General features: G+C 42.2%; 2 protein-coding genes and 1 pseudogene across 2 annotated transcripts in view; all 3 read left to right on the top strand.

Moving 5' to 3' along the window:
* Positions 1–2,700, top strand: part of LOC140724501 (extracellular calcium-sensing receptor-like) — an 8,558-nt gene extending 5,858 nt beyond the window's left edge. Inside the window, exons 4-5 of the mRNA XM_073038946.1 lie at positions 1,561–1,684; positions 1,787–2,700. Of these exons, the coding sequence (XP_072895047.1) occupies positions 1,561–1,684; positions 1,787–2,700 (1,038 nt within the window). The remainder of the gene's footprint in view (positions 1–1,560; positions 1,685–1,786) is intronic.
* An 18,936-nt stretch (positions 2,701–21,636) lies between these two features.
* LOC140724608 (extracellular calcium-sensing receptor-like) lies at positions 21,637–43,366 on the top strand (annotated as a pseudogene).
* A 25,097-nt stretch (positions 43,367–68,463) lies between these two features.
* LOC140724500 (extracellular calcium-sensing receptor-like) overlaps positions 68,464–72,089 on the top strand; it is a 9,384-nt gene continuing 5,758 nt past the window's right edge. Inside the window, exons 1-3 of the mRNA XM_073038945.1 lie at positions 68,464–68,736; positions 69,532–70,368; positions 71,196–71,420. Coding sequence (XP_072895046.1) covers positions 68,485–68,736; positions 69,532–70,368; positions 71,196–71,420 — 1,314 coding nt within the window. The 5' untranslated portion in view covers positions 68,464–68,484. The remainder of the gene's footprint in view (positions 68,737–69,531; positions 70,369–71,195; positions 71,421–72,089) is intronic.

Raw genomic sequence — 72,089 nt, 5'->3', positions numbered from 1 at the left:
GGTCAATCGGTCACTGTAAATAGCCCCCGAAGTATTGGAGAGCATGAAATCTGTACGGAGCTCAAGAAAATATGGGGAAAATGAAAATGGATGATTTTCTCATTGTGTACATGAATAACTGCAAGTCGGCACAGACTGGGTGGATTGAAATGTATGTTTCCCTGCTGTATATTTCATCGACTGCCATAGCAACTGGACGTTTAGTCCTACTTACTGGAACCGAATCGTCTACAGGGGGTAAAGGTATATGGAAAAAAATACTCCGTGCCTATGGACACTATTAAAAGTATTCCAGAAACGGATAAGTTATTAAAAACACATTTCCAAGATCTTCCTTAATCTTAACTCAGTATGGGATGGTACCCCGGTAAAAGCCTAAAAAAATCACAACGACTTTCAAGTTCACATATGACTCACAGCAGTATAACCCTCTCATTCTGTTTAACATTGTCAAGCAGAGCTCTTGTATTTCATCAACTATGCCTACAACTTCCACCCTGCCCTTAAATTCACTTGATCCACTTCTGATACCTCGGAACACTTTCTCGATCTCTGTGTCGCCGTTTCTAGAGACAACGTGCCGACCGACAGCTTTTCTAAACCTCCTGATTCCCACGATTACCTTCAACCATATTCAACTGGATTCTACCCCCAAATGCATCGTTACCTCCACAACACTCTCCAGTTTCTGCAGTGATCTCTCCCATTGTGAGCCCCTTGTCCATTCGTCATTCCTCACCAACCTTCTTCAAGCAGCAGATCTGCTACACTTACCTATTTATCTCCTCCCGTAACTCTATTCCGGACCACGAACAACCGTTCCAGCTGGGGCAACACTTCACCTGGAAATCAGCTGGTGTAGTCTGTTGCATGCAGTGCTCCCAAAGCATCCTCCACTACAACAGTAAGGCCTGGCGTAATTTTTTCCCATCTTTCAGATATGCAATTGCCCGGTGACCAACGATTTTAGACCATCCCCAGTCCCATTCCGATATGTTGGTCCATGTCCTCCACTTTTGCAACGATGAGGCCACTCTCAGGATTGAGGAGCAACAAGCAAACTTAATTGTGTAAAAGTAACCTGCAAACCGATGGCACGAACATCGATTTTCCTCCTGGTATTTTTATTTTTCCATGCCCCATTCTCTCTTCTTCTATTCCCATACCCTGCCTCTTACCCTTTCTTCCCACATACCTAGCAACTCCCCTGGTGTCCTTTCTCTTTCCTTTATCCCTATGGTCCAGTCACCTCTCCTACAATGTTCTCCAGTCCTTTACCTTTCCCACTCACCTGGTTTTACCTGCAACCTTTTTAGCTGGTTCTTTCCCTACCCTTCCCCCTCCTTTTTATTCTGGCGTCTCCCCCTTCCTTTCCCGTTCTAAAGAGGCGTTGCGACATAAATCGCTGGCTGTTCATATATATTCTCATACCTGCCGCCTGGGCTGTTGAGTTCCTCTATCAGTCCATAGGTTGTGGAATGAGTTTACATTTGGGGTGAGTGAAGCACTTCATCCCGTTTCTACTTAAAATGGCCAAATCCTTGTTTAAACTTTCCATAGGTTCCCCGAGCGGTCTGTTCTGAAAGCTGTGATCCCGGAACTCGAAAGGCTCCGAAAAAAGGACAACCCAAGTGCTGCTATGATTGCGTACAATGTCCCAAAGGAGAAATTAGCAATACCACCGGTGAGACATCTCTGTGAGCTTCTATTAATTAAATGCCAGTGCAGAAGCATTTTGAAATATAAACTTTCCCTCCCTCTCCAAAACTGATCTGTTTCGTTTTAGATTCAACCGGTTGCCTTAAGTGCCCAGCAGAATACAAGTCCAATGAGAAACGTGTTGAGTGCATTCCAAAGGTGATCGAATTTCTATCATTTAGTGAAATCATGGGGATTATCCTGGTGACGCTCGCATTGGTGGGATTGTGCATGACAATGCTGGTATTTGCAACGTTCTACAATCATAGAGAGACGCCGATTGTTAAAGCTAATAACTCAGAACTAAGTTTCCTTCTTCTTTTGTCTTTAATGTTCTGCTTTCTCTGTTCAGTTACGTTCATCGGAGAACCGTCAACATGGTCTTGCATGCTTCGCCACACGTCATTCGGTATTATATTTGTTCTCTGTGTGTCTTGTGTTTTGGGTAAAACGATAGTTGTTGTCTTGGCGTTCAAAGCGACTCTGCCGAACAATAACATAATGAAGTGGTTTGGCCCAAGCCAGCAGCGATTAACCGTCTTAACCCTTACTTCGCTGCAGTGCTTAATGTGTACTGTCTGGCTCGCAACATCGCCGCCATACCCTCGGAAGAGTACAGAATATTTTACCGAGATAATAGTTTTTGAATGCAACGTTGGGTCTGACCTTGCCTTTTATTGTGTGCTGGGTTACATTGGATTCCTGTCCTGTGTGTGTTTTGTAGTCGCCTTTCTAGTTCGACAACTTCCTGACAACTTCAACGAAGCTAAACACATCACATTTAGTATGCTTATCTTTTGTGCAGTTTGGATTACCTTCATCCCAGCCTACGTGAGTTCTCCTGGGAAGTACACGGTGGCAGTGGAAGTGTTTGCCATTTTAGCGTCCAGTTATGCGATGTTGTTCTGTATTTTTGCTCCCAAATGTTATATTATACTCTTTAAGCGAGAACAGAACACAAAGAGACATGTCATGGGTAAAATGCCATCCAGCAAGCTTTAATAATGAATAACTTTGTAACTATGTTGTGTGACTGTGTATCACTATCTTAATATTTCAGTGTCCATTGTTTGCTTCAATTTTGTAATTCTCCCGCTGTAACAAATAATGTTCATTGCATTCATCATATAGAACGTAGAACTGTATAACACAGTTGGGGTTGTTATGGGTGCTCTGGAGCGTTGTCTGAGTTTACATTTACAGCGGGAGGCTAATAGGATGCCTAACTGTGCTGAAAATCGACAAATAGAGTTCAACCCAGAAAAGTGTGAAGTGGTTCATTTCTGGAGGCACAATATAATATTAATTGTACGACTGTGGACAGTTTGGAGGATCAGCGATATCTTAGGTTCTATGTCCATAGGTCACTCAAAGCTGCTGCACAGGTTAACTGTTGTTAAGACGTTGTATAGTGTGATGGCCTTCTTCAAACATGGGATGGAGTTCAAAAACCGTGAGATAATGTTAAACATATAAAAGACCTTTGTTAGACCACACTTGGATTACTGTTTTCAGTTCTGGTTACTTCACCACAGAAAGGGTGTGGGTTATATAGAGAGTACAAAAAAAATCATCAGATACAATAGTGTCTTTTATGAGATTCTTGGGTTCATGGAGTTAAGAAAAAATAAAGGGCAATACGGTAGGGAAATTCTAAGCAGTTTCTAGAATAGGTTACATGATCTGCATAACGTTGTGGGCCGAAGGACCTGTAATGTGCCGTAGATTTCTATGTTCTATGTTATATATTCTAGCACAGGAATGGACCCTTCGACCAACACCTCTTCTCCCTTAATATCAACAAGCTCCAGAACATCAACCTCACTCATATTGCCCTCACTATCAACAAGTTCCCTCTCATTGTTGAATACCGGAGAGAAGTATTCATTGAGGACCTCGCTCACTTCCAGAGCCTCCAAGCACATCTTCCCCCCTTTATCTCTAATCCGTCCTATCTTCACTCCTGTCAACTTTCTGTTCTTCACATAATTGAAGAATACACTGGGGTTTTCCTTTTCCCTACTCGCCAAGGCCTTCTCATGCCCCCCTATTCTTGTTCTCCTCAGCTCCTTCTTATGCTCCTTTTTGCTACCCTATATTCCACAATAGACTCATCTGATCCTTGCTTCCAAAACCTCACTTATGCTGCCTTCTTCCATCTGAATAGATTCTTCACCTCATTTGTTACCCACGGTTCCTTCACCCTACCACTCTTGATCTTCATCACAGGGACAAATTTATCCCTAGCATCCTGCAAGAGATCCCTAAACATCGATCACATGTACATAGTACATTTCACTGCAAAAACATCATCCCAATTCACACCCACAAGTTCTAGCCTATTAGCCTCATAATTTGCCCTTCCCCAATTAAAAATGTTCCTGTCCTCTCTGATTCCATCCTTTTCCATGATAATGTTAAAGGCCGGGGAACGGTGGTCACAGTCCCCCAGATGCTCACCCACTGACAGATCTCTGACCTGACCCTGTTCGTTACCTAATACTAGATCTATTATGGCATTTTCATTAGTCGGCCTGTCAATATACTGGGACAGGAACCCGTCCTAGACACACTGAACAAACTCCGCCCCTTCTAAACCATTGGAAATAATCAGTTGCCAGTCAATATTAGGGAAGTTAATGTCATCCATGATAACAAACGTGTTATTTTTGCACTTTTCCAAAATATGCCTCCCAATCTCTCGGCATCGCTGCTGCTACCAGGGGGCCTATAGAAAACTCCCAATAGAGTAACTGCTCCCTTCCTGTTCTTGACTTCTAACCATACTGACTCAAAGGAGAATCCTGCTAATTTACCCACCCTTTCTGTAGCTGTAATTGTATCCCTGACTAGTATTGTCACGCCTCCTCCCCTCCCCCTCCCCTTTTAAAGCACGGAAATCCAGGAATATTGAGAATCAGTTCCTGCCCTGGTGCCAGCCAAGTCTCTGTAATGGCCACTACATCATAATTGCATGTATGTATCCAAGCTCTCAGTTCATCACCTTTGTTCCTGATGTTTTTTGCATTGAAGTACACGCACTTTAGCCCTTCTGCCTTATTATCCTTACGCCCTTTATTCTGTTTCTCTTTCCTCAAACCCTCTTTATATGTTAGATTAGTCTTTACTCCATTCACTATACTTGCATTTCTCGCAAGACCTTTGCCCTCCTCCACCTCACTAGCTGCTCTAACACTCAGGTTCCCCTCACCCTGCAAAATCTATTGTAAACCCCCCTCCCCCGGAGCAGCACTAGTAAACCTTCCCGCAAGGATGTTAGTCCCCCTGCAACTCAGGTGCAACTCGTCCCGTCCGAAGAGGTCCCATCTTCCCCAGAACAAGGCCCAATTGTGCAGAAACATGAAGCCCACTCTCTTGCACCAACTCTTTAGCCACGTATGTAGTTGCATTTTCTTCCTATTTCTAGCCTCACTAGCACGTGGGACGGATAGCAATCCTAAGATTGCAACCCTGGAGGTCCTGTCCTTCAACTTTGCTCCTAACGCCCTAAATTCTATTTGAAGGATCTCCTCCTTCTTCCTATCCACGTCATTGCTCCTTGCATGGACCACGACATCTGGTTGTTCACCCTCCCTCTTGAGAATACTGAGAACTCGATCCGAGATATTTCGGACCCTAGCACCAGGGAGGCAATAGACCACCCGGGATTCTCGATCACTTCAACAGAACATCTTATCTGTCCTCAGAACTATCGAATCCCCTATCACTACTGCTCTCCTTTCTCCTCCTTCGCTTCTGAAATGAGGGTCCAGTCTCAGTGCCAGAGACGCAACCACTGCAACTTGCACACATTGCAACTTGTATACTTATTATTGATGGGAACGGCCACAGGGCTGCTCTGCTCATTCTGTCTATTCCCCTGCCCTCTCCTGACAGTCACCCAGCTGTCTGTCTCCTGACTCTTAGGGGTGACTATCTCCCTTCAACTCCTGTTTATTTCTGCCTCTGCCTCCCAAATGATCCGAAGTTCATCCAGCTCCAGCTCCAGTTCCCTAATTCAGTTAGTCAGGGGTTGCAGCTTTATGCAGCTTTCGCAGGTGTAGTCCTCAGTGACAACTGTGCCCGCCCTGACTTCCGACATATTACAAACGGAGCACTCGACTGCCCTAACGATTACCTCCATTACCTACTCCTAGGTTAATTGGATTAATAAAAGGAGCTTACCCGGCCTTATCTGACTGGGAGAAAGCTCCTACTCAGCCTCTGCTGGCCAAAGCCTCTTGAGCCAAAGCCTTTCTACTCTTCCTGACACGACTTCGTCGACCGCTACTATGCCCTCAGAAACTTCAACCCTTGGAAAAAAGATACTGTTTGCCTACTCGATCTATTATCTCATAAGCTTCGAAACTTCTAAATCATCTGCACTCAGCCTACGCAGCTCCGGAGAAATAACCCAAGCCTGCCCAACCTTTCATTATAGCACATGACCTCTAATCCGGCAACATCCTGGTAAACCTCTTCTGTACATTCTCCAAAGTTTCCACATATTTCCTATCATGGGGTAACCAGAAAGGTTTGTAATACTTCTAATTGTAGTTTTGTAAAACTCCAAGTGATTGGCACATTTAGCAGTTCTTTTAGTATTTTGATTGTATGCTTAACTTTCGCATGAAAACCGATTCATAGAACAGTACAGCTTAACGTCATTACAAAATAAACTAATTAAACGAATCTATCTCCCTACATATGATCCATACCCCTGAATTTCACGCATGTTTGTGTGCCTGTCTAAATGCCTCTTCAACAACACTATCACGACTGCTGCCATCACTGCCTCTACTGGCACATTTTAGTGATCACCTCACCCCACTTGAGAGAATACTGTCCCAAATAACTGATTTAACTCTCCCGTTTCACCATGAAGCAATGCCCTTTAAACTTTCTCGTTTCTACTCTGGTGGTTTGGGGACGGGTTGGAATCCGTCAGCGGGCGACACACCATAGACAGCAATTCAAATTGTTTTCCAACTTCACAGTCTGCGTTAACTCCTAATGAGTAACAGTTCTGATGAACCGAGTTGAGATACCTCTTCCGTCATGTCTATTCCATGTTGCGCATAGCGAGAAGAGTTCCTGCTTTACCGTGAACGTTAATTTTAACACAAATTGTCTTCAAAGACTTGTTAACTTTCAGAAGTGATTTTGCTAAACCAAGTTCAGTATAACTAAATATCCGTGAGAAGGCGGCACTGAAGACCTGTGTGGCAGAAGTGTGCGGTAACTATCCTAAACATTCGATTATTATCATCTGTTCCTGCCTCAAGCTGATTTGATGAATCTCATAGAAATGCTTGGTTCAAAACTGCTAATAAAAGGTTCATATTATCAGTAAGGTTTGCATTATAACCATAGAACACTACAGGCTAATCAGCCCTTCTAGTATGTGCTGAAATTGGCAGCAATGACATAGGCAGACAGCGTGAAGAGGACCTGACGAAAGATTTTAGGGTGCAATTAGAAAGCTGACAACAGGACTTCCAGGGTAGCAATCGCTGGATTTCAGCCTGTGCCACGTGCCAGCGAGTATAAGAATAAATGACGGATTAACACTTGGCTGAGGAGCAATTATGTCAGCGCTAGTCTGAGCAAAACATTGTCTTTGCCTGGCATAATATCAAACCTCCGACGCACAATCGTAACTTTTCATACAGCTTTAACTGTACTTAAAATTGGAATTAACAATTCATCAGGTATCATGAATGTTTACCCCACTCAACACGCACGGTTTCGTTACGAGTAACCCAACGGATTCGCACCAACCCTCATACAAAACCACGGATCGTAATCACTTTAACGTAAATTAGTTTAGCAAAGGCTTAACCACACAACCCACTGCTTCAATGCTCAGAACAATCACACAGCATCGAATTCCGGACGAGCCCTCGCAAATGAAGCACCCCAGTTCCATCCAGGGAAGACAATCTCGGGCCCCGCCAAAAGTGAGAGGTTGAAGCGCAAACCCAGCAGAACCACTTGTTTATGTGGATGCTGCGCGATTCGTTACCCTGCTACAAATAAAGACCACGAAATAACAAAGGGAACAGAGATTTATCTTTCCAATTCCTAATTTGACTAAAGCAAAAAAAAGAGAAAAAGGAAAGTGTCCAATTTAATGAAACAGTCTAATGTGCACAGGTTGGAGCTTGCAGTTTCCCCTTTGTTGATCCTCCTTAGATCTCCTCGTGCTTGTCGAACCATGGACACGCTCCGAGTCGAGTCCTCCAACCTCTTCTCTCCTACGCTATCTCCCTCCATCTTCTACAGAAAAGAAGACCTCTCTAACACTGCTATCAGACACACAACACGAAAAACGCTCTCCCTTAATTAGAGGGCTTACATTCCAAAGAACCCGTTATTTGTAGCCATAATCCAAACACGCTTCTGCAGAAGTACAATTATGTTAGCAGTAAAACTTTTCCCAGGGTGTCACTGAATATTATAGGTGGGAGATTTACGTCTATGCAATTTTATGTCCATAGAAGTGCCAGAAAGGTAGACAGAAGGGATGGCACGGCTCTGTTGATAAGAAAAAGGGAAATAAAAACATTAGAAAGATGTGACATAAGGTCGGAAGGAACTAAACCGTAGTGGGTAGAGCTAAAGAGCTGCAAGGGTAAAATGATCCAGAATAGATAACCTAAATCATTAGAGGTATGTAGTCTATAATTAACAATGAGAGAGATAGAAAATGCATGCAAAACGGACAATGTTACAATAGTCATGGGGATTCCGGTATGTAGGTAGACTGGGAAACTCAGGTTTTGTGGTGAATGATAAGAGGAAACATTTAGAGAATGACTGCTAGCTGCCTTTTTCGTGCAACTCCTGGCTGAGCCGTGTCGAAGAACAGCTGTTCTAGATTGGGTGTTTTGCAATGAACTGTTATTGATTAGACAGGTTAGGGTTAAAGAACCACTTCGGGTAGGTGACCATAATGTAATCGAATTCACACTGAAATTTGAGAAGGGTTTCAATGTATGCTGCTTCAATATCATAATCAATTGCTTGCCTAGCAGTTAAAGCTGCATAAACTTGTTGTGCCTAACCTTTAATTACACTCTGTAACATCACTGGTCTTTTCTCTCTCGGCCACTCTAAAATCAGAGCAACATTTTCAAAATGTTGAAAATATTTATCCGCTTCTGCTTCATTAAATGGAGGAACCAATTTAATTTCCTGACTAACAACAAAAGTTTTTCTAGAACCAGAGGGTACATAACTGGATGTCGATGGTGTGATGAGTAAGAGGAAAAAGGAGAAGTAAGCGAATTTTTGGAAGTTATAATCAAAAAGAGCACTTGGGGATTGTAAAGATTTCAGAAAAGAACTCAAGAAGGGACTTAGCAAAGTTATAAAATGTTATTTGCACGTACGATTAAAGGGAATCCTAATTTATCACATTTATCCACAATTCAGAAGAAAAAGGATAACGATTGAGAAGGTAAGAAACCCTCGATGATAACGTTAGAGGGTGCAGGGCATTTGATTGGATGCAGAGGATGTTGGTCACGATTACGGTCCCTGATCCTGGAATAGTTGCATTCTGCGCATCCAGGAACATCACATATGATGGCGTTAGCCAGGAATTACGTGACGGAAGTTGATTAAATCATTGAGCACATTGTTCGTGCATACAAACCATACCAGCAGTTTCGAGCTTTATACGCTCCTGTACCTATGGTTCCATGATATTGGCCAAACAAGCTCTGGAGACGTTGACATGTAGACTACACAGGACAATTAGACAGTCACATCCTATTGAAAGTTGTCGATGTGTACTCTATCGGGATTGAGGTCAAAGCGGTGAGGAGTTCGACTAGCCAGACGACGAGTATCATTTTACGCAAACGATTCTGTACGCGTGGGATCCCCGATACTGCGTTCTGTGATAACGGCCTGCTGAATTCCACCAGTGTTTTGAGTGTTTTCCTTTGGATTACCAGCATCTGCAGATTTTCTTGTCTATGCGATATGGCCCCTTATCAATCATCATTAAGCGGCATGGCTGACAGTGGTGTTCAGGATGTCAAGCAGGGGACAGCAAGTTGAAAGGGGACATACACACCAAGATAAACCGGTATTTGTTGGAGTACCGTATAACCGTATAACCCAACAAAGTACCACAGGTTCCTCTCCATTAAAGCTATTGATGGGCTTCAGGTTGTGTTCCCGATTGGATTTCTTGCGTCCAGAAACGACAGACTGATTATACGATTGACAACAGATAATGAAAGTGCGGTACGTTTCAATATGCAGAATGTCGGAACTTTGATGTTTGAGATCCACGTTATTTTCGTCCGAGCCCTGAAAGCCAAAAGTGAATGAAAGGAGAAGTTGTAGTGAAAGATTATGAATAAATTTACTTCGGCACTTGAGGATGGTAGTGTATGCCTCGGACAGATAGTCCACATCAGGAGATGGCCAATTGAAAATTCGACCCAGACCGACCTAGTGAACAATTCAGCAAACTACTGAAGAAGAATCTGCAGTTGAAAGCATAGAATCCGGGCAAACACTCGATCCTGGATCTTCTGGTCCGTGCCGACCTGAACCGACCAGAAAACCGGCAGGAAATTATCAAGCTGGTTTTACCTGATAACTTAGGGGTGGAGAGTTTTCCTATCAATATTGTACGGTTTTTTTCTTGGTCTGTCATGGGTCATCACGGGATTGTTTGGTTTCGCGGGCTTTTCCATCTATCATTTAACATTTGACCTACTGATTCTGTGTGGGAACGTATTAGTTGTTTCCGGGTGACTACAAGTCAAGGACCCGATTCGGCTGCACTGGACAGGGAATTTCCAACCTTTGGATCTTTCCCTTAATTGTAACAATTTAATAACTAACTTATTTGTTTCGGCACAATATTGTGGTCCGAAGAGCTTGTCACCGTCCCGTACAGTTCTTTGTTCTGTGTTCTACGAATGTGCAGGCAGGTAGATTGCGTTAGTCTGGGCATCATGGGTTGAAAGGTCTGTTGCTGTTCTACAGTGAAACAACTTGAATATTATTCTCGTAAGAGGGTAGAGAAGGAAGGAGAAGGTCATCCTGAAAGTAATTCAATGTACTGAACTACATGTAAAGGCGCTGCCCCGATGGAAGCTACAATTATTACTAAGCAACGCAGTGGTTTAATTATTGAAATGCATACGTTTCTTAAGTGTTTTATATGCATAGAAAGGTAAAATAAATAATATATACTAAGACAAAGGTTTGACAAACTGACGCTAAATAATACCGGATTTACCTGTTCCGACTTAGAGAACTTCCGTTATATTTCGATTCCCGATACGCGGTAACTTACGCACATCCTCCCGTCATATCCCCCCATATATTTTAAATGATCTCTAGATTACTTATAATACGTAATACAATGTAAATGTTATGTAAATAGTTGTTGTACTGTATTGTTTAGGGAATAAAGACAAAAAAATTATGTATATAATCAAGCAACAAGGTCTGGAGAGAAAACTTCCGGGTTTTTGCCGATCCGCCGTTGGTTGAATCGGCGCATGCGGAACCCGCGGATAAAAAGGGCGGACTATACATAATTCTGTTGATTGTACGATCCCATGATCTTCAATGGCTGCTCAGCGCACGAGGGAGCTGCAGGAAAAACAACTATTCTGTGTGTTGCTTTCCCCGCGACTGAAGTGATTATCGACAAATAGAAACGTATAAAATAGAATCTTGTTTTTTTTTGCAATCTATGATTTCAGACAAAATTCTAAATATTATCTATTTAGTTTTATTTTGCAGTACTGCAAGGAACAGAGTTCTCCGGCCCACCGCGCCGCATCACTAGCAACCCACCAATTAATGCTAGCCTAATCACAGGACTATTTACAAATTAGAACCATAGAACATTAAAGCACAGAAAGGGGCCGTTTGGCCCTTCTTGGCTGTGCCGAGCCATTTTTCGGCCTAGTCCCACTGACCTGCACCTAGACCATATCCCTCCATACCCCTCTCATCCATGTACCAGTCCAAGTTTTTCTTAAATGTTAAAAGTGACCCTGCATTTACTACTTCTACTGGCAGCTTATTACACACTCCCACTACTCTGTGTGAAGAAGCTACCCGTAATGTACCCTTTAAACTTTTCCCTTTTCACCCTTAGCCTATGTCCTCTGTTTTATTTTTTCTTCCTTAGCCTCAGTAGAACAAGCCTACTTGCGTTCACTCTATCTATACCCACCATAATTTTATACGCCACAATCAAGTCTCCATTCATCTACGCTTCAGGGAATAAAGCCCTAACCTATTCAACCTTTTTCTGTAACTCAGTTTCTCAAGGCCCGGCAAAATCCTTGTAAAACTTCTCTGCCCTCGTTCAACTTATTAATATCCTTCCTGTAATTATGTGACCAAAGCTGCACAGAATACTCCAAATTCGGCCTCCAGAAAGTCTTACACAACCTCATCATAATATTCCAACTCTTATACTTAATACTTTGATATAGTAAGGCCAATGTGCCAAAAGCTCTCTTTACGACCCTATCTACTGGTGACGCCAGTTTAGGGAATTACGTATCTGTATTCCCAGATCACTTTGTTTTACTGCACTCCTCAGTGTCCTATCATTTACCGTGTATGTTCTACCTTAGTTTGTCCTACCAAAGTGCTGTACCTAACACTTGTCTGCATTAAACTGCATCTGCTATTTGTCAGCCCATTTTTCCAACTGGTCCAAAATCGTCTGGAAGCACTGAAAACCTTCTGCACTGCCCACTAGACCTCCAATCTTTGTATCACTAGCAAATTTGCTGAACCAATTTACCACATTATCATCCAGATCATCGATATAGATGACAAATAATAATGCACCCAGCACTGATCCCTGTGGTAGACCACTAGTCACAGGCCTACTTGTGGATCTATGAACTGGTCTGTCTCAGAAGGCCGTGGAGGCCAATTCTCTGGATGCTTTCAAGAAAGGGTTAGATAGAGCTCTTAAAGATAGCGGAGTCAAGGGACATGGGGAGAAGTCAGGAACAGGGTACTGATTGTGGATGACCAGCCATGATCACATTGAATGGCAGTGCTGGATCGAAGAGCCGAATGGCCTACTCCTGTACCTGTCTACAATCTATTGCCTACATTCAGAGAAGCAATCCTCCACTACCACTCTCTGGCATCTCCCATTGAACCAATGTGTAATCCAATTTACTCCCACAAGATGTATACCTAGTGACTGAATCTTCCTAACTAACCTCCCATGCGGGACCTTGTCAAAGGCCTTATTGAAGTCCATGTATACAACATGCACTGCCTTCCCTTCATACACTTTCCTGGTAACCACCTCGAAAAACTCTAATAGATTGGTTAAATATGACCTTCCACGAACAAAACCGTGTTGACTTTCCCTAATAGTTCCCCATATATCCAAATACTTATAGGTCCCGTCTCTTAGTACTCCTTCCAATAATTTGCCTAATACTGACGTCAAACCTATTGGCCTAAAATTTCCCCGATTACTTTTAGACTTTTTTAAACAATGGAACAACATGAGCTATCCTTACAATGCCCATTTAACCCACTAACCTGTATGCCTTTAGACCGCAGGAAGAAACTTCTGCATCTGAAGAAAACCAGGAGGAAAGACACACAGTTAGGAGTAGGATGTAAACTTCTCACAAGGATGGAATAGAACTCCGAACTCTGGAATGTTCTGATCTGTAATCGCGGGACAATAACTGCAATGCCACCGTGGCGCCCATATGCATATTAAAACTGGAACTGATCTTTGTAAATAGTTGTATAAAACTAAAATAGTTTCATGAAGTGCGTAAGTTATAAAGGCATTAATTGAGTAATGAAATAGTTATTAAATTAAGTCATTAAATGTTAAAAATGCACACAGCGGTCACTTTATTCAGTACATCTTGTTGCTCTTCTGTATATCACTGTATCAACGTGGAGGTATTTGAGTTATGTTACCATCGTGAACCAGTCTGACCATTCTCTTTAGACCTATCTCATCAAGAAGGATTTTTTCATGCACTGAACTGTGCCTCGCAGGATATTTTTTTCGACCCAATTCACTGTAAACTCCAGAAACATCTGAACGTGAAAATCCCAAAAAGATTAGCAGTTCCTGAGATACTCAAACTCACCCGTCTGGCATCAACAATTATTTCAGGGTCCAAGTCACTTCTCAGTGCAGGGCTTAAAAGTAAATAGAAAGGGGGTAGGACCAGTAATGATTATGCTGATAATGCGATAGTTGCTTTGCAGACAGAGGCCATGTGCACTCAGACTCCTTGAATGTAGAGACAGATGACATGGGCAAAATTGCAGTGAACAGAATCAGTGGCAACGGAAAAGGCGGACAAAATCGAAAAAGGTTAATTTTGAATGCAGGTGGTATGCCGATAAAGGGAGATAAACGTGTAGCACATGACTGATTGGCATGCAGGATATTATAGGCATCGCTAAATAATGGCTGAAAGAGGATTATAGCTACGACCTTAATGTCCAACGATAGACATTGTATCGAAAGGACAGGCATGGGGGCATAGGGTATGATGTTGCTCTGTTGCTAAGATATAAATCAAATCATTAGAAAGAGGTGACATCAGGACAGAAGGTGTAGAATCTTTGTGAATGATGCTATGGAACTGATGGGAGTGTTATGTAGACCCGCAAACAGTAGTAAGGAGGTGGTCTACAAATTTGAACGGAGAGAGAAAATGCATGCCAAAAGGACAGTGTTAAAATAGACATTCAGGATTTCAATATGCAGGTAGATTTGGAGATCAAGTTGGTGCTAGATTCATTGAGAAGGAATTTCGAGAATGCCTACGAGAAGCCTTACCTATCTATTTATCTATCTATCTATTCATTTGTTTGCTTGCTTGTTAGTTTGATTATTTATTTATATTTAAACCATCTTGTGGTTGAGGCCTCTAGACCTCTTGAGCTACCTCTCTTTGCACAGACAGTCAGTGGTAGGGGGTGCAAACACAATGTTTGCATTAATATCAAGAGGACTAGAATGTAAAAACAAGCATGTAATGTTCAATCCCATTCCCACTCTGATATGCCTATTTATGGCCTCCTCTACTGTCAAGATGAAGCCACACTCAGGTTGGAGGAACAACACTTTATATACCGGCTGGGTAGACTCCAACCTGATGGCATGAACATTGACTTCTCTAACTTCCGTTAATGCCGCTCCCCCCTTCTTACCCCATCCCTGATATATTTAGCTTCCCTCCCTCCTATTTTCTCTCTTTCTGCCCATCACTCTGCCTGTTCTCAATCTCCCTCTAGTGCACCCCTCCCCCTTTATTTCTCCCTAGGCCTCCCGTCCCATGATCCTTTCCCTTCTCCAGCTCTGTATCCCTTTTGCCAATCACCTTTCCGGCTCTAAGTTTCACCCCACCCCCTCCGGTCTTCTCCTGTCCTTTCGGATTTTCTCCTCCCTCTCCTACTTCCAAATTTCTTACTATCTTTCCTTTCAGTTAGTCCCGACGAAGGGTCTCGGCCCGAAACGTCGAATGCACTTCTCCCTATAGATGCTGCCTGACCTGCTGCGTTCCACCTGCATTTTGTGTGTGTTGCTTGAATTTCTAGCATCTGCAGATTTCCTCGTGTTTGCCATGTAATGTTGAATATTTATCAAGCACAGGTGAGGCCTCAATTAGAGTACTGTAAGCAGTACTGGTCTCCTTATATTATAAAGAATGTCCCTGCATTGGGGAGGGTTCAAAGGAAGTTCACGATAAATATTACAGGACTGAAGCACTGGTCATATGAAGAACAACGTTTTGGCACTGGTCTGTATTCCCTATAATTCAGAAGAATGGTGGATGATCCAATTGAAAACAATCGAAAGGTAAAAAAGCCTTGATAGAGTGATGCGGTGAAGATGTTTCATATGGCTGTAGCGTCTACGGCCATAGGACATAGCCTCAGTGTAGAGGAGCGGCCATTGAGATGAGGGGACGTTTGTTTTGCAAGTGATTGGTTAAAGGATGGAACTCGTTGCCACCGGCAGCTGTGGAGGCCAAGTCTTTATGTATATTTAAAGCAGTAGTTGTTTGATTCTTGATTCATCAGGGCATGAAGGGATTCCGGGTAAGGCAGGAGACTGGGGCTCAAAAGAATATTGGATCAGTCATGATGAAATAGCGGAGCAAACTCTGTGCAACAAATGACCTAATTCTGCTCCTGTATCTTTAGGTCTTCAGGTCTTTTTCCCTGTTGTAATGTTCAGTCTGAACAGAAGCATTTGCCTATTTATGCATGGCTTTATGCGTTCAATTACTACCATACGTTTGGCTGACTAGATCATTGTATTAACAAGCAGGTATACCTGCTCGTGTAAACTTAATAACTTGGCCATTAAGTCTGTACCAGCATGTTGCCTGCACTTTAGGCTTAAGTTACAAGGAGAGTGTTACGTATTCAGGCAACAATAAATATATGTGAGTTAGGCAAGGGTTTTTATAACAAATAACACGTTTATTAAACACTGAAAACAAACCCCCCAAAAGTAAACAAACACTAACGTAACCGGAAATCAGCTGCTGTGACGCAGTTTAAACAGTTCTTAAAGCGATGCAGCTCAAACAGTTCTTAAAGCGATGTTGCAAAAACAGTTCTTTAAAGTGGTATTGCCAAAAGTTCAAAATGCTCACAGTCCATTTAAAAGGAGAGACTTTTTAAGGCGATTTAAATTCTCTTCCACGTCGTTTTTCTTCAGTTTCCAAAGTCGAACTCTTCCCACGAAGAATTTTATGAAACGTAACGGCTTAAAGGCACTGACCTTTCCTTTATCACACTGTCCTCAATCTTCTGCTATCCCGCAGAGATTAACACGAGAACAGTCAACGAATTCCTTTCGAATAAGGATCAAATAAGGTCGAACCCGTTCCACCGTCGAAATTCGATTCTCCTCGATCTTTAACTCCCGAACTCCGATATTCACTCTCCACCGATTCTTAACCAACAGTATTGTAACGAAACTGCTGGCACTAACCTTTTAAACTTTAGGCATTAGATGAAACTTCATTTTTCAATTAAACTGCGTCATAACATTAAATCACGCAGTAGCACGAAGTCAACATGGCAAATCCAGCCACGAACTGCCCCTCCTCACAGGGTGGGGTCTTCCTTTTATAACCTGTAAAACAAAACCCGGTCACATGACCTCTACTGGCGGGAAAATGACATCACTCCACCATCACAAGACCATTACCTCAAATCCAGTATAACTTCAACCCCAGTCACGTGACAAGGGTACGTAACAAGAGGATGTGCATATACTAAAAAATCATTACCTGGGATATAGGTGGATAAGGGGGTGGTCTGAGAGAGGCGTAGACAGCGTGAAAGTTCTTAGTTTTTATCCCAGAGAAGCATGTTAAAAACAAGAGTGCCCTGTTTTAATATCAGAAGCGAGATATTCAAAATACTTTAAAGACGGCTTCTTCACATAGAGTGTGATGCGCTTTTGGAATGAAATGCTACAAACAGGAATCAGGCAGACACATTAGCGACATTTAAAACCCACCTATATAGGATCCTGAATAAGAGACATTTTCATCCTTACGGGTTTGCAAGCATTCGGCGTGACATCGAAAACGTTGTCAAACGTCTCTAAATCATGTCAAGTAACTGTTTATAAAACTGTTTAATGTGTATAGGATCGAAACGTTTCCGCGAATCAGGATCTAAATCACAGTAGTGCAAGTTACATGCATAACACAAGGAAACCTATGAAGGTAAGGATAAAATCTACAGATAAATCACACAAAATAACAAACAAGCTGATGCACATTTTAATTAAATATTTTAATATACGGAACACTTCGAATGCGATGTAGCAGAGATTTTAGAAGCCTCGTGGCTTCAGGAAAGTAACTTACCCTCATCCTGACCATTCTTCTTTTTAAGCATCGTAGTCTCCTGCCTGATGGTAGGAAGTCAAAGATGATGCTGGATGGATGGGTGGGATCTGTAATAATACCAAGGACCGTGCGTACTCAGCACTCCTGATATGTGTCCCCGATGGATGGCAGGAGACAGCTATGATGATCTCAGCTGTTCTTATAGTTCTTTGTGGGGACATCGGCTGCGATGCTCGACTGCTCTCATACCAGAGAGAAATGGAACTTGTCAGGATGCTCCCAATTCTGCTACTCGAATACGCAGTAAAGATGGGTCGGCATTGCTTGCCTCCGTCTTCTTAGAAAGTGCAGAAGTTGTTGTGTGAATGAGTACTGGAGAGTATATTGGCTAGCTACCTCACAGCCTGATATTGAAATACCAATGCCTTTGAACGGACAATCCTACAGAATGTACTAAATACGCCCCAGTCCATCACGGATAAAGTTTTAAACACCATTGAGCACATATACACTAATCGTTGTCGCAGGAATCAGCATCCATCATTAGTGACCCCTATCACTGCTCTCTACTCGTTGTTGTCGTAAGCAAGAATATACAACAATATCAGTTAACTCACAATATCAAGTTAACAAACATGTAATACTCCTCCACTAACAGGCATTTGGAGCAAAGGGGTTAACTTCAGTCAACATCACTGAAATGTTTCAACATCCTACACAGTCACTTCCAAGGACTCTAAATTTTCTCTAAATTTATTGGTTATTTACTTATTGCAGCATTGTGAAGGACCCCACTGACCGTTCATACAAGCTTTTCTCCCTCCTGCCATATGGCAAAAGGTACCGAAGCATTCGGGGTCTCACGACCAGACTGTGTAACGGTTATTTCTCCAAGCCATTAGACTCCTCAATCCCCGGAGTCTAATTTGACACCTACCTACACACACACACACACACACACACACACACACACACACACACACACACACACACACACACACACACACACACACACACACACACACACACACACACACACACACACACACACACACACACACACACACACACACACACACACACACACACCTGAACACCACTGCACTCCCTTTGCGATTTTTGCTCATTTCTTTCGCAATTCCTGCTAAAACATTGTTTACATTTACTTTTACATCATTTATTATTTTATTGTAGTATGTCCTTTTCTGTGCCTATTGTCTTGTTCATTAATTATTGTACTACTTTACACTTTTATGTGCACTTTATGTAGTCCCGTGTAGGTCTTAAGTCTAATGTACTTTTGTGTTGTTTCACGTAGTCTAGTGTAATTTAGTACTGTTTAACGCACCACCATGGTCCTGGAGACCCGTTGTTTCGTTTTTAATGTGTACTGTACTGACATTTATGGTTGAAGTGACAATAAAAGCGACTGGACTTGACTTGTTTTTTTTTATTGTGTAATTTGATAATACATTTAATTTGAACATTGAAATTCGCTGGAGATGAGGCATCTAGCCGGGCAACAGGCTTTGTATGCACGGCTTTGGTTGAAAGCCTGTTTCTGTATAACAGTATCAGATTATACACGATGTTTCTCGACAATGAATCAATGATTCCATAACATTATAAACAACGCTGTTTCATCAATAACACGAAGCTCCTACTAATTCAGTCGAGTGTCAATGTGAAACATGATGTTTAAAACTTTGAGTAGGGACTTGAAACCAATAACCTCTGTCTGTAAGCTGGGAGCAATAAACGGAGACTGATTGCATGCGAATTATTTAAGTGGCAAAAGGAGCGTAGGCGTAGGCATAACGCTATTATAGAACAAGGAGCAAAGATGGAATCCTGCTGCTGTTGTTTAGGAGATTTTACGTTCTCCCCGTGACCACATGCGTTCCCTCCTGGTAAGTCAGTGTCTTCCAACTTTCCAAATAGCTAGAGCTAGAGTTAGTGAGTCGTGGCAATGCTACACTGGCTTCAGAAGGGTGGCAGCACTTGCAGGCTTCCCAGCAGAATCCGCGTTAATTTAACAGAAACGACACATTTCACTATATATTAGAAACATAAGAACATAGAAACATAGAAAATCTACATTACAATACAGGCCCTTCAGCCCAAAATGTTGTGCCGAACGTCCCTACCTTAGAAATTACTGCGCTTACCCATAGCTCTCTATTTTTCTAAGTCCCATGTACCTATCCAATAGTCTCTTAAAAGACCCTATACTATCCTTCTCTACCACTATTGCTGGCAGCCAATTTCACGCACTGACCATTCTCTGCGTAAAAAAACTTACCCCTGACATCTCCTCTGTAAATGCTCCCCAGCAGCTGAAACCTGTGTCCTCCTGTGGCAACCATTTCAGCCGTGGGGAAAAGCCTCTGACTATCCACACTATCAACGCCTCTCATCTTCTTATACAGCTCTATCAGGTCATCTCTCATCCTCCGTCGCTCCAAGGAGAAAAGGCCGAGTTCACTCAACCTGTTTTCATAAGGCAAGCTCCCCAATTCAGGCAATATCCTTGTAAATCTCCTCTGCACTCTTTCTACGACTTCCACATTCTTCCTGTAGTGAGGCGGCCAGAACTGAGCACAGTGTTCTAAGTAGGGTCTGACCAGGGTCCTATATACCTGCAGCATTACTTCTCCGCTTCTAAATTCAATTCCACGTTCGATGAAGGCCAATACACCGTATGCCTATTTAACCACAGAGTCAACCTGCGCAGCTGCTTTGAGCGTCAGATGGACTCGGACCCCAAGATTCCGCTGATCCTTCACACTGCCAAGAGTCTTACCATTAATACGATATTCTGCCATCATATTTGACCTACCAACATTAAGCACTTCACACTTATCTGGGTTGAACTCCATCTACCACTTCTCAGCCCAGTTTTGCATCCTGTCAATGTCCCACTGTAACATCTGATAGCCCTCCACACTATCTACAACACCCCCAACCCCCAATTTTCTATGTGCATGTCATAGATAAAGCTAATCATATGTGTTTTAAAACTCCATTTGTCGCCCCATTTCTGAAAAAGGGGTTCCCAGCCTTTTTATACCACGGAACAGTACCATTAAGCAAGGGTCCCGTGGACCCCTGTCTGATAGGATCTTTGGCCGTCTCCTCCAACAAATGCAGCCTGGACCTGCGGAGCTCTGTCTGTTATCGCATTTCAAAGCTATACCTGTTTAAAGTTCAAAGAGCGAAGTAAACTTTATATCCAATTATATCTTAAGTTCATAGTGTCATAGAAAATAGAGCATACAAACAGGCCCTACAGCCCATCTGGTTCGTGCTGAACCATTCAGCCTGCCCAGTCCCGCCCACCTGCAACCAGCTCATAACCCGCCATATTTCCTCCATTCATATATCTATCCAAACGGCATATAAACGTAAAATTACGCATTCTCAGGATGTATACCATACACAACTTCGAGATTTATTTTCTTGCAGACGTCCACAGGAAAATAAAGAAATACAACAGAATCCGTGAAAAACAGGCATGACAAAGCCAGAGTCCCTGAAAAATGAGTCTACGGACAGTGGAGAGCGTTCAGAGCTGAGGGAGGAAAGTCACCCGTGTCCGTCTCAGAGACCAATGGGTATAGAGCAGCAACTATTAACGAACCAGCTGGTGTTGGTCCCAAGACCACTTCGCCCACAATCGTAGTCGCGAGAAGAGAGGGAGACTTGTCAAACGCAGGCGGAAGGATTGGGCTCAAGTGGCACAATTGGCTAGCACAGCGTAGTGGAGCTGAACACTGGCTATTGTTGGTCCTCTCCAGCTTCAACCCTTTCATCTGTCTTGAAGTCAGCCCAGACGCTCTCTCTTTCGTTCGTAGCCGATCTTTGTCCGGGTGCAATGTCTGCATTTCTGCGAGTCAACTGCGTGGAATCCTTCAGGAAATCATAAGAAACAGTCTGCTATCTAGCCGATTCAAATTTGTGATACTTCAGGTGAAATTGCAGGCTGCGGGTAACATCGACCGTAGCAGAGAAGAAGTATGTATAGTAGCATATCTAATAGTTGTATGAGCTTCACGCGTCGATGACCACGTATATCGCCGGCGCTATCTTCGTAAGTAGGATTAGTGGTTAAATGGGTGCAATTGAGCGGTGTGTGATTGTTGAATCCCAAAGGCTTATTATTACACTGCACATCTAAATATATAATAAAAAATCAACAATTAAAAATAGAGAAAAATATATAAAATGTAAAACAAGAAAAGGTGATTGTTGGAGACCAGTCAGTTCAGAGCACCGCTGAGCATTCCTTGCAGCAATGAGCCATTGTAGGCCAAAGGGTCTGTATTGCCTTCCACTGTTCTTTGTTATAAACAACTTCGGGTAAATAATTTTCAGCAGATTTCGCAATCACCTTATGATCAGAAGTAGGAATGTACATTAATAGGAGCACTGTGTTCAGAATTAGATGAATTTCCGCTGAATAGGAAACTATCCATCACAAAAAAAATGAACAATGTTCAGAATTAGGTTGATAAAAAGCACGAACATCTGTGGAACACAAAAAGCCAGAGGCAAACTCTTTCAAAACAGAATCTGCTCGCTTCCCTAGATATTTGCCAACAACGTCCTCTATCTCTCGGAAAGTGAAAGATAGTTATGGAAAAGTCGTAAAACACGAAAGTACAGAAACAAGCCATTCGACCTGTCTAGTCTGTGAAGAAGCTATTATGCTGCCTAATACTATCGAGCTGCCCGCTAACCATAACCATCCATTATGTATCTTCCAATCATGTACCTGTCCAATATCTGATTTGCAACAGGTCTTATTTGCCTAGCTTGTATGCCTGAAATCATCCATGCACACCCTAATGCGACTTTCCCCAGTCTCCAGATACTTTCAATGATATACCGATGAGAAATGCATGCACTATTCTAAATGTAGTGTAACCAAGTTTCCAGCAATCTTAATGGTGATTTCGGTTTTTTTTTCCCAATAGAATCACGCAGTTTACAGCAGGAAAAGAGGCCTCTTCACCGCAACTCAGAATGCCGGCCAAAGTACATACCTGGCGAGTCCCGTTAGCCTGTGTCTGGTCCATGACCCTTTAAAACTTCCTATCAAGGACCTGCCCGAAATTGTATTAAATGTTGTAAATGTACCCTCCCCCCGGGAGCATGTTCATATACCCAGAACTCTGTGTGTGAAAAGATTGCCCGTCAAGTCTCTGTACATATCACATTTTACCATTACTCAAGATTTATACGAGAAAGACTGTAATCAATATCAACGATCTAGAGTGAAACTGGACAAAAACTTGCCCTTTGGGCAAACGTTTACGTTTCCCTTCTTCTCTCGCGCAACCTTGCACTAACTAGGGCTGTTTAGACCATATGGTGTTTTACACCCTTCCGAACAGATATCGTTTCATTCGGGATTTACAAAGCAAAAAGCTAATTCTACTCTCTGTTCCGGATTAATGTAAATTATTGTTTTGCTGATGGGATGAATTAGTTCGTTTAGGCTCAACAAAGAGTGTGTACGCCGTGAGGTACTTCAGATTACACTGGGGAATACAGCTTGATTAGATCTAGGGTGTTACGAAGCCCTGTGGTTCAAAGAGTACTGGGGATTATTTTTCAGTCGTGAGTGTGCCTTTAGTTTCTTGTGTAGAAATTACGCTTTAACCCCTCGAGAAAGAGCCAACTGCACCTTTAAATGTTTACCTTGTCAAGAACTATCAGAATATAAACACAAGGAAATGAGCAGGGCGTTAGATTGAGAACAGATCCTCTTGGTGACGATGCGTTGTCTATATTGCTGCCTGTTGTTACTGCCTAGCCTTATACCCGCGCCATTGACAGAGGAACCAAATTGCAAGCGCAGAGGTGATTTCGGTTTGCTCGGGTTTTCCAAGGAAGCTGATATTGTCCTCGGCGGAGTTTTCAGTATCCACGCCGACGTGGAAAATCAAGACATATCTTTTAGAAAACAGCCCAAAGTGGTAAAATGTACACTGTAAGTAACAGTCTGTAATTAACTTGTGAAGGTTTTCTAATTTTGTGTTGATGTAAAGTATTGTTGGATTTGGACGAGGCTCTTTTTTATTTTGAGATTATGAATGTTACATACTACTAATTAACCAATGATTCGCATACAATGCATCTACGCTTTGGTTTGGATCTTGAATCTTAAATCATATTTCTGCTGTCAATGTACCATAAGCAAACACGTCAACAAAGTTTGATTGATACTCCGTTGTCCTTGGACTATGCAAAGCTTCAGGGTCAAAGTGAAAGACGAGTTTATTGTCACATGCAAAAGTACATGTATTGTCTGGTGCAATCAAAACGTAGAGTTGTGCATGGGTGCAATGAAAAAAATATTACGGGTTTGCAATGGAGAAGTGTAAATAGGCATGGTTGCATTGAGAAGGTACCAGTATGCACAGTTACAATAGTCTTACCTGGATCTATTTTCACTCAAAGAGAAAGGCTCAGGAGGATCTTGTGCTCATGTAGGAAAGCACGCCCACTAGATATAAGCGAAAATGTAATTTAAATTAGTGTGAAAAATAAGTGTGTCAAGTTAACATAACAAGGGAGAAGGGTTTTGGGAAACTGAAAGTTCTGAAGGGAGATAACTGAACTGGACGAGAGGGTTTACACCACTAGGTTGTGAAAAAGCTAGCTGAAGAGACTGTGCAGTCATTTGTAATGATCCTCCACGAAACAATGCATTCTGGCATGTTTCGGGGGGCTGGAAAATTGAAAATGTCACTTGACTCTTCAAGAAGACCATAGGACCAAAGGCATAGACGCATAATTATGCTATTTGACCCGCCGAAATGGGTGACAGGTGAAGAAAGGAAACGATAGGACAGTTAATCTAAACTCAGTGTTTGTGACGATGTTTGCCTGGCAAATCTGAAGGAATTCTTGGAAGCAGCAACGAAAAGAGTAGACAAATACCAATCGGTAGGTGTTGTGTACTTGGATTTTCAGAAGGCCTTTGACAAGGTGGACAGGAGGCTGCTTAGCACACTACGTGCCCATAGTATTACAGGAATAAATCTAGCATGGATAAAGCAGTGCTTATACGACACGAGGCAAAGGATGGGAATAAAGGAGCCTTATCCATTTGTATTGGTCTGTATTAGGACCGTTTCTTTTTATGGCATGTATCTGTTCATTGGACGATGGAAATGACGGCTTTCTTGCAATGTTTTCAGACGATATAAAGATACTTGAAGAGGCAGTCTTGAGGAGGTAGAGCAGCCACAGAAAAGTAGATAGATTAGCAGAATGGGCAAAAATAGCAGATGGAATACGATGATAGGAAGTGTATGGCCATGCAGTTTCCTGGAAGAAATGAAAGCATATGATATTTTCTAAATGGAAAGGAACTGAGGCACAAAGGCACTTGTGCGTCCTTATGCAGGATTCCCTAAAATCAATTTACAGTTTGAGTCAGTAAGGAAGCTAATACGATGTTGGGCATCCATTTCTAGAGGACTAGCATATTAAAAAAAGGATATAATGTTGAGATTTTATAAAGCATTGGTGAGGCCTCACGGAGTATTGGAAACAACTTTTTGCCCTTATCTTAGGAAGTATGTGCTGACGCTGGAGAGGTTTCAAAGGAGGCTCAGGAAAATGATTTCGGAATTCAATGGTTGGTCATATGAAGAACGTTTCATTGTTCAAAAATTTTAGTCAATAGAATTCAGAAGAACGACAGGTGACCAAATAGAAAACTACTGAATGATGAAGGGCATTGACGAGACGATGCTCCGATTTCCGGAGAATCTGAGACCAGAGGACGAAATTTACGGCATAGAGAGGCCATAGAGTGGGGAATCTTTGGATTTTTTTTTTGCCACAATCAGCCGTGGAGGCCAGGACTTTTATGTACATTTAATACGGAGTTTGATAGATTTTTGATTGGTCAGGACATGAAGGAATACGGAGAGAACGTGGGAGACTGAAGCTGAGAGGAAAATTGGATCAGCAATAATGGACTGGTGGAGACGCGATGTGGCAAATCGCCTGGTTCCGCTCTTATATCTTATGACCTTATGGTCTCATGCAGGTTGATCGCTAAAATCAGGTTTGTGGTGACTTTGGATTCCAGGATAGACAGGTTATAGCAGGTAAGAGATGGCTCTTTAGAGAAGCTTGTAATTGAGCCCAACAGGGGGTCTGCTATTCTGGATTGGGTATCGTGTAATGAATTGTATTTGATTAGGGGTTTAAAGCAATGGCAGCCTTCGCAGGCAGTGATCATAATGTGATAGAATTCACCCATCAATTTCAAATGGGGAAGCTAAAGTCAAAAGTGTCAATATCACATTCGAGTAAATGGTATCATCACAGTCCTGAAAGATGAGCTGACCAGTGCTGGTTGGAAGGATATAGCAGCAGAATTGACGGTAGAAGAGTAATGACTGGGTTTCTGGGAGTAGATCAGAAGGCACAGGATAGAAATATCCTCATGACAATAGGTATTTTGAGGGCAGAATGATATAACCGTAGCTGACAAGGGAAGCCAGAGCTAACATAAAAGCAAAAGAGAAGGCATTTTATAGAGCAAATAAATCCTGGGAAGTTAAAAGATTGGGCAGCTTTCCAAAACCAACGGACGACATCTGCAAAGCGATAAGATCGGTTAAGATGAAATATGATAATCTAGCCAGTAATATCAAATGACGATACCTATTTTTTCCAGAGAGATAAGGGGTAAAAGAGAAGCAAGAATAGATATTGGGACGCTGGAAAATCACGTTGGAGAGAGGGCAATGGGGTACAAAAAGGGCAGAGTAAATTGACAAGAATATTGCACCAGTCTTCACTGTGGAAGGCACCGGCACTGTGTGAAATTTCGAGAGTGTCAGAGTGCTGATGTGAGTGTACTTGTTATTAACAGAGCGAAGGTGCATAAGAAACTGAAAGGTCTGAACGTCGATAAGTCACTTGGATCAGATCCCCCACAGCTCAGGGTTCTGAAAGAGCTCGCTGAAGAAGTCGCGGAGGAATTAATAATGATTTTTCAAGAATATGTCATGATTCCGGAAGACTGAAATATCGCATTTGTCACTCCGATAAGGGAGGGAGAAGAAATAAAGAAGTTGTAGGCCAGTTACCTGACTGCAGTGGCTTGAAGGACGATAGAGTGGATTGTTTAGTATGAGCTTTTGGGGTATTGGAGATACATTATAAAATAAGCTAAAGTCAGCAGGGTTTTTCAAGCGAATTCTTACCTGACTAATCTGATGAATTATCAGAAGAAATAACAAGCTGAATGGACGACCCTGATTCAGGGAATGTGGTATACTTGGATTCTAGAAGACCTTTGGCAAAGTGTCACACACGAAGCTAGTGAGCAACATAAAGGCCCATGATATTACAAGAAAGATACCAGCGTGGATAGGACATTGGCCGATGGCAGGAGTTAATTTTTGGGAATGTATTAACCCGTTTCCGATTGGCTGCGGATGACCAGATGTGTTCCGCAGGTGTCAATTTTTTCATCGCTTCTTTTTAACCTTCGGGGTCAATAAATGGCATGACAGAATAGATGCCTTTTTGGCCAAGTTAACAGACAATACGAAGATCGGTGCAACGGCTTGCAGTGTTGTGGAAGCAGGGAAGATGCAGAAGGGATTATAAAAGTTAAGGAAACGGGCAAAGGAGTGGCAGAGGGAACACAGTGCCCAGAAGTGTATGGTCATGCCCTTTGGAAGAAGAGAGAAATAAACCGTAGTCTATATTCGATAATGAGAGAAAACTCAAATTTCCGTGCTGCAAAGGGTCTCGTGAGTGCTTTCGGCCATTTTGCAGATTGAACGCTTCGTGAGGAATTCTGATGTTAGCGTCGATTTCGGGCGGAGTAGAATAGTAAAACAAGGATAGAATATTGAGGTTTATATTGCACTGGTGAATCTCAGTTGTAATATCGTGAGCAGTTTTGAGCCCTTTTCTAATAAAGAACGTCCTGACATCGGAGAAGGATCGGTGGAGGTTTACGTCAATAATTGGAAGAATGAAAGGCTTGTTTGCGGAGCATTTAATGGTACCGCGGCTATATTCACTGGGTTTTCGAAGAATGAGGAAATATGTAATTGAAATGATATAGAGTGTTGAAGGGAATATGTAGCGTGGAAGTGGAGACGATGTTTGTAACAGTGGGGAAGTATAAGACTTGATGGCACATCCTTAGAATAGAGTGACAACCATTTAAAATGGAGAGGAGGAGCAATTTCTTCAGCCGGAGTTGCGGGAGGGTGGTGAATAAGTGCAAATCTTTGCCATTGCATTTATGCAGAACAGGCCATTGATTTTATATAAGGCGGAGATTGATCGGTTCTTGAATGCTGAGGGCATGAAAGGCCATAAGGAGAAGGCAAGAGAATGGGATTGTGAGGTATACTAAGTCATTCATGATGGAATAACGGAGCGGACTCGATGAGCGGAATGGCTTAATTAGGCTCGTATGGTGTTATGTCTTAAAAACAGAAATTGCTGGAAACACTCAACAGATCAGGCAGTCGCGATGGGAATGGATTTCTTTTGTGTTTCAAGCCGGATACGTTAATTAGGTCGTGGAGAGTAACTGAGTGTGCTACCGGGGTAGTAATATGGACGCCTGTTTATAAGGCTGTTATACAGGCACATGAATCATGCAGATAATTGATGATGCGGGTGAGGAGGAAATGATATCTTACGAGCAGAAGAGAATAGTTTAGTGAGTAATTATTTCTGTAATTAGATGGGTAATGCATCATGGCTGGAAGGGCCTATTCGTACCCTGCATTTTTTACGTCCGTTATTCAGTCAGCGAGAGGAAAGAGCTCAGCGTTCAAAGTTCAAAGTAAATGTATTATCCAAGTCCGTGCATGTCACCAAATGATACTCTGAGATTCATTTTGCGGGCATTCATAGTAGAACAACTAAGTACAATAGAATCAATGAAAAATTCCAGACAAGGGCTATCAAACAACCAAAGTGCAGAAGAACACGTATGTTACAATTCTTGTCTATTTCAAAATTTGAAAACCGTATTCATTTAAGAGTAGCTTAATCTCGATAAAACGTATTGTACGTAATACCTTCTTCATTCAGGATAAGGGAGGGGAGATTCGATTTGTCTCCGTCAGTACATGAATAAAATACTATTCTTCCTAAATATCGAGGTAACTCAATTTTAAGCAACAAACAACAGGCTGGAGGATTTCTGGATCCGTGTGAGGAAGGGAATTATTGAGTCCAAATCCTGCACCAGCCCTAACATTGGGTCTCGACACGAGCCGTGCATAATTCCTTTTTTCTCTCACAGATTCTGTGCTCCTCCAGCAGATTATTTGTTACTCCATATTCCAGTATCTGCCGTTTGTCGTACATATATCTTGAAAAATAACGCTGACTGGTTTTGTTTTATGCAGTATCTTGGAATAGTATTCAGCCCCAACCGTTTGGTCTCATAAATGTGTATTACATGCAGGAATTTTAAACAAATTAACAGAAAAATTTTATTTGCTAACAACATACTATGTTTTCCCCGTAGATCCCCCTCCCAAAAAAAAGACATAGCAATGCATAAAAAACGAAAAAATTGAAATGTAATTTCCACACTTCAAAGGTATCCATCCCCTTCTGATCAGTACATAGCCGAACTACCTCTCGCAGAGAATACAAGCAGAATTCTTGTTGGAAAAGTCTGTTTAACCTTTGCACAACGTGATGGAGCAAGATTTTCCTATTCCTTTTTGCCAAAATTGAGGAGAGATGGTGGACAGCAAACTTGAGGTCTTGCCAGAGATGTAACACCATAGGTAGGTAGGTAGGCCTCCATTAGTCTCGATAGACCATAGATTTGTGCCTTGGGTTTCCAGGGTGCAAGCCTGGGCAAGGTTTTTTTTTTATGGAGGCCCGACAGTTGCCCAAGCTGGGAGTCTCCCCTCTCCACGACAGCGATGTTGTCGAAGAGGAGGGCATTAGGACCCATGGAGCTTCGAACCGGTGTTGTCGTGGAGCAATGTGTATTTAAGTGCCTTGTTCAAGGACACACACGCAGTTCGATCACTGGACCTTTAGATAACTAGACGAAAGCTTTAACCACTTGGCCTCACGCCTACACTATAAGACCATATCCATTAGTCAAAGTAGCAGAATTAGGCCATTTAGCCAATCGAGTCAATTCAACCATTCATTCTTCCTTTTTTTCCCCTCCTGTGTCGTACCCATAGGTGCCTTTCTCCCCATAAGCTTTGATGCTATAGCCAATCAAGAGTTTATCAATCTCTGCCTTAAATGCACAAAACAACCTGGACACCACAGCTGCCTGAGGAAACAAATTCCGCAAGTTCTCAACCCTCCGGTTAAATAAGTTTCTCAGGTCCCCTTTCAGCTTTATAATTTCAATCGAGTACGGACTCAGAGCGATCAAAGGTTGCTCGTATAACTGTTTCATCACAGGAACCATCCTTAGGAACGTCCTCTGAATCCTGTTCAAAGTTAATACTTCCTTTGTTGCATGAGGACCCCAAGAGTGTTCACAATACTCAAGCTAAGACCTTCCCAAAGTTTTCATAAAGACTTGGCATGACATCCCTGCTCTTGTCTTCTCGATCCCTTGAACCGAATGCTAACATTGCATTTGCCTACCTCACCACAGACGCAATAGACAATTAATCTTTTGAGTGTTCTGCACAAATTCACGCAAATTCTTTTGCTTCTCAGAATTTTGGATTTTATCCCTATTTAGAAAATAGACTGCACACGTATTTCTTCTACTAAAGTGCATGAACAGCGTTTGCCAAAATTGTATTTCATTTGCCAATTTCTTGCGCTTTCTCTTAATCTGCCTAAGACCTTCTGCAGAATTCCTGATTCTTCAACACTACCTGCTCCTCCACCAGTTTTCGAATCATCTGTAAACATGGCAACTATCATCATAAATCATTGATATGCAGCATTAAAAAGCAGACCCGATACCGACCTGCGCAGAACACCACTAGTCACTGGCAGCCTGATTGGAAAGTATTATTTTATTGCACTCACTGCCTCAACCAATCAGCCAATATTCTAACCATGCTATTAACCTTCCTAATGCCGTAAGCTCCTACCTTGGTAAGCAGCCTTATGTGTGGCACCTTATAAAAGGACTTGTGAAAATCCAAATATACAATATTTGTTACATCCCCTTTATCTGCCGTACTTGTAATCTCCTCAAAGAATTCCAACATGTTCGTGAGGTAAAACTTTGACTTAATGAAACCATGCTCACTTTGTTCTGCCTTGTCCTGTGTCACGAAGTACTCCATAACCTCGTGTTTAACAATTGCCTCCAAAAACTTCCCAAGAACTAAATTCAGGCCCATTGGTCTATATTTTCCTGGATGTCGCCATCCGCCTTTCCTTGTTAACCACGGTTATACTATTTTTTTTCTATGTGGGGATTTATTTGCTTTTAGAATACATCTATCCTGCACATTCCTCATTTTTTCCTAGAAGCTCAAGCCATTGCTGCTCTGCTGACATTGCTGCTAGGATCTCTTTCCAATTAACTTTGACCACCTCCTCTCAGACAACACTAACTTACAACACGCCACTGCAATACCGCTACGTCAAACTTAACTTTCTCGCTGTCAAGTTTCAAGCTGAACGCAAAACATATTGTGATCACTGTTTCCAAAGGGTTCTTTCACTTTTTGTCCCCTAATCGCCTCGGGAGCTTTACATAATACCCAATCAACATATTGGATCCCTTAGTATGCTCAACGACACACTACTCTAAAAGGTCTTCACTCTCTTGATATGAATTACCAGCCTGGTTTTCCCAATATACCTGCATGATAATATTGTCCTTTTGACAGCTCTCAAAAGGACCTCGGTCCTTTTGTCCCGTTGTATTCTATAGCCCATATTGCAGGTCTGCAGTTTGAAAGCCTGAATATAACTGCCATCAAGGTCCTTTTACCTTTGCAATTTCTTAACACAACCCACAAGTATGTAACGTCTTCCGATTCTGTGTTTCATCTTTCTAATGATTTATCGCCGTTCTTTACCAATAGAGAGACGCCACACCACTCTGCTTACGTACCTATCCCTCCGATACAGTGTGTAACTTTCGACAGTCATCTCCTAACTATAACTGTACTTCAGGCACGGTTCAGTGATGGCCAGATCATCATAGCTAATAATCTGTAAAGTCCAACAAGATTATCCACCTCATTTCTTATACTCCCTGCTTTAATGTATAACATTTGTGTACCTGAATTGCTACTCTTTATGATTCTACATCCCAAGTGCACTGATACACATCCTGCAGGATTCGATTTTGGTCTATAACCTGTCTGCCCTTCCTAACAGTCTGACTGCATGCTTTGTTTTAACCATTGGCCCCATCCTGACTTACACCCCGCCTCCGGTTCCCATCTGTTAATTAGTTTTAACCCGCCCCAACAGCTCTAACAAAGTTACCCGCAAGAATATTGAGGTGTCCCTGCTGCCCTCGGGTTATGTGCAACCAATCCCTTTTGTACAGGTCATACCTTCCCCAGAAAACATCCCACAGATCCAAAATCCTGAAGATCTACCCCATGCACCAAGTTCTCAGCCTCACATTTATCTGCTAAATCATCCTGCTTCAGTCCTCAGTGGCGCGTGGCGCAGATAGCAATCCAGAAATTACTGCCAGGATAGTCATACATCTCAACTTTCTGCCTGACTCTCCAAATTCTGTCTTGAGGACCTCATTGCTTTTCCTTCCTATGCCATTCTAACGAATAGGTACCAAGATATTCTGGCTGCTCTCCCTTGCCCACAAAAATCTGCGAACGCGATCCGAGACATTTCTGACCTTGGAACCTGAATGGCAATACGTATATCATTCGGGTGTCCTGTTTCAGGTCCAGAGAATCTCCAGTCTGTTCCTCTGACTACTTAGTCCCCTTCCAGTACCGATTCTCTTTTCTCCGTCTTTCCCTTCTGCAACACAGACCGATGCTCAGTGCCAGTAACCTGGTCTCCATTGCATTCCCCTGGGAGGTCATCTCCCAAAACAATATCCAAACTAGTATACTGATTAATGAGGGAAATAGCCACAGGCGTACTCTGCGCTAACTACCTCTTCACTTTCACATTCGTTCTTCTGAGAGTCACCCATCTACCCACCAGCGCAGCTTGGAGTGACTACATCCCTATATCTATGGTCGATGGTCATTCTTTCAAGAAAGCCCAATGTCATCCTGCTGCTGCTCACCATCAATAACACGGTCTTTAGGAAACTGCCTCTGGATGCACCACACGCAAATGTTGTTCGCTGGGAGACTCTGGACCTCCCAGGGATCCAAAATCCGCATGAGGAACACATATCGGTCATTTCAACAACACTAAGGACCCCAAACAGAGTAGGAATAAAGGAAAACTTAATAGAAGCTTACCTGGCCAACCTATTCAGAGCCAACAGCGCTTCTGAGCCGAAGCTTCCTTTGATTAAAAAGCCTGACAATCCCACGCTTATCACTTGCCCACGCCCAACAATGGCCGCTCCGCCTGTCCCTTCTGTATTTGTAATTCCTCCTCTCTGTTTTGCTCCTGCTGCTGAGTAGGCCACCAGAATTAAGCCGAACGCCCGTGAATCTCTATTTTTAAACGAGCGCCATCGATTATAAGAAATCTCCTCACTGTACGCTGCCCCCATCTTGGCTATTCGGCTGCCGGAATGACACCAAATACCCGCGAACTTCTTAGTTAATCGGGCGGCTCCGATCTGCGAGAAACCTGCCGGCTGAGCGCCGCTGCCCCGCTGATTGGACAGTTTAAGGCAGAATTCTGACTTAGACACTGAAAAACATCAATTTTCTTCATTTTATGCCACTTCGTGGTTGCGTTACACTTGGCTTTGTGTCGTTGTCCTGTTGAAAGACGAAGTTCTGTCCAGTGTAAGCTTTCAGGCAGAGGCTAGCAGGTGTTATCTAGGATCTCTATGCATTTAGCAGCATTCACCTTCCCATAAAACTGACCAGATGTCCAGTGCCTGCTACTGAAAGGTTGATGCTACCCGCACCATGATTTACAGTAGGAATGGTGTATTTTTTTTTTACTGCTATGTAGTATTTGTTTTATGCCGCATGTACCGATAATTTGAGGCCAACATACTTTCATTTTGAACTTTCGCATTCCGAACAAAAGACCTTCCATATTCTTACCATGGCTTGAAAGTGACACTTTGCAAGATCTTTACAGGTAAGGATATGTTTTCTTTTAGTTAGGGCTTCGTCCTTGCCACTCATCCATTAATATTATTTTGTGAAAGTCTTTTGAGATTGTGGAGCCATGAACCTCACCTTCAGTTGCAGCCATTGACTGCCGCAGCTCCCTCAGACAGATTATCAACGTCGCAGTAGCCTCTCCTGCAAGGACCATTCGTCTCTTGCGACACAGGATAGGTGGGGGGCCGTGACCTATAAAGAATACTTGTGGTTTCATAATTGTTCGACTTTCTTACGATGCACTGCATTGATCTCCAGGATATTTTTTCGTGCCTTTGATATGATCCTGTACCCATTCTGAGATTGGATGCTCTCTATTATAATTACCTGATTTGACTTGAATGATCTTTTGCCTTAATTTCGGTTTCTTCAGTTGAAAATCTACCATACTGCTGGAACTCACAGAGAGAGAGAGAGAGAGAGAGAGAGAGCGAGAGAGAGAGAGAGAGAGAGAGAGAGAGAGAGAGAGAGAGAGAGAGAGAGAGAGAGAGGAGAGAGAGAGAGAGAGAGAGAGAGAGAGAGAGAGAGAGAGAGAGAGAGAGAGAGTACTTATTCATGTGATCCTCATATTTTCCTGATCAATGAATTGGATAAGTTGGTATGGGAATACGTACAGGAGGAATGTTAGGATAATAATTACAAAGGGGATGAATATTTTGCCTGCCTCCTAATTTTAGTTTTTCCTTTTTGGTATAATGTTGACGGGTTTGGAAATTTTCTTTTGATTTTACATGACGCTCAATGATTTGTGGATTAGCGCAGAAATTCTAAATTAATATATATCAAATTTAGTAACTGAGACAGCAAGCAGTGAACATAGTTGTGGAGGCTTAATACTCTTTCCAGGGACTGAATGTGTGGCATTTTGCAGTTGTCATATTTCCTGAAACGAGCAATATTGAGACCCTCATCAGGAATACACAATTTTATTTTCTGCAGCTTCCGGTTCAGGCTTTTCCGTTTCGCAATAACGATGATCTTTGCAATAGAGGAGATTAACAAGACACCGGAAACTACTTCCAAACGTTACGCTGGGTTACTGGATTTACGATTCTTGTGGCACGCCTGATGTATCCTTAAAAGCAGCCTTTGAGTTTTTTAAACAGACTGGACGCAACAAATTCCACATGTAGAAGAGCTCCCGTGGTTCCTGCTATCGTCGGGGATTCTGGATCATCAATGACTTTAGGGATAGCGTCATTAATCGGTCCCTTTCGGATCCCTGTGGTAAGCCAGTTGCTGAACTCTATTAGCTGATGTGTAACGTTGTCAACCTGTTTCGGAAACGTGATCAGATTTTCAGAAGTACTCACTTAAACAAATACTATATTGGTGCATTTGCGCAGGACCGGGAGGAAATATAAATTACATCGTTATTTTTATTTAGGTCGGCTGCGCTGCTCATGATATTTGGTCAGAATGAGAATCAGAATCAGAATCAGTGTTAACATCGCTGACAACTGTGCTGTTTTGTGGGAGCAGTACATTGCAACACGTAAAACAAACAATGTATTACGGGTTGGTTAATTTTCCGTTCATTAATCGGTCAAGCAGCTGTTCCTAAAACATCAAATGTGTGTCTTCCGGCTCCTGTTCCTCCTCCCTGATGCTAGCAAATAAACAAGGGCATGTCCTAGGTGATTGGGGCCCTTAATGATGAATACTGCTTTTCTGCGTATTCGACATTTGAACATCTCCTCGATGCTGGGAGGCTAACGTCCACGATAGGGCTGGCTGTTTCAAACATTCTTCAGCCTTTTCCAATCACCTAATGTAACTCTTCCATAGCAGACGATGATACAATACTCTCTACGGCAAATCTGTAGAAATTTGCTTGAGGTTGAGCTTTTTTTTTGTGATTTACCAAGTCTTCATAAACTGTTCATGTATGCAACATATAGCCATAGCGTGGATCGTTGTGCTGGTCATGACACCTGATTGCTTCGGTCATAAATGTGTTTGGAACAAAGCGTTCCGCTGATGATCCTTCCATGAGGACTGGTTTGTGTTCCCTGGACTACCCTTTGCTCAAGACTACACTCAATCCCTTGGTCTTATTGACGTTAAGTGCAATGTTCTTGTTGCGACACCACTCAACCAACCAAGCCGTGTCACTCATTTACACCTCTTTATCACCATCAGAGGTATTGCCAACAAGCGTTTTGTCATCGGCAAATTGATACATTTCGTTTTAGCTATGCCTAGTTTGAACATTTATTTCGACAGTTAGACCGACCATCATAACAATGAGCAGTTATATCTCTGCTTGATATCACTACTGCAACCTTGCAAAGAGTATTATGGTGAAGATCTCGCTACTTACAAGGACGTTCTTACCCATAGAAAACGACTCTTCGGCCGATCTCGTCTGTGCCTGCTGCCTTCCTCAGCAACCTAGTCCTATTAACCGGCGTTTTAACCTAGTCCCTCTACGCCTCTTCTATCTATGTACTTAACCAGATAAGACCACTGTTTCTGGCAGCTCATTCCAAACACGCACAACCCTTTTCCCAGTCCTTCTCTGGGAAAAAGGCCAGTGTGTTTTCCAACCAATCTGCGCCTTTCATGATCTTGTGACCCCCTTCCTGTTAGAATGGGAAACTGAACGATCGGCCTCTGATGTCTGTCGTTCGAGGTCACACATAATGCCAAGCCTGAATTAAGATTCTTGTATTGCTGTTCAAAAGTGTGTATCTGTTTAATAGTTTCAAGGATTTCACATGTTCAATTTATTATCAGAGAATGTACACAGTATACAACCAAAAAACTCCTGCTTTTCGCAGACATCCAAGAAAACTGGGAAAAAAATCCCCAACGAATGAATTTCATTTAAACGTTAGAATCCCAAAGTACCTTCTTCGGCTTCCACGCACAAGCAGCAGCAAACCATCAAGCCCCACCCCCCCGTCCCCTCCATTCCCCCAAGCATTTCAGCAGGAAGCATCAGCACCGGACACTCACCGAGCCAGCAAAAGAAAAACCTACAGAGATATCATGTTTTGCAGTCCAAGGTAAAATGTAATTGACCACTCAAATACTGGGCATTATGCAGTCCCTCTCTCTTGCTGACAAGGGGCAGAGAGGTGTTACCACAGCGAGATAGCAGACCAACAACAATTTACATTAATATTGAAACCAAATGCAAAACCCTAGATTCTGGAAAATAAGAGACCGAAACATCGAGTAGTCTCAGGAAGTCAAGCTGCATCAGTGCGAAGAGAACACCACTGAATGCTTGCCCCCCACTCGGTCCCCTCCGGAGGAACTTCCATATGTTCTTGTCGTTTCGTCCCCCTCAACAGCGTGTCAGTCCCCTCTATTTTTTTTTCATACATTGTTGACGAAGAGTAACAGACCTAGAACATTGTCCCTTCCTCTTTCCACTTATCGAGCAACATTGACATCTCTTACATAACTTACCTAAGTCATATTAATCGTGTGCGGCCAGATGTATAGCTCGTTAGACAATACAGTTACAAAGTGTAGATTAAACAATTGTGATATATCAGCTATATGCTTATCTCCCTCTAGGTAAGTTATCTCGCCACGTGTGCCTGTCTGAGCAACAGACGTGAATATCCCTCGTTCTTTAGAACGATCCCAAGCGATTATTTTCAAGTGAGGGCGTTGGCTCAACTCATTAAGTATTTCGGATGGACCTGGATCGGAACAATTAGGAGCGACGACGACTATGGTAATTTTGGGATGCAGGCGTTCAATGAAGTGATGGAAGAGGATGGGAATTTGCATTGCTTTCTCTGAGGCTTTTCACACAACGTACCCGAGGGAGAAATTGCGTGAAACTATAGACATCATAAAGAAATCTTCTACAAAGGTAGTAGTAGCTTTCCTTGCGCAAGTGGACATGAGCATTTTACTACAAGAAGTTGTACGACAGAATGCAACCGGTATACAATGGATAGGAAGCGAGGCTTGGATCACCACGCCGGTTCTACCCCCGCAGGAGAGTAAACTGTTTGTTGTCGGTGCACTTGGAATCGCAATCCAAACTAGATCCGAATACCGGGTTGCAAGAATTTCTCATGAACACTCACCCGTCTCTTTATCCCGGAAACCCTCTGATGCAAGAGTTTTGGAAAAAAGCTTTCAGCTGCAAGGGTAAGGAATACAGAAGGCAACACAGCCGACTCCAAACTCTATTCGAGTCTTCGAGAATGCACAGGGAATGAAACTCTACTTGCAGCTCACAACGAGTTCAGTGATGTGTCTGAATACAGAATGACGTACAACGTTTATAAATCGATCTACGCTATCGCCCACGCTCTTCATGATATGAATAGTTGTCAAGATGGGAATGGACCATTTCCAATCAGAGTTGTGCTAAATACTACAAATTTTCAACCGTGGCAGGTAAGCCACTTATAGTATTGAACGGTCCTTTCGTATGATAAAATATGGTTTTGACCTTACAAGGCCTTGCACCTTGTTTCGTGGCGTCACGGCAGCACAGCGGTCAGCGCAACGCAACTGCAGCTGCAGACTCGGAGTTCAGAGTTCAATTCCGGTGCCGTCTGCAAGAAGTTTTTCCGTTCTCCTATGAGTACGCCGGGTTTCCCCCGATTTTACGGTTCCCTTTAATCGATCAATATTAATTGTCCTCTGTTAATTCTTGTGTTAATAGGCTAGCGGAGCAAACTCGTTTGCCGGAACAGCCAGTTCAGAGCTGTATCTTTAAATAAAATTAAACCAACTCCACTGCAGATGCTCTGCAACTGTAACTTTTTATTCTGAATTGCGTTACTGTTTTCAATGTACTATTGTAGTATATAATCTCTTTGAATAGCATGCAAAATGAAAGTTTTCACTGTACCTCGGTATGTGTAACAGCAATAAACCAATTTACCAATTTACCATAGCCTAGGGTGAAAGATTATTAAATAATATTTAATGGCACGTTCAAAAGTAAGCAATTTAATTGATTTCTGAACATGTTTGTGAATCGTATCCTGCATTTATAAAGCGCCTTTGTAAAATTAGGACATTCCTGCTTCGCTCTTCAATTTTCTATCACCCCTACTTGGCTCCAATTATCCGGCCGCTGGCTTCTGTTCTGCTCATCTCCTTACACTGCCTGTCGCTCCTCTATCTTTCAATCCATATAATAAATCTCGACCCAAAACGTCTACTGGCCATTTCCTGTCCAGTTCTTCCAGCAGTATGTTCTTTCTGTCTTCCTATCTTTCTTTTTTAACATACAGTGAACATTTTTGAGAGATTTATTGTTCATCTTGAAACCCGGAGAACAGACATTACTTCTCACTGCACTATGCATTTTTGATTTAGCTTCTACATTACATGAAAAAGTAAACTTCACGACAAAGATTGGAGAAAGGATCTACTTCGATAGCAACGGTGATCCAGTGCCAATATATGACATTGTAAACTGGCAGCCGACGGACACCGGCGCTGTTACTGTAACTGTGGGACAGTATGATGGAATGGCACCGAAGGACAGCAATTTATATTAGCCGAAGAGTCTATCGTATGGACGGGTGGACAACCCACGGTAAGGGGTATGTGAAAAGCCCTTGGATGTTGCAGAAGATTATTCGGTTGCGTTGATCACTCAGGCGCGAGCTTAGATTTAAAGCAGTGTGCAATGACGTGTGTACCAGATCCAAAATGATAAAACCAATCACATTTCTTTCTTCAGGCAATAATAAGGGTCACGTTAGAGCTACATGTGCGGTGACAGCAGCTTTCTTTCCCCTCCACCAGGCTAACACCTGAAGATATTAAACGGTCTAAAGGCAGATCAGTACTTTGTTCCAAGTTGAGAAAAAAAAATACATATATCAGTGGGCGCCACGGTAGCGTAGCAGTCAGCACGACGCTATTACACCTCGAGGTATTATGGAGATCAAAGTGATATTATAGCGCCGACTATTTGTACGTTCTCTTCGAAAATAACTTGGGTTTCCTCCGGTACTCCAGTCTCCCGCACAGTCTAAAGACGTAACGGTTGTTGGGTTCCACGAGAAAATCTGCAGATGCTGGAAATTCAAGCAACACACAAAACACTGGTGGAACACAGCAAGCCAGGCAACATCTATAGGAAGAAGCTGTAAGGACTAACGTTAGTCCTGACGAAGGGTCTCTACCCGAAACTTCGACAGTGCTTCTTCCTGTAGATGTTGCCTGACCTGCTGTGTTCCACTAGCATTTTGTGTGTGTTGCGACGGTTATTAGGTTAATTGCTGAATATCTAAAAATAGTGAGGGCGGATCTTATTAAAAGATATAAGATACTAGTTGGTTATTACAGCACTGAGATAATTCTACTGGTGGCAGATTTACAATCAGTAGCCAATTTATTCGGTTATTTCCTGTGTTCGATAACATCCGTCTGCAGTGAGAGCTGCCGACCTGAGACGAAGAATTCTGTACAAAATGGAGAACCTATTTGTTGTTTTGACTGCACTTTATGTGCTGCAGATGAAACCAACTATGTATCAGGTTAGTGAATAGCAAAGATCTTTGAAAGATCTTTGGAACCTACACGGTGCCTACTTCATTAGGTACCTCGTGAACCTAATAATGCGGGCACTGAGAGTACGTTCTCCCTTTGCTGCTGTAGCCCATCCAGTTCAAGGTACAACATTTTCTGCGTACAGGGATGTCGTCTGCGCACAAAGGCAGGCGGGAATTTGGTATCAGCTGCCAGAAATATTAGTTCAAGCGGACACATTAAAAATAAAAAAAGAGACAATTCGATAAGTACATGGATAAGAAAGGGTGAGACGGCTGTGGGCCACATGTGGGCAGATGGGACCAGCATGTCTGTAAAACATAGTCGTACGGACGAGTTAGACCCAAAGGCCTATTGCTATGTTGTATGACTGGGACTGGAGTCTTATGAAACATCATGATGTTTCCCGGTTGCAGCCAGTCTTTCCGGGTGCAACCGAAAAGCACCGATATTCAGCCACCTATTGAGCAGGACCAGCGATATACTCAGCCGGCGTTTATCAACATGGGTCGCCTGGCTGAACTTCGTGTGAGGTCCTGCGATTCGACCTGGTCACGCCAACAATCCCTGGTACATCTCAAGCCGCTGAGCTCTTTCTGATCTGATCTGTCTTTCTGATTGTCTCCGAGACCATGATAAACAAAATAACGAATATTTGTTCCAAATTAAGCCACGCCCTTTTCTACCGTTTTATAAACCAGCTGATAAGCCCTGCCATTTCCACTGACTTCCGTTATTACAGGGGGCATATGTAACCCCATTCTGCTATTCATTATAAGCCTCAATGTTTTGTCAGTTGCAATCACTATGACCAAATAAGCCACTTTGCACTAAAATGGACTACAGTTTTTTTTTCTGTATTAACTTTTGTTTTTTTCTTATTAAATTTTTGCCTAATTTCGTTTTTGTCTTTCGGTAAATGTTGTGTATCTGATGCGATGTGCGTCTGATGTTGCTGCGTTTTTTTTTTATTCCACCTGTGAGTACATACACTGGTGTATATGACTTTCAACTCAAATTTGACTTTGAAGCTTCTTTCTCTGAACAGTCATGCCCCTAATCCCTTAAATCTCTAAAATATGGGACTCGGCCGTTTCGCCTTTGCAATTCTGTTTGGCACAAAAGTTTGACCTTGAATTGCTCAACCTTTTAAAGTTCAAAGTAAATTTATCATCAAAGTGTGTACGTGTGGCCAAATCCTACATTAGAATCTAGTTTCTTGCAAGAATTACACACAAAACAGACAACCTGCTCCAAAAAATGCATGGTCTTGCACACGTGAGCAAATACAAAAAGAAATGAAGATGCTAATAATAAATAAGTAAATAAATATTACAGTGTACATTATTGATGCTCCATGCGACAAAACTGAGGTAATCAATGACACGAACTTTGTTCCAACTGCCACCTGGCCTTTTAATTCACTTGATCCTCTTCAAACACCTCCCACGGCCTTCTCAAGCTCTTTGCCTCCATTTTTGGATACAAACTGCCGATCGACAGCTTTTAGAAACGTATCGATTCCCACAGTTATCTTTACAATACTTCCCAGTCTGTCTACTGTAAAAATGCTGTTACATTTTCTCAGTTCCGTCTCCTCCGCCGCATCTGTGCCCAGGATGAGCTTTCCCTTCCAGGTATATGAGAACTGTAATTCTTCAAAGAGCGGAGCTTCCTTTCCTCCGACATTAACGTGTTGAGTCCCCCCAGCATTCAGCCTTCTGCTGCTGAGAACATGACAGGTCTTGATTCCTTGAAAGCGACTCTATGGGTTGTGGAAATAATTCATATTAGTGGTGATTGAGACATTTTCCTACATTTCTATATATATTGGGCAGATTTTGTGTTTAATCTCTCCATAGGTTCCAAAGGCCGGTTTGTTCCGAAAGCTGTGATCCCGGCACACGGAAAGCTCCCAGAAAAGGACAACCAAAGTGTTGTTACGATTGCGTGCAATGTCCCAAAGGAGAAATTAGCAACAACACCGGTGAGATATCTCTGTAACAATCCATTAACTAAATGGCAATTAATTAAATACAGAATTACTTTTCAAATATAAACTTATCCCACTCCCTCCCTAATATTCATTTGTTACATTTTAGATTCAACCGGTTGCTTTAAGTGCCCAGCCGAGTATAAGTCGAATGAGAAACGGGTAGAATGCATACCAAAAGAGATCGAGTTTCTATCATTTAATGAAGTCATGGGTATTATTCTGGTGACGGTAGCATTGGTTGGATTTTGTATGACAATGCTGGTATTTGCAACGTTCTATACTAACAGGGACACGCCGATTGTTAAAGCTAATAACTCAGAACTAAGTTTCCTTCTTCTCGTTGCTTTAATGTTTTGCTTTCTCTGTTCAGTTACGTTCATCGGAGAACCATCAACATGGTCTTGCACACTTCGCCACACATCATTCGGTATCATATTTGTTCTCTGCGTGTCCTGCGTTTTGGGTAAAACGATAGTTGTTGTCTTGGCATTCAAAGCTACTCCACCCAACAGTAAACATAATGAAGTGGTTTGGCCCAACCCAGCAGCGACTGACTGTCTTGAGCCTTACTTCGCTACAGTGCTTAATATGTACCGTCTGGCTCGCAACATCGCCGCCATACCCTCGGAAGAGTACAGAACATTTTACCGAGATAATAGTTATTTGAATGCAACCTTGGGTCTGAACTTGCCTTTTATTGCGTGCTGGGTTACCATTGATTCCTGTCCTGTGTGTGTTTTCTGGTCGCCTTTCTAGCTCGACAACTTCCTGACAACTTCAACGAAGCTAAACATATCACATTTAGCATGCTTATCTTTTGCGCAGTTTGGATTACCTTCATCCCAGCTACGTGAGTTCTCCTCGGGAAGTACACGGTGGCGGTGGAAGTGTTTGCCATTTTAGCGTCCAGCTACGCGCTGCTGTTCTGTATTTTTGCTCCCAAATGTTACATTATCATCTTTAAGCACGAACAGAACACAAAGAGACATGTTATGGAAAAATCCCATCCGGAAATTCTTAAGAATGAACAAGAAGTAACTATGCTATGTGATTGAGTTATTACGTTTAAATGTTCAGTGTGCATTCTTTGCTACAATTTTGTAAGTTTCTTTGGGTTAACCATATTGAACGTAGAACAATACTCGCACCAATTAAATTCATTATCAAATGACTACACTAATCTCTTCTGTCTACACATGGTACATATCCTTCAATTTCCTCGCATACATGTGCCTTTCTAAAATTAGAATCGAGAATCCATCTCCTTTGTAGGTAATAATCTAACAATTCATGAAGTCTCCACTCAGTGCTTGACGCTTTTAGAAAACAATCCATTTTACCAGAAATTGTCAGTCTAATTTAAGTCATAATGAGTCACAGTTTCTAATGAACATGGATGAGATACCAATATTAACATCTAATCCGTGGTTCGCACAGTGAGAAAAGATCCTGCATTTACCGTGATTGTCAATATCAACCGCAAAATTACTTCAAAACCTTGTTAATTTTCAATACAGACTTTACTGAACAAATTCAGTGCAAACAAGTGCTCGCAGACAGTGACACAAATCGCCTTCTTAAAACAAGGATTTAAGCAACTGATCATCTCACCTGCGTATTCCTCACTTCTGGGACTGAAGTACGCAGTGTTACCGAGGAGTGGACAGTCAGAAGGCTGCGTGACCGGACGGCATCCCTGGGAGGGTACATAGCATGTGCGCAGCACAACTTGCAGATGTGTTTACAGATATTTTAGCTCTCCCTCTCCCACCAGTGAGTGCCGTCCTGCTTCAAAACAGCCAGCATTGTCCCTACACCTGAAAAAAAACAAGGGATCATGTCTGAACGACTGGCATCGTGCCACGCTCACCTCAACTCTAAGCAAATACTTGGTCAAGGACAACATCTGCAGCATGCTACCACCCACACTTGACGAACAATATTAGTAACAGAGTTCTAAACTGTCTGAAAGTTGGGCAAACAATCAACAGAGGGGTAGCGTGTTAAAAAGGCGACTGTTTGTCAATTAAGTGCGCAATCAGGTTACAAAGACAGAGCTTCGCGTCAGTTTTTTTCTGAGTTGGTCTATGACCAATCAGCAAAATGATTCATTAGAAAGGGTGAATAAAAATAATGCAAACACGTCTGCACAGGTGTATTTGCTGCAGCTTCTAAGAGAACGTATTAAGGAACAGGAGCTGCAGCTTGATAACCTTCGACTCATACGGGAGCATGGTGAGGTGACAGATAGGAGCTGGAGTGAGGACAGTCACCCATAAGTTGCAGCTGAGAGGTAACTGGGTGACTGACAGGAGGAAGCGAAATGCACAGCCAGTGCAGAATACAGCTGTGGACATCCCCTTAATAATAAGTGTATAACTACAGGTATTGTCAAGGAGATTACCTAACGTGTTTATGGTAACGCCGCAGAGTGAGTCTGGCTTGAATGGGCCGAACGGTCTGTTTCTATGCGGTACTTATTTATGACTCTAGCTTACTAATCCACACGGTTTGGAATGTAGTTCGAAACTGGAGTACCCGGAAGAATTCCACGCGGTTAAAGGTTTATGATCCCAGCCCCTCCTTCCTGAGAATCGCAAGATCGCTATTAATTCGGGTCTTGGACCCAGGAAATGAGAGAGAGACAACGCAACGGATTTGACCATTGTTTCTTGGAGACACCTTTGTGGATTGCGATTCTATGCTACGTGCCAGCTATCCGGACTACGTGTACCCCTCGGGCAATGTGGGTGGGGATAGCATCGCCCCACCTTGATTGATCGTCTGCAACCCTGCAGGTCAGGATAAAAGAGGGGTTGCAGGGGGCAGTGCCCAGCGACGCACAGAAGGAGACACCATCGCTCATCGCTCCCGGGATGACGGGAAGCTATTCGGAAGCCACGTGTGGTCCGTTTCCCCTGGCCTGGGAGCGAGTGGCTGATAACACCGAAAAGGACTTCGAACTGACAACGGGGAACCCAAGTTCCCGATTCAACGATTGAGTCCAAAAGGCTGGCAAGTTTATTTTCTCCACCAAAAATCTTTCTCTCTCCAACACGTGAAACCCAGCAGTCCCCAAAAAGGCAAAAAGCCTGCATGAACTCGAGAGACTTTGATATTTCCATCGGACAATATTTTTACCCCTAGACAAACGATAGAGCTACTTCTTATTGTTGATTATTACTATACCCGCGCTTTAGATTGAGTATTGACGACGTATGTTATCTGAATGTTTGTATTAACCTTACTTTTGTGCCCCTTTATAAATAAAAACGTTTAAAATAGACCATCAGACTTCGACGGACCTCTCTATCTTTGCTGGTAAGTGACCCAGTTACGGGGTTCGTAACAAAGGGAAATGATGCCAACTCTTTATGAACAGAACTGGGAAAAGAACCCGGTCGCTGGCATTGAGGCTTTGACAGGCATTCCGCCTAACCACGATGCTACCGTACTGTCCCAAATCCATGATATCTGGTTGTAGTCCCACCCAACATGTTCATAAACAAGAATGCAGCATTGGGATCTGGAGCAACAAATAAGATGCCAGACCAAATCAGCCAGCGAGCCAGAAGCATCCACGAGGAGAAATCGGCAGTCGAAGCGTTCGGTCAAAACCTTATATCGGTACCGGCAACGCCTATTTTTTCGACAACAAGCAGTTTAACCTTTCGATGGAACCGAAAAGCCGAGGACGATTCCTTTCACAAACGCGCCTGCCGCACAGGGCTCCTCCAACATCACGACTGATTCACCGGTTAGTGCTGCTACCTCTCACTCAGGTTTGATCTGGACCTGCAGTGCTGTCTGTGTGCGGTTTGTAGGTCCTGCCCCGCGTGTTTTCCTTTGCCTTCCATCTCTTAATGTGGTGTCAATGAAGTCGGCACTAGATATTATGCCTTAATGTAGATGAGTGGCGGTAGGATCAATTGAGACCTAATATATAGGTGAGAATGCAAATAGATTGAAGGAATGTGGGCAACTGAGGTGCGAGGGGATGGGACTGATGTGATTGATCTGTTGAGATCAGGCAGTGAATCATGGGTAGAACAGACACTTTCCGTGTAGGAGTTGGGAAGTAATTATGGCGATTAAATTAGAATTAAGATAATGCAATTCGATCGTTGAATTACTTGGCAGCAATAACTGAACATGGTTTAAAGCCTGGAAATAAACATGAAGAACAGAAAGGTAACTAATACGAGAATCAATCAGAAATAAAAGAAGCAACATGTGTCTGGAGTCGAAGAATACAGGCAGTCCTTATCAATACTTGCTTCAGTATTCACCTGTGAGAGGGACCTTGACAATGTGAGGCAGAGTACATATGTTGATATGCTAGAATATGCTGACTCTCAGAAAGAGGATGAACTGCAAATTTTGAACCCTAAGGATAGATAAGTCAGTGTACCAGATGGAATTTTCCGTCGATTCCAACGGGAATCCTTGGAAGAGATTGCTACGCCATTAGCAATAATAGATAGATAGATAGATAGATAGATAGATAGATAGATAGATAGATAGATAGATAGATAGATAGATAGATAGATAGATAGATAGATACTTTATTCATCCCCATGGGGAAAATTCAACTTTTTTCCAATGTCCCATACACTTGTTGTAGCAAAAACTAATTACATACAATACTTAACTCAGTAAAAAAAATATGATATGCATCTAAATCACCATCTCAAAAAGCATTAATAATAGCTTTAAAAAGTTCTTAAGTCCTGGCGGTAGAATTGTAAAGCCTAATGGCATTGGGGAGTATTGACCTCTTCATCCTGTCTGAGGAGCATTGCCATCGATAGTAACCTGTCGCTGAAACTGCTTCTCTGTCTCTGGATGGTGCTATGTAGAGGATGTTCAGAGTTATCCATAATTGACCGTAGCCTACTCAGCGCCCTTCGCTCAGCTACCGATGTTAAACTCTCCAGTACTTTGCCCACGACAGAGCCCGCCTTCCTTACCAGCTTATTAAGACGTGAGGCGTCCCTCTTCTTAATGCTTCCTCCCCAACACGCCACCACAAAGAAGAGGGCGCTCTCCACAACTGACCTATAGAACATCTTCAGCATCTCACTACAGACATTGAATGACGCCAACCTTCTAATGTTTGCAGTTTCACTGTGCACAGGTGTAGTACTACATAATTGAAGGACAGTAAATATCATTCAATCGTTCAGGAACGAGAGTAGGGATAAACCTGGGAATTATACTCTAGTGAGCCTTTATTAAATTATGATCAAATTATGGGACAAGATCCTCAGAGACAGAAGTTACGAGAATTTGGAGAAGAATACTCTGATAACGTATAGTTAACCTGGGTTTGTGAGAGTGCCACGTACACGCAAATCTGTAAAAGTATCAGCAGCAATAGAACACACCTTTGCTGTTAACAAAACACTAATTTATTAGTATCTAAGTACTATAGTAACTTAAACCAGGTAAATCAAGAGGTAACGGCATTATGCATTTCTAGGTTTAAATAAAGTTCCTGAACTTATTCAAGCTCAGGTAGCAAGAGTTACAGTCTTACGATGGTATGTAAGAAAAATGCAGTTCAGATGCATGGGATTGAAGTGAGAGAGAGAGAGAGGGGAGAGAGAGAGAGGGAGATACCAGTAATCTGAATAAACAGGTGCCGTCGATCCTCCCCGATGTCCTCCAAATCTTCCAAGTCAGCCAAAAGTGACCAACCTAAAAGCACTGTCTTCAAGTAATTGTCTACCAACCGAGGCAAGGGTTAGACACACCGGTAGATTCCACAGGGTCGCCGTTTACATGCACTAATAGTCACAGATCGTTTCCTCTTAATCGATCCTTAGCCCCACCCCACATTTGTGGGTACTTAAAAGTTCAGTGGCTATTTCTGCCACCATCCGTCGTGCCTCTGTGACCTATTTAAATATCATTGATATCATTGATATCATTGATATAAATATAATTGATATTGATAATATAACGCTCGTTTAAATATCATTGAGCTGAACATAAGCTGTCAATCATGTTGCACCTCTCTCTGTCTCTCCCTCTCCCCTCTCTCTCTCTCTCTCTCTCTCTCTCTCTCTCTCTCTCTCTCTCTCTCTCTCTCTCTCTCTCTCCTCTCTCTCTCTCTCTCTCTCTCTCTCTCTCTCTCTCTCTCTCTGTCACTGTCTCTCTTGGAAATAAGCTGCTGGTGCCGTCTTACAGACATAGTTCTTAAAGGCACAGTCCATAATGAATAAAACTTGAGATTCCATCACACCTCCTTTCTTTCGAGATAAATATTGAACAATTAGCATTTTTCTTCCCATCTACAGATAATAAGGTGTAAAGCAATACATATGTAACTACCAGGTAACACGTTACAGAAGCGTATACAGACTTTAACTTAACACCTGGACAAACAATCTACTATAATGTTCTCAGTACCTTTCCATGTCATATTCCTACAAGATCAGACTCCAGTTCAATTACCTGCTGTTCTTATCCTTCATCTTATTCGTAAACACTAATGGATTATGATCAGTGTAAATCACAAGTGGGTTCTGCCCAGGGCAAATATAGACAACAACGTGTTGTAAGACCACAAGGAGGGATAATAGCTTTTTTTTCAACAGCGGCAAAATCCTTCTGATACTCATTAAATTTCGTAGAAAAGTAAGCTACAGGATGTTCAATATCACTTTTACTCTTTTGCAGCAGTACTTCTCCGGCAGCGTCGCCACAGGCATCTACAGCTATAGAAAATGTCTTTGTAAAATCAAGTGCTTTGAGCACAGGTTGATAGCATAGAATCGTTTTCAGTCGTTCAAATGCCCCTTGACAGCACTCATTCTAAACAAACCTACCTTTTTAGTAGGTTCGTCTGGGGAAGAGTGATATCGGAGACTTACGGTAGTACCCAACCATACCCAAAAATCTTCTCAAGGCTTGCTTGCCCGTCGGAACAGGAACCCCAGCAATACCCTGAACCTTGGTTTGAGCAGGAGCCAATTGTTCATGGCCTACTACGTAGCCAAAATAAGTAACAGTGGCATGGCCAAATTCACTTGTAGCTAGGTTAACAGTAAGTTTGGCTATGGAAAGCCTATTAAACAGCTTCTCTACTGCCGAGAAATACTCTTCTCACGTGTCACTCCATACAACCAAATTGTCAATATAAGTCTCTGTATTTTCTAAACCTCGAATCACAGAATTAATCAACCTTTGGTATGTCCCTGGAGCATGTTTCATTCCAAAGGTTAAAACGTTATACTCCATTAAAGGCTGCCCCCTTTCTCCGTTTTCGTTTGCAGTTGTCATTGAGCCACTGGCTGTTAGCATCAGACAGGACACTTTGATATTTCCCATTGATATGCATGGACATATACATCACCTTTCATTATACGCTGACGATGTCCTTTTATATATCTCCAGCCCACAAACATCAATACCGGTCCTTCTGACTCTAATTAATAATTTTGGTAGTTTCTCAGGCTTCTCTATTAATTGGGATAAGAGTGAACTAATGCCTGTCACTGCAGTTGTTAATACAGAGTATTTACAGTCTATTCCCGTTAAAATGACTTATGATAATCTTTCCTATCTTGGTGTACCTATTACAAAAAAAACCCAGATGACCTTTGACAAGTGAATTAGCGAAACAAAATTGAACAGTTTAAACGCAATATTGACTTTTGGAAAACCCTTCCAATTTCTTTGGTGGGGAAGGTTAACGCAATCAAGATGATTGTATGCTACGATTTCTTCACCTTTTCCAGTCAATTCCATGTTCTATTCCTCTGTCATATTTTAAGCAATTGGATTCGATTATTATACCATTATTATTTGTGGTTGGAAGCACTATAAGAATTCGGAAGCAGATTCAACTACACATTAAGGCACCAAAAACTTATATTGACACTCCGATTTGTGACAATCATTCCTTTTTGCCTGGCCTGAATGATACTGTTTTTTCTTCCTGGAAACAGAGTGTCATCTGTAGTGTAGGTGACCTATATATTAATGGAAACTTTGCCTCATTTGCGCGGTTACAAACAGTTTCCAATATCCCTGTATCTAGTTTTTTTAGATATTTACAAATTTGAGATTATGTTAGGAAATATATACCTAATTTCGGAGTTTTAGACAAACATGAGTCCCTAGATGCAATAAATAAATTTGATATGGTTTTGCCTTTATATTATTCATATTATATTATTCTGTCTTTTGCTGCTCAATATTTAATTTGATTTTGTTAGGTTGGTGTTTTGTTGTGGATGTGCTGTATTTTTTGTTGTTTGTTGAAAAAATAAACAATATATTAAAAAAGAAGCTCACAGGATAAACAGTATACACGGTAATAATAAATACTAACAATAAATATAGTATTGAGCACAAAAAAACATTATACTCATACAATCCAGAGGGTGTTATAAAGGGTACACACCGGTATCCTTTCAACATTGCGATCTTCGTAAAGTATTTAGCCTTCCGAACCTTATCAATACAGTCATACACCCTAAGAGTAGTGTGAGCATCTGTCTTTGTCACTGCATTTACTTTCCTGTAATCAGTGTGGAATCTCACGCTGCCATCGGGCTTTGGCACGATAACACATTGCGAAGCACAATTAGATATAGATTGCCTAATGATACCATTTTTCAACCAGTATTCAATTTCTTGTTTAACCAATTCTCTCTTTTTATTTTTTTTTATTGAAGTTCATCATCAACCATTTCCATAAGATATATTTCAGATATTATACATATATATCATATATATCACAAATCTCCACAAAGTATTTATCTGAGGTATACACTTATTGAAAAGAGTGGAAAGAAAATAAAAACAAGCAAACGGAAAGAACTATGTACAAGTAAGGAGTGATTTTTTTTACAACATATTCATTGATTTGTGTGAATAAAATCAGGCCTATGAGGCATTACGTAGTTAAACCATTTTAACCAGTATGAATCAAATTGTTCCAGCTTATGATTAACAGATGTTGTTATCTTCTCTATTTTGTAAATGTCCATTGTAATTTGCACCCATGTATTTAACGTTGGGCTCTCCTGTGATAACCATTCCCCACTAAGAGTCTTTTTACCAGCCACCAACAGTATATTCATTAAATAAGTATGCTGCTTAACTAGGTCAGCTTGACCTATAATTATGTAATGCACAGCTGTTGCACATTGTTTTGGTATATCGGGGAATAATTTCTCATACTTAAAAATGAGTCCCTTCAATTGTTGTTGCTGCTCAGGCTCCAAATGTTTTACTTCATGTCAGTCAGGTAGGAACCATTTTCGACTTGTTAAAATTATCTGTTACCACGTTCCCAGTCTCCACAGCCCCATTTACTTTCAGAACAATACCCACAGTTGCCGTCTCTGAGCCATGATACGGCTTTAACATATTGATGTAAACCAGCTGAGTGCCCTTCCTACGATCGGGTGTTTTAATAACATAATTCAGTGAGTCATTTTTTTATTATCTGGTATGCTCCACTAAGCTTCGCTTGGAGGGCGTTGGTCAAAACTGGTAACAAAACAAGGACCTTACCTCCTACATGATAAATCTGTTCCCGCGCTCGGTGATCATACCAAAGCTCCATCTTCTTCTGAAAACTCTGCAAATTCTACTTTGCAAGGTCACAAACCTTGTGAAGTCTATATTTGAATTCCAAAATATAATTTAATAAACTAACTTGTACCTCCCTATCAGACCACTGTTCTTTGAGCAGGGTCAAAGTTCTCCTCACTTTGTGACTAAATATTATTTCAAACGGGCTAAACCACTAGGAATCTTGGATCGAATCTCTTACAGCAAACAAAAGCAAATACACACTCTCATCCCTGTCTTTTCCATTCTCAATACAATATTTCATAGTCTTAAGGGTAGACGAAATCTTTCTAATGCTCCTTGGGATTCTAGGTATTATGCAGATTATACAATATGTTTAGCTCCCAGGGCACAAACTATCTCTTGGAATATCCCCTAGGTAAAGTTACTGCGATGGTCAGATTGAATCTTTTTGGGCAGACCAACCATACTAAAAAACTTGATGAGAGCTTTCACTACAGTTTTAGCCTTAATATTTCTGAGAGGAATCGCTTCGGGGAACCAAGACGCAGCACACATAATGGTCAGCAAACACTGATGGCCAGCTGTAGTCTTTGGAAATGTGCCAACACAATCCACTATGATTCTGGAAAAAGGTTCACCGAAAGCAGGTAACGGCCGAAGTGAGGCTACGGGGTTGGCCTGATTATGATTCCCCACAACTTGGCAAGTGTGACAGGCTCTACAAAAAGTCAAAATATCTTTCCTTACATTAGGCCAGTAAAATTCTTTTATAACCGGATCAGTGTCTTATTCACTCGAAAATGTCTACCTAAAGGTTATATTATAAGCCTTGTTCAGACTTTCAGCCCTGGAAGCTTTCCGGACCACAACGTGGTGCACAATGGCACAATCCTCAGTTACAGGTACAGTATGTGGTCTCCATTTCCTCATTGGCACCCCGTCTTTAAGATTATAGCCCACTGACTCTCTCTGAACCTCTTCCTCGGAGAAATCTGGGTTTTTTTTTTAAGCCACAATCTCAGGATCTCGGTTTTGTTCTGCTATAAATACTTTCCTGGACAAAGATAAACCTTTCTTTGTAACTGTAACTCAGTTTCTCAAGTCCCCCAACATCCTTGTAAACCTTCTATGCGCACTTTCAACGTTATTAATATCCTTCCTGTAATTTGGTGACCAAACCTGCACACAATACTCCAAATTCGGTCTTATACAACCTGACCATAACATTCCAACTCTTATACTCAGTACTTTGATTTACAAAGGCCAATGTACCAAAAGCTCCCTTATTACCCTACCTACCTGTGACGCCACTTTCAGGGAATTTTGTATCTGTATTCCCAGATCCCTCTGTCCCACTGCACTCCTCAGTGCACTACCATTTACCTTTTATATTCTATCTTGTTTTTTTCCTTACAAATGCATTACCTCACACTTGCCTGTATTAAGCTACATCTGCCATTTTTCAGCCTATTTTTCTAGCTGGTCCAAATCCCTCTGCAATAATTGAAAATCTTCCTCACTATCCGCTATACCTCCACTCTTTGTATCATAAGCAAATTTGTTGATCCAATTTAGCACATTATCATCCATATTATTGATAAAGATGACAAATAACAATGGATCCAGCACTAATCCCTGTGGCACACCACTAGTCACAGGCCTCCACACATAGAAGCCATCCTCCAGTAACACTCTCTGACTCTTTCATTGAGACAATGTCTTAATCAATTTACTACCTCACCAGGTATACCTAGCGAATGAAACTTCCTAACTAACCTCCCATGCGTGACCTTGTCAAAGGCTTTACTCGACTCCTTGTAGACAACATCCATTGCCTTCCCTTCATCCATATTCCTGGTAACCTCTTCGAAAAATTCTAATAGATTTATGAAACCTGACCGACCACGCACAAAGCAGTTGTTGACTGTCCCTAATAAATCTCTGTCTATCTAAATACTTGTAGATCCTATCTCTTAGGACTTATTCCAATAATTTACCTACTACAAACCTGTGATACCATTTAGGTGTGTATCTAAATGGTAAAAAGATTTACCATTTTAAAATGGCTCCAAACAGTTTGTTCATATCCGGACGAGCCACCCAATTTAAAGTTACATACAAGCAACACTGTAAAAGTATCAGCAGCCATAGAACACACCTGGAGTCTGGTTTTGCTGTTAACAAAACTCTATTTTATTAGTAACTGAGTAATTATAGTAACTTAAACCAGCTAAATCAAGAGTAAACGCTGTTATGCATAAATAGCTGTGAATAAAGTTCCGAAACTTATTCAAGCTCAGGTGGCAAGAGTTACAGTCTTACTATGGCATGTAAGAGAAGTTCAGTTCAGCTGCATGGTATTGAAGTGCGACAGAGAGATACTTGTAATCTGAATAAACAGTTGTTGTCGATCCTCCTCGATGTCCTCCAAGTCAGCCAAACGTGAGCAACTTAAGAGCGCCGTCTTCAAGTGATAGTCTACCAACCCAGGAAAGGGTTAGACACACTGCTAGATTCCATAGAGTCGCCCTTTACACGCACTAAAAGTCACGGATCGTTCCCTCTTAATCGATCCTCAGCCCCACCCTTTGTGGGTACTTAAATGTTCAGTAGCAATTTCCGCCACCAGCCTTCGTGCGTCTTTCTCCTGTGAAACAAGCAGTGACGAAAGTTGGGGGCGTGCAAGTGGTGTTTCGATGTTCATGTTGACAGTTCATAATGCAAACCCGCCTATCCGTGTAAAAACCAAGATCGCAAGGATGAGCATACTCCTGAGCATCATTACTATCTGTGCCCTAAAGCTGAAATAAAGTAAAGCAGCGCAGGTTTTAAAAAGAGCAGATTTGGTTCAGAGGAAGATAAAGGCAGGAAGAAATATACAGAGGATCAAGAGGAGTTCTTCAGCAAACTTACACCAGAATTGGCCAAACAACGTCGCGATGTATTTTCAAACACTGCATCCAGAGCCTTCAGCACTGTGAAAGGTAAACCGGGCCTTCTGGTGGAAGGTGGATTACAAGATCTGCCAGTGACCATTATGCTTCTCGAAGTCACAGCGAATGCTGGACAAAACATCGGGGCGTTAATTGACTTGGCTTCAGACACCAATTATATAGCCCACAAGGCCGCAAGCAGACTGAACCTCAGAAGTGAGGAATCACTTTCGTCGTCCATGGAGTTGGGGGGGGGGGCTGAAGATTCAGTAGGAGACAAAGCGCACCTTCTAAATATCAGAGTAAACACTCCCAAGGGCATTTTCAAATCACGCCAATTGGTTTGTTATGGACCAGACAGCATTGCAAATGTCCACAAACATGTGACACGGGAGCAACTGCAGAAATTCTTCCCAGACATACCGCTGGATGAACTTGTGAGACGCAGAGAAATAGATTTACTCATAAGCCATAGAGAAGGTCAGCTAGCGCCTCAGAGAACCAGAGCTGTTGGAGGCCTCGTGCTGTGGGACGGACCACTGGGGTAGATGTTCGGAGGAGCACATCCTGATCGCTTTGAGGAGCTGTCTGCGTCGGCCCACATGTCCAAGACACATTTTGCAAGATCAATGAGAGCGGCTGCTGTAAAGAACGAAGAGCTGACCAGCAGAGTCCCAGAGCAACTTCCATGAAACAGATAGGATGGCATCAAGCTTCCGGAGTCAGGTACTTCAACCACCAACCGGGACTTCCTAGAGTGGTGGAAGTGGGATGGTTAGAAGATTCAGCTTCGTTGTCAAACAATAAAACAACAGTCGAGGCTACTTTTCTCTGGACGGAAAAACAACTAGCCAAAGAACCCGAGTGGAAAGCTGCCTACACTGCTCAAGTGCAAGACCTGGTCGATCGAAGGGCTGCAATGAAATTGTCCAAAGACACAGTCATCAACTAAAACGGGCCAGTCTGGTACGTGAGTCACTGTATTGCTCCGAACCCGCACTCTGTCAGGACCCCAGAGAGACTCGTGTGGAACAGCAGCCAGAAGTTCAGAGGCGTGAGCTCGAATGAACTGCTAATGAAAGGTCCAGATGTCTTCAACCAGATTCGCACTGTCCTACTCAGATTCAGGAGTGGAGTGTACGTTGCTCTGGGTGGCATAAAAAAGATGTATAATTTAGTTTGGATGGAAGATCGAGAAGTGCACCTGCATAGATTCCTCTGGCGAGACTCCGAGGACGAGGAGCTGGGGGAATATGCAATCACAAGTTTGAACATCAGAGATAAACCAGCTGAAGCATTGCGCAGCTAGCAATGCGCGAAACTGTTCACCTCCGTCCTTTCACCCACCTCGAAGAGGATCGGCAGGTGCTCCAACACGACAGCTACGTTGATGACATTCTCAAATCCCACAACAATCTTGACCAGCTGAAATCCATCACTGCAAATGTGGAGCAGATCCTGAAGGCCGGAGGTTTCGAGCTAAAGCCTTGGGTCTTTTCTGGGCAAAATGGGAGGTAAGAGTGCAACGACAAGCTGGAGAAGTATAAGGCAGAAACCATGGTCTTGCCAAACAAATGTGCGATGATGACAACAAGGCACTTGGCCTGGGCCACATAGTAGAAGTGGACAAGCTCCATGTCATGATTGCAATCAATTTCTCGAAGAGAAGGAAAAAAATGAGACTTGGCCAAGACATTCTAAAAGAGCAAATCAGAGACCAGACGCCAAACCCTCTGACACGAAGAGAACTGCTCAGCCAAGTGTCAGGGCTGTATGACCCAGTTGGTCTGGTAACTTCTGCTAAGCAAAAGGGAGCAAATCTGGTACAAAGGGCGTTCCATGAGGCAAAGGGCGAAAGGTGTCCAGTCAAAGACACATGAGATATAGCACTTTCAGATGGCCTCAGGGAGGATGCAATTAAGCTCTTTGAAGAGTACGTTCAACTTGGCAAGTTAAAGTTCTCCAGGGCACAGACTCCCCCATGCTTAACTGAGGAACCCTGGGCAATCACATTCTCTGATGCAAGCGAGCACGCCTATGGAGCAGCGATATACCTAAGGTGGAACTGGGACCAGGGCTTAATCGTCAGGCTAGTGGAGCCTAAAGCCAAACTAACTCCCTTGAATCACAAAGGTGATGCTGTCTAAACAGAGATGTGTGGAGCAGTGTTGGTCTCACGTCTGAGAAAGTACTTTGAGCTGCAAAGCCGAATCCAAGTTGGGAGGTGGTACCATTTCGTTGATAGCCAAACAGTTCTTCGTGCAATACAGCGTGAAAGCTATGTCTATTAAACAATCTTTCAAGTAGGATTGGAGAGATTCAAAACAGCACAGGGATGCAGGACTGGCAGTGGATTCCTGGTCCGCAAAATATTGCTGAGGTAATCACCAGAGCAGCCAGCCCTCAAGACCTGCATGAAGACTCAGAGTGGCAAAATGGGCCAAAGTTTTTGAGTTTGCCAGTGAATGAATGACCGCTGAATTCAGCCAAAGAACTAGCAGCCACAGCCAGGGAAAGCATCAACACGTTGCAAAAGAAGGCATTTGTTCGTGCTTTGACAAGGGCCAAAGCAAAGAAACAAGAGCCAGCACAAATACAGTAACAGGTCAAAACAGATCAACGGAGAACGCCTGTAGCGTCAGCCATCCGAAGCCTTGTGGACATCAAACAGTTCAGTGCTCTAACTCGACTCCTCAGAACAGTTGCATGGATCTGGAGAGCATCAAAAAATTTCACTGGACAAAATCAAGCCGTGGACAGTCCAAAGTGGGAGGCCGTTTCTCTGGTAGAAGTCACTTCAGTAAGGGAACAAGAAGCTGCTCTAAGAGACATTTTTCTAGCAGCACAAGAGGGCGCAACCTTCCCAAGGACCACTACAGACAGGCTAGTAGTCTACAAAGACCAAGACTCTGGGCTGTTAGTTTGCGGTGGCCGAATGCAAATCTTCAAATAAGATCAAGTTGGTGTCCCTATCTTGCACTATGATGCCTGGGTGTCCACACTGGTAACTCGGGAGGCCCACAATGAGGGTCATGACGGAGTGGCCGGAACCTTGCTCAAGGTGAGAATACAGGCATGGATCATAAGGGAAAGGAAAATTACCCAAGAAGTTGTCGATGGCTGCATGTTCTGCAGGAAGGCAAAAGCAAGGAAATGTCAACAAGTAATGGGGGACTTGCCGCCAGAAAGAACTGAACCTGCTGCACTGTTCCAGTTCACAATGGTGGATCTCTTCGGACCCTACCAGGTGAAAGATGACGTCAAGAGAAGAGTAAGACTGAAAGTCTGGGGAGTTGTCTTTTGCTGCATGGCCTGCAGGCCACCCACACAGAGTCGGTAAACACCCTATCAACCGAAGAATTCCTGATGGCCTATCAAAGGTTCACAGCAATCAGGGGACATCCAAGAACGATCTGGTGAGAGACATGCACCAATTTCATTGGAGCAAAATCAGTCTTGGAGGAGCTGTACAGATTCTTCGACGGCCTGAAAGAAGCAGCCCTGCAGGAGACCGCGGCAACAAATGGAACGGAGTGGATGTGGAAAATCCATCCGCCTGATTCTCCAAACATGAATAGTGCTGCGGAAGTGGCTGTACGCACTGTGAAGAGAGCACTCCATCGTCTTGGGAAGGAGCCTGGGCTCAGTTATAGCGAGTTCCAGACAACTCTTCACATAGCAGACAACCTTGCCAATGAATGCCCAATGGACGCCAGAGTACAGCGCCGGGATGACTGAATTCAGTATGTCACACACAACACTCTTCTACTCGGTCCAGCATCACAAAGCAGGGATTTCAAAACCTTTGACTTTTCCACCTACCCCTACAGAAGTCTCCGAGCAATGCAGTCAGAGGTGACCAAGTTCTGGAGATGCTGGAGCCAACTCACTGGTCCTAATTTGTCAGGAGCAAGTGGCATACTGCACAGACAAACGTCACTGTTGGGGACATCGTTTGGTTATGCGACCAAAATGCACTGAAGGGACATTTCAAGCTTGGCATAGTCGTCAAGACTAATCCAGACAGCAACGGCATCGCGAGGGACGTCAACATCAGATCTTCCCAAGCTACAGTGTTCCTGTGTCAAAAGCTCTGAAAGTAACAACAAGGCATCCAATCTCTGATGGGAAAAACGACAGGATCCAAGCCACTATCCTTCACAGGGACGTCAGGCGGTTGGTTGTCTTACTACCTGCTGAGAAACAGATGGAAAGTCAAGTCAACAATATATCGTAAGAACACCGAACTGGGACCATCAAGTTTGCCTTTGAACCTGGCGATCTCCCCTGTGTTTCCGTGGGATGATCGAGTGGGAGGTGTCAAGTCAAACTTGAGCTTCTGAAAAGTACTGGGACCTAGAGGCAAAAGAATATAAAATGTCAATGTAATAGCCAGAATCCACTGATAGACCGGATGGAACCCACTGCCTGAGTGCTGCTTCAGCCCGGAACATTGGAGGGAGGGGATCCCCGCAGCGTCATAGCAGCAGTCCGGGAGTAGCGCTGGAATCCGTGGTAAAATGCTGAACTCTAAATAACTTGAGAGCCTGTTTAATGGAAAACTGTGGTTCTGTCTCTGTGTTTGGGTTAGCGCTAAATTCGCCATGGGGATTATTGCGTTCAGGCGCTTCTCAGAAACAGCTAGAGGTTTAAAAAGAGCTCGCGAACCTTCGGGAAGGGCCGCTTATTTTGAAACATAACGGTCAGAGGCCATAACGGTCCATTGGAGAAACAAAGGTGCGGGTCCGAATTCGTCTACAAAGTCCGAGAGGCAGCCAGTTTTTTCACTATATGACTAACCTAATGATTGACTTATGACTAATGACTAGTGACTAATGACTGATGACTAATGACTAAGGACTAATGACTGATGGATCTAACGGAACTATCAAGCTGCTGCACTTACGAAAAATAAAAGGAGAATAAAAAAGGAAAATTTGTTTGGTCATTGAGTTGAATGCGGTTAAAAAACCTTCGCATTCACTCCCTTTCAAGTGGGTAAGCTGCACGTGTTCAAACAAGAACAAGAACTCCGACTTGACAACAACTCTTGACCATGACTGCATGGTTTTATGTATTGAATGCTGCCATACGATTGGCTGACTAGATACTTGTATTCACAAACAGGTAGACCTGCACAGTGATACCCAATAAAGTGGCCATTGAGTCTGTACCAGGATATTGCTTGGATTCTGGGGTTTGTGTTAGAAGGAGAGTATGGTTAAAATAGAATTTCATTACCTAGAACGTATCAGGTTAGAGGGTAATCTGACAGACGTGCAGACATAGTGGAAGCTCTTAAATTTTATCCCCGGGAAGGCTGCTAAATACAAGAGGGTACAGGTTTAATATTAGAAGCAAAAGATTTAAGAGACATTAGGGGCGGCTTCTTCATGCAAAGTGTGATGTGCATTTGGAATGATCTGCCAGAAATAGGATTGAAGCAGGAAGAACAGCAGCATTTAAATGCCAACTAGATTGGAGAATGGACGGAGAAATTTACTTCCTTACGTGTTTACAAAGAATTGGCAAGACATTTAAAGATCATGTCAAATCAAGTAACGTTTTTTGTCATTTATCTATATACGTGTCTAACTGCATGATGTATATAGAAACGAGATAAGGATTCTCCGAACTAAGGTGTAAAGCAAATAGCACATTGAACATTCATAACGCACGATAATTTATGAAGCGATGGTTAAAATCTACAGATGAATCACACAAAATAACAAGCAAACCATAGTACATTAATATTAAATAGTGTAAGATATGGAACAGATTAACCAGTGACACTTCGAATGTTATGCACTAGGAGTTCAGAAGCCTTAATTCTTCGGGGAAGAAACTGCTTCACATCATGATCATTCTTGCTTTCTTGCATCGTAGTTCCCTACCTGATGATAGAAAGTCAAAGAGAATGCCGGATGGATGTATGGATCAAGAGCCCTGCCTGATAAATGTCCCCGATGGATAGCAGAAGACCACTATGATCCTGTCCAATCCATCATGGGTAAAGACTTCCTCACTATTCAGCACATTAACACGAAACGTTGACGCAGAAAAGCTCCATCATCAGAGAGTCTCACCCCCCACGGCCTGCTCCCTTATAGCTTTGCCATGAGGAAGATTGTACAGGAATCTCAGAACAATCAACACCAGGTTCACGAACAGTTAGTGCCCTTCATCCATCAGGCTTTTGAAGCACAGGGGTTAATTTCAGTTAACTTCAAGGTAATGTTGTCTTAACCTAACGACTCACTTTCAAGTACTCTTCATTTCATGCTCTCGATATTGTTCATTTACTTAGTATTATAATTTCTTTATTTCTGTATTAGCACAGTTATTGTCATTTGTACACCGGGTAAGCGCCCAGATTGTGCTGTCTAATGGATTCTGTCGTGGTTATTATCCTATTATGGAATTATTAAGTATCCCCGCAAGAGAATGAATCTCAGGGCTGTATACAGAGACATATAGTCCATGAACTTTGATAATAAATTTAATTGAAACTTGAAATGCGAGGAAATGAGACCTATTTACTGGGCAACAGAGCTGGCTTGGACGACTTGAGCTGAAGGCCTCTTTCTGTAAGGCTCAGTCGGGAAATCATCTTTCCTGAATATGAGTCAGTTATACTGCAACAATAAAAATAACGGTGTTTCATTAATAGCACTAAGCTCTTATTAATTCAAACGAGTACAGGCCTGATATATTATATTTAACACTCTGCCAGGGCAATAGTCTCTACTGTAAGCTGAGAGCACTGAGAGAGAACTCATTGCATGCGGACAATTTAGGCGGCAAAATTAGGCGCTATTTCAGCGCGAAGAACAATGGTTCAATTCTGTTGCTAGCTTTAAGGAGATTGTACGCTCTTCCCGTGACCACATGGGCACCCTTCCCCGTACCTCGATTTCTTCCCACATTCCACAGACGTACAGTTAGGATTAATGAGTTGTGGCCATGCTAGGCTGACTTCACAATCGTGACCACACTTGCCCAGCACAATCTTCGCTGATTTGACAGAAATGACACAATTCACTGGGTTTTTTTTCAACGTACATGTGATAAATAAGGCTAATCTCATATCTTTTAAAACTTGTTTTGTCTCTCCATTTCTGAAGCAGGGGATGCCAAACTTATTTTTTATGCCATGGACCAATACTATTAAGCAAGGGGTCCGTGGATCCTATGTTGGGAACACCTGTCTAAAAGGATCTTCGAACTGAAAGGTGTGCCACTTCTCCTCCCACACATGCGGCCTGACCTGCTGACCTCCGATTTTCTCCCACATTCCAAAGTTGTACGTCTTTTAAATTTCAAAGGGAAAAGTAAACTTACTATCGTAGTATGACTTAGTCATGGAGTCATAGAAAAGTAGAGCACGTAAACAGACCCTACTGCGCAACTAGTATGCGTGGAACCATTTAAACTGCCCAGTTCCGCATACTTCCGCCCAGACAATAACTCACCCCAATCTCCTCCTATTCATGTACCTTTCAAAACGTCTCATAAACATTGAAATTGAGGTCTCATTCATCACTTGCGCTCGCAGCGTGTTCCAGTTTATCAGGATGTATATCATTTACATCCTTGAGATTCATCTTTTGCAAACATACACAGAAAAGTATAGGAATACAACAAAATTCATGAAGAAAAAACCAGACATAGCAAAGCCAGAGTCCCTGAAAATGAGTCTATTGGCAATGGAGAGATGGGTATAGAACAACAAGTGTTCATGGACGAGCAGGTTCGGACCCATGACTCCTGAACCTCACCCCCAATGGTAATAGCGATAAGAGAGGGAAACGAGTCAGACTCAGGCAGAGGGGACGGGATCAGGTGGCGATACTGGTAGGCACGGAGTACTGGCGCTGAACACTGCTTCTTTTCCACAGTCGGTCCTCGACATTTGAATATGTCTTGAAGTCAGTGAACATAGAATGAAACTGGACAGACACAAGCCCTTTGGCCCATATTTCAGTCTCTCCTCTGCTTCCGCCCATCCTTGCACGAACTGGTTTAGACCACTTAGAGCTTTACTCCCAACCGAAAGGGTATCGTTTAATTCGCGATTTCCAAAGATAAACAGCAAAATCCGCTCTCCGGACCGGATTAATGTAAAATATTGCATAACTGATTGGATTAGTTCGTATATTCACTGGAATTTGGAGAATGGGGGGGGGGGGGGTGATCTCATTGAAACCTATCGAATGTTGAACGTGAAATATAGTGTGGATGTGTAGAGTGGGAGAGTCTAGGGCCAGATGGTACATCCTCAGGAATCAGTGACACTCATCAAGAAGCGTGCACGCCGTGAGGCATTTTAGATTACACTGGGGAAGACGGCTTGATTAGATCTATGTTACTGTGCTTTCTTATGGAAACCGGTGATTTCGAGAGTACTGCGGGCTCTTGTTTTTTTAAACCCGTGACTGTGCCATTAATCCTGTTTGGAAATTACGCCTCAGTCCCTTGAGGAAAAGCCAAATAGTTCCTCTGAACGTCTACTTTCTCATAATCCATCAGTATTTAAAGACGGGGAAAGGAGCGGAGTGTTAGAATTAGAATAGTTCCACACGCTGATGATGCGTTGTATACTTTGCTGCCTGCTGTTACTGTCCGGCCTTTTGCCCGCCAGATTGACGGAGGAACCAAATTGCAAGCCCTGGGATGATTTTGGCTTGCTCGGCTTTACCAAGGAAGCTGATATTGTCCTCGGCGGAGTTATCAGTGTCCACGTCGACGTGGAAGATCAAGACATATCGTTTAGAACGCAGCCTAAAGCGGTAAAATGCACACTGTCAGTATAAGTTTTGTAATGTTCTTATTTAGGGGTTTCGAATTTATGTTGATTTAAAGTATTGGTGATTTTGGACGAAGCGTTTTATTTTGAGATTATGAATATTATATTCTAACAATTAACAAAATATATTGTATAAAATTTATTTTCGTTTTGTTTTATATCTTGAAACTTGAACCGTATATCGGTTGTCATTTTACCAAAGGCTAACACGTAAGTAAAATTTGACTGATATTCTTGGAACGTGCACAACTTCAGGATCAAAGTCAATTAAGTTTTTTATTGTCATACATAAGGACATATATTGCAGGGTGAAATGAAAAAGTACAAATTTACATGGGTGCAAAGTAAAAGTGCAGGTTTGATAAGGGGAAGCACTGGTATGCAGAGTTGCAATGCTCTTCCCTGAGACCATTTAAATTTTCAAGCAATGAAAACGGCACAGACGGAACATCTGCCCATCCGAAAAGCACAACCAATACAGACAGGCAAAAATGTATTTGGAATTAGTGTTAAAATGAAGTGTGTGAAGTTGCCATAACTAGAGAGAAAGATCTTGGGAAACTGAAAAGCCTGGACCAGATGGTATCCACCCCGGGGTTTTGACAGGCGTGGCTGAAAACTTTGATGAGGCATTTGTAATGATCGTTCAATAATCAATTGATTCTAGTGTGATTCTGGAAGACTGCAAAAATTCAAATATCACTCCAAGATGACCATAAGACCATACGAAGGCTGATTGATGAATTCGTGGCCGAGGTAGAATGAGTCAATTTTAGAAAACCTAACACATTTATTTTTCAACATAGCGCCCCCCCCCCCACATTTACGCACTTAGTCCAGCGGTTGTGGTGCATATGGATCTTGGACCTCCAGAAAGTGTCCGCAGCAGGAGTGATTCATAGATTCGTGGCGAAAGGTAGAAGGAGATGAGTAAAAAAGCTCCCGGTACATGGATAATACAGTTCAACTTCTTGAGTGATTATGCAGAAAGTTTAAATTTAATAACTCATCAGGGTGATTGATAAGTTCGTGGCCTAAGCTAGAAGGAGATGAGTTATTAACTCCATATTTTCTGCATAGTCACTCAGCGCTGGTAACGAGAGCTGTATAATTCATCTCCTTTTACCTCAGTCCACAAACTTATCCATCACCTCTCGTATGACATGGGAGCAGAATTAGGCAAGTTAGCCCGTTAGCAAGGGAGAGAGGCAAAAGAATGGAACGTATAGGCCAGTTAGTCTGATCTCAGTGTTTGACAAGGTGTTACAGTCGTGTGTTAAGGATGTGGTTTGCGGTACTCGGAGTCACATGCGAAGGCAGGCTGTGGTCAGCACCTTATTCCCAAGGAAAAAGCTTGCCTGACAAATCTGTTTGAATTCTTTGAAGAAACAATGAGAAGGACAAACAAATGAGGTTGATGTTTTGCACTTGGATTTTCAGAAGGACTTTAATAGGGTGCAGCAGATCAGGCTGCTTACCAAGCTTCGAGCCAATAGTATTACTGGAAAGATTGTATCATGGATAAAGCAGAAATTGCTTGGCAAATGGGATTAAAGGAGCCTTTCCAGTTGTCCGTGGTGATTATTGGTATTACGACCAATTCTTTTACGTTATTTGTCAATAATTTAGAATTGATTCCTTGTTGCAAAGTTTCCAGTCGTTGTTGAGATTCAGGCAGGGGCAAGTCGTTTTGAAGTAGTAGAGCGGGTACTGAAGGACTTACACAGAATGCTCCAGAAATAATTGGAAATATTAGGAAAATGAGCAAACATGTGGCAGATGTGGACGAATATGGTCCTTTGGTAGAATAAATTAAAGTATCGTCTATTTTTGAAATGTGGAAAAAATAAAATAATCTGATCTGCGAAGGGACTTGGGGAGTCTCTTGCAGGCTGAGCCCTTGAAGAGGAAGGCAGATGTAATGTTAACATTGATTTCGAGATGAGTATACCATATATAGAAAAAAAACAAGGATATATTACTGCTGTTTACATGATCTTGGCTTCAGATGAAGCACCGTGAGCAGTTTGGGGGCCCTTATCTAAGAAAGGAAGTGCAGATATCGCAGAAAAGTCAAAGGTGGTTCACAATAATAACTCTGAGAATAAATGGTTTATCATTTGAAGAGCATTTAATGGTTCTGCGCCTATATTCACTAGAATTTGGAAGAATGAGGGGTGATCTCATTGAAACCTATCGACTGTTGAACGTTAAATATAGTGTGGGAATGTAGAGGACATTTCCTACAGTGAGACAGTCTAAAACCATATGGTACATGTTCAGGATACAGTGATATTCATTTAGAATGGAGAAGAGGAGGAATTTTTTTAGCAGGAGGGTGGTGAGATTGTGTTATTCGTTGCCACTGGCCGCTGGGAAGGACATTACTGAATTTTTGTAAGGCTGATGTTGATAGGTTCTTGATTGTTGAGGCGTGATACATTACGGGGCGAAGCCAGGAAAATGGGATTGTCAGAGATTATAAATTTTCCATAATTGACTGGCAGAGCAGACTCGAACGGCCGAATTATTCTCCTATGTCTTATGTCCTTATGGTGTTATGCTTTAACAACAGAAATTGCAGCAAATACTCAACAGGACAGGCAGCAGCCACGGGAACAGAAGTCTTTTCTGTTTCAGGCCAGATACCTTCCTCAGGGAGTGAAGAGTGACTTAATGTGCTACCGGGGTCGAACTGGAGATGTACCTTTAAGAGATTCTTAGAATGGTGTAGATGATTGGTGATGGTGGTGGGGAGGATATGTGATTTTATAGGTTGAAGGAAATAATTTAGAAGAGTAATTATTATGATTAATTCGTAGGGCAGTTACTTGTGGGCCAAAGGGCCTGTTCATATGCTGCACTGTTTTATGTCCCGTATTTTATCAGCAACGGGAATGAGTGGAATGTCCAAGTACGTGTATGTACTTGTATGAAATACAATGGAATTAACGAAAACGTACACACAAAGACTGACAATCTAACAAACCAGAGAAGAAGACAGTGTGAATATAATAATAATAATAATAATAATAATAATAATAATAATAATCCATAAAACCGTCTGATATAATAATATAGGATAAACAAGCAAGGACAACGTATTTAATCGATATAGCTATCCCAAATACAGATAACGTACAGAAATTATGATGTGAAAAAAACAAAATGCTGATTTAAAACAGGAAATTGAAATATGACGACGGTATATATTGTCCCGATATTATTGTCTATAACTGGTGTCATCCCAAATGCAGTACACAATATCATTAAAGATTCAGAACTGTACAAGTATATCTGTGTGGATAGACGCAAAGCCACAATACTAACCGCAACTAGAATAGTCCGAAATTTTTTATCATTTGAGATACCAGCATCTGTGGCTGTGCCCGTACCCCAGGTTTTACCAGCCTGAGTTAAAGTAAACATGAAAATAAAATGTACATAATAAATAAATATTTAAGTGAATTAATAATATACAATGCACGAGTTGTCGAGTCCTTGAAGCGAGTCTATAGGTTGGGAAATCAGTCCAGAGTTGAAATGAGTGAAGTTATCCCCACTGGTTCAGGTCTGTTCCTGAGACAGGTGGCATGGCACCTCAGGTTCCTGTACCTCCTCCCCAACGGCAGCTGAGAGCAAAGGGCATGTAGAGAAAACAATGCTAATCGACATAGGCATAGCCAATAACATTCGATCTGAGAATCATCTCATTTTCTTCTTCCATAAATTCTGAAATCTTGTGCCCTTTAATTAATTCTTGTTCATTTTATTGCTGAATTTTAAATAGTTTGAAAACCTTTGCTCATATCAGAGCGTTGTTAATCTCGTTGAAACATATTGAACGTAATTTCTTCTTCATTCAGAATCAAGGCATGAAAATTAGATTTATTCCCGTCAGTACCTGAGATAAATATTATTCCCTCTAAATATCGAGCTATTTTAATATTAAGCAACAAACAATAGGCTGCGGGATCTCAGGATCTCTGAGAGGAAATGAATTATGGAGTCCAAACCCTGCATCTGTTCCTGATATGGGTTACTTTCCTGTAACAGATGCTGAGTTCATCCAGCAGATTTTTTCTTGTTCCGTAATCTAGTATTTGCAATTTGTCGTGTGTCTATCTTGATAGTAACGCTGCTTGTTTTTTTTTTTTTTGCTTTATACATTACCATAGAACCATAGAACACTACAGCACAGTACAGGCCCTTCAGCCCTCCATGTTCTGCTGACCCATATAATCCATAAAAAGTACTAAACCCACACTACACCATAACCCACCCCATAACTAAAGGTATGTTCAATACCTTTCATATGGTCTTGTACGCAGATTTGTGCTTCTCTATTATAATTTCCATGATTTGTCTTGAATGCTCTTTGCCTTCATTTTGCTATGATCCTTTTTTTTTTTGAAAATCCTACTGTTGATTCTTATGGAGAGTGTATGTATTTATTCAGGTGATCCTCTACTTTTCAACATCAACAAATTGAATAGTTTGATAAGGTAATATGTATCCTGCACCTGCAGAAAGTTAGCATAGTATTAAAAAAGATGAATATTTTGTCTGCCTCCCAATTTTAGCTTTTGTTTTCATTTTTATTAACTGAAGCCAGGTTATAAATTTGTTCTTTAGATTTGACATGATGTACAATGTTCTACAGGTAGCTCAGAATCCTACTTTAATATATTTCAAATTTTGGAAATAAGACAGCAAACACTGAACGTAGTTGTGGGCTGAATACGTTTCAAGGTACTGAATATATGGCGTATTGTAATTGTCATATTTTGTTAAACGAGTATTATTGATACGCTTTCCGTAAATACACAATTGCCTTTTCTGCAGATTCCAGTTCAGACTTTTCCGTTTCGCGATAACGATGATCTTTGCAATTGAGGAAATTAACAGGAACCCGGAACTTCTTCCAAACATTACGCTGGGTTACTGGATTTACGATTCTTGTGGTACGCCTGATGTAACCTTAAAGGCCGCCTTTAAGTTGTTAAACAGGCCGGACGCAACAAATTCCACCTGTAGAAGAGCTCCCGTTGTTCCTGCTATCGTCGGGGGTTCCGGATCATCACAGACTTTAGGGGTTGCGTCGTTATTTGGTCCATTTCAGATCCCTGTGGTAAGCCATTTGATGAACTAGATGAACTACTATTAGCTGGCTCATGCATAACTTGGTGAACATGTTTCATAAGAATCATCTGACTTTCAGAAATAATCACATGAACAACTGCTATATAGCTGCATTTGCGCAGTGTTAGTACCAAATATTAATTATATCGCTATTTTTCTTTAGGCAGGCTGCTTCCTCATGGTATTGGGTCTGAATGCGAATGAGGATCAGAATCAGTGTTAATATCGCTGACATATGTCAATAAATATGTCGCTTTGCGGCAGCAGTACAGAGCAATACATGAAACATACAGTACTATGAATTACAATAGGATATATTTCAATTAGAGAACACAAACACTAAGGTAGAATTCATGGGTTTGTTTATTGACCGCTCAAAAATCTGATGGCAGTGGGACGTAGATGAGACGGAAGCCTCTAGAAAATCTTAGGATGTCAGTCGGTACCTGTGGGGAGAGAACAACAGTCAACGCCCCTCCGCCCCCCGCCCGCCACTCGGTCTCTTTCGGCGTGAGTTCCATAAATTTCCGTCGGTATGTCCACCGTCAACAAACTCTCAGTCACTTTTTTAGACTTTTTTAAAGTGCTTTCGAAAAGTCACTGACCCCGAACATTAATCTTCCCTCTTTACACTTACCCGGCGCCTATCACATCTCTATCACGAGTTACCAAAATCCTTTCAATCCGCTACGGCTGATGTGCTTGCTCGCTGGACAATACAGTTATAGTGTAGAGATTAAATGAACAATTGTAATATATGGATTATAAACTTGTCTACCTGCAGGTTAGTTATGTCGCCACGTGTGCCTGTCTGAGCAACAGACGTGAATATCCCTCGTTCTTTAGAACGATCCCGAGCGATTACTTTCAGGTGAGGGCCTTGGCTCAACTCATTAAGCATTTCGGATGGACCTGGATCGGAACAATTAGGAGCGACAATGACTATGGTAATTTTGCGGTGCGGACGTTCAATAAAGCGATGGAAGAGATGGGAATTTGCATTGCTTTCTCTGAGGCTATTCACAGAACGTACCCAAGGGAGAAATTACTTCAAACTATAGACATCATGAAGAAATCTTCGACAAAGGTAATATTAGCTTTCCTTGCGCAACCGGACATGAGCATATTACTGCAAGAAGTTGTACAGCAGAATATCACCGGTATACAATGGATAGGAAGCGAGGCTTGGATCACCACGCCGGTTCTACCCCCGCAGGAGAGTAAACTGTTTGTTGTTGGTGCACTTGGAATCGCGATCCGAAAAGTGCGAATACCAGGGTTGAACGAATTCCTAATGCACACTCACCCGACTCTTTATCCCGGAAACCTTTTAGTGCAAGAGTTCTGGGAAAGAACCTTTAGTTGCAAGTTAAGCAATACAGAAAGAAACACAGTCAACTACAAATCCGATTCGGGGCTTCAAGAATGCACGGGAAATGAAACTCTACTTACAGCGCACAACGAGTTTACTGACGTGTCTGAGTACAGAGTGACCTACAACGTTTATAAATCGGCCTACGCTATCGCTCACGCTCTCCATGATATGCTCAGCTGTCAAGATGGTAACGGACCATTTCACGAACGGAGCTGTGCCAATATTTCAAATTTCCAACCGTGGCAGGTAAGCACTGATAAGACTATTGAACTGTGCCCTAGTATGATAAGATGAACTCTTGACCTCACAATATATCTTATAATGACCTTACACCTTGTGTTCGTGTGGTCACGGCAGCACAGCGGTCATATAGCGACGCTGCTGCAACTCGAGGCTCAGAATTCAGAGTTCAATTCCGGCGCCATCTGTTAGGAGATTGAAAGTTCTGTCATGATTACGAGGGGTTACTCCTGGTGTTCCGGGTCCCAATAAAGCCAACCTCAACTGAAGGTGCTCTGAAACTCTAATTCTTTGTTCTACATTCTGTTACAGTTTTCCCTTCAATGCACTGATGTAGTGTAACGATCTCTTTGAATAGCATGCAAAAGTATGTTTTCTCTCTAGTTCTGTGTATGTGACAACAATAAACAGATTCATCAATTTGTCACTTACCCCAGTGTGGAAGTTTATTGAATAATGCTAATGGCACGTTCAATGGTAAACATTAATTGTTTCCGGAAAATGTTTGTGAAACATATCCTGCATTTATATAGTGCGTTCAAAAATGAGGACATTCTCTGCCTTCCCTTCTCAATTTTCCAATCACCCCTGTGTCTTGGGTCCAATTCCGTTAACTGCCACACATGTCTTTATCCTGCCTCTCGTCCCTCTATCTTTCAATCTAAACGTAAAATCTCGACTTGAGATGCAACTGTCGCTTTCCTGCCGAGTTATTCAAGCAGTCTGGTCAGATTTCTTGTAACATTCAGTGAACTTGGTTGAGAGCTATCTCGATCATCTTGAACCCGGACACCATACATTGCTTCTCACCACACTTTCAATTTCTGATATAGCTTCTGCATTACATGAAATCTGTAAACTTCAGCACAAAGATTGGCGAAAGGATCTATTTTGATACCGACGGTGATCCGGTCCCAATATACGACATCGTAAACTGGCAGCCGACGGATACCAGTGCTATTCCTATAACAGTGGGACAGTATAATGGAGCAGCTCCCGAAGGGCAGAAATTTATATTAGCCGAAGAGTCAATCATATGGACGGGAGGACAAACCAGGGTAAGTGGTGTGATAAAAGACCTTGGATGTTACAGGTGATATTTCGGTTGAGTCGATCACTCTGAGCAGAGTTTAGATTTATGACAGTTTGCAATCACCAGAGCACCAGATTCGAAATGATAAAACCAATAGCTTTAGATTCAAAATAGCTTTAGAGTTCTTTCTTCATACAATAATAAGGGACAAGTTAGAGCTAGGGGTGTGGTGGCAGTAACTGTCTCTCTCCTGCCCTAGGCTAATTCCTAAGGTGAGAACATTGACCTACCTAAAGGTAGATCGGTATTTTGTTTGAAGTTTAGAATAAATCTTGACTGGACGCCACCGTAGAGTAGCGGTTAGCACGACGCTATTACAGCTCGGGATATTCTGGAGAGCAAAGTTCAATTATGGCGCCGTCTGTCAGGAGTCTGTACTTTCGCCTCATGAATTGCTTGGGTTTCCTTGGGAACTCCACTTTCCTGCACAGTCCAAAGACGTAACGGTTAGTAGGTTAATTAGCAAAAGTCTCTAAATAGAGAGGGCAGATATTATTAAAAGATATAAGACCATTAGGGGTCATTAAAGCACTGAGATATTTGCACTGGTGGTAGAGATTCTAACTAAGCAGTATACACTCGGGACCACTTAATTAGGTGACTTCCTGTAATTAATTAATAAAGTCCATCTGCA

Source organism: Hemitrygon akajei, chromosome 3, assembly GCF_048418815.1.
Source record: "Hemitrygon akajei chromosome 3, sHemAka1.3, whole genome shotgun sequence".
In the NCBI taxonomy this organism is placed as follows: Eukaryota; Metazoa; Chordata; class Chondrichthyes; order Myliobatiformes; family Dasyatidae; genus Hemitrygon; species Hemitrygon akajei.
This window is presented reverse-complemented; position numbering and strand designations above follow the sequence as displayed.